Raw genomic sequence first — 72,089 nt, 5'->3', positions numbered from 1 at the left:
TCATGAAAGTAAACAGACAACCTACAGAATGGGAGAAAATTTTTGCATCCTATGCATCCGATAAGGGACTGATAACTAGAATATACTTAGAACTCACGAAAATCAGGAAGAAAAAATCAAATAACCCCATTAAAAAGTGGGCAAAGGACTTGAACATAAATTTTTCTAAAGAAGACAGAAGAATGGCCAACAAACATATGAAGAAATGCTCAACATCTCTAATCATCAGGGAAATGCAAATCAAAACCACAATGAGATATCACTTAACCCCAGTGAGAATGGCCTTTATCAAAAAATCTCCAAACAATAAATGCTGGCGTGGTTGCGGAGAGAGAGGAACACTCCTACACTGCTGGTGGGACTGCAAACTAGTTCAACCTCTGTGGAAAGCTATATGGAGATACCTTAATGCGATACAAGTGAATCTACCATTTGATCCAGCAATCCCATTGCTGGGCATCTACCCAAATGATCCAGTGACACTCTACAAAAAAGACACCTGCACTCGAATGTTTTTAGCAGCACAATTCATAATTGCAAGGCTGTGGAAACAGCCCAAGTGCCCATCCATCCAAGAATGGATTAATAAAATGTGGTATATGTATACCATGGAGTACTATTCAGCTCTAAGAAACAATGGTGATATAGCACATCTTATATTTTCCTGGTTAGAGCTGGAACCCATACTACTAAGTGAAGTATCCCAAGAATGGAAAAACAAGCACCAGATATATTCTCCAGCAAACTGGTATTAACTGAGTGGCACCTAAGTGGACACATAGGTAGTACAGTAATAGGGTATTGGGCAGGTGGGAGGGGGGAGGGGGGCGGGTATATACATACATAATGAGTGAGATGTGCACCATCTGGGGGATGTTCATGATGGAGACTCAGACTTTTGGGGGGAGGGGGGGAAATGTGCATCTATTGAAACCTTAAAATCTGTACCCCCATAATATGCCAAAATAAAAAAAAATTAAAAAAAAAAAAAAGAAACCACAAAAAGCCTCCAGGACCTACAAAAAGTGTTCACTAAAGAAATAGACACAATGAAGAAAAGTTTAACCAAACTCCTGGAAATGAAGAATCATTCAGGGAACTACAAAATACATGGAAAGTCTCAAGAAGAGGGTATATCAAACAGAAGAAAGAATCTCAGAGATTGACGATAACATCTTACAACTAAATAAAACCATCACAGAGATAGAACAGAGAAACAAGAGAAAAGACCAAAGTCTACAAGAGATGTGGGATTATGTGAAGAAACCTAATGTGAGGATCATAGGGTTACAAGAAGGGGAAGAAGACAACACCCAAGGGTTGGACAAGCTGTTTGATGATATAATAGAGGAAAATTTCCCAGGCCTTGCTCAAAACCTTGATATACAAGCACAGGAAGCCCAGATAACCTCTGGGAGCTTCAATGCAAACAGGAAGACGCCACGACAGACATTCATCAGACTGACCAAAATATCAACTAAAGAGGCCCTTCCAAGAGCTGAAAGATGAAAGAAGCAAGTGACATACAAGGGAAAGCCAATTCAAATAACACCAGACTTCTCTAATGAGACTTTACAAGCAAGGAGAGACTGGGGCCCCATTCTCACTCTTCTGAAACAAAACAATGCCCAGCCTAGAATCTTATTCCCTGTAAAACTAAGCTTCCTATGTGAAGGAGAAATAAATGCGTTCTCAGACAAGGAAAGTCTCAGAGAATTCACCAAGACAAGACCAGCCCTACAAGAAATACTCAAAACAGTGTTACACACAGAACACCATAATAAAAACTCACGAAAATAAAGACAACCAAAACCCAAAGATTAAAGGCCAGATAGCACAATGGCTCAAGAGACAAATCAAAGCAACAACATCCAACCCAACAGAATGATCAGTAATCTACCTTACCTATCAGTTCTCTCAATAAATGTGAATGGCTTAACTCTCCACTCAAGAGACATAGGCTGGCTGAATGGATAAGAAAATACAGGCCAAGTATATGCTGTCTTCAGGAAACACATCTAACCTGCAAGGATGCATATAGACTAAAAATAAAAGGGTGGAGATCAATATTCCAAGCAAATAGAAGCCAAAAGAAGGCTGGTGTGGCAGTTCTAATTTCAGACAATTTAGTTTTTAAACCAAGGAAAGCAGTAAAAGACAAAGAGGGTCATTATATAATGGTCAATGGGCACACTTCAACAAGAATATATAACAATTTTAAATATATATTCACCCAAATTAGGGGCACCCAGTTTCATAAAGCAAACCTTACTGGAGCTAAGCAAATGGATTAATAGCAACTCCATAATCACTGGAGATTTCAACACCCCACTGATGGCACAAGACAGATCCTCCAAACAGAAAATTAATAAAGAAATAATGGACTTAAACAAAACACTGGAACAATTGGGTCTGATTGACTTCTACAGGAAATTCTACCCCAAATCCACTGAATATACGTTCTTCTCGTCAGCTCACGGGACATTCTCTAAGATTGACCATATCCTAGGACACAAAGAAAATCTCAAGAAATTTAAAAAAATAGAAATCATACCATATACCTTCTCAGATCACAGTGGAATAAAAGTAGATATCAACCGTGACAGAAACTCACATTTCTACACAAAAATGTGGAAATTAAACAACCTCCTACTAAATGATTACTTCATAAATGAATAAATCAAGATGGAAATAGAAAATTCTATGAAGAAAACAACAATGGAGAGACAAGTTATCAACTCCTCTGGGACACAGCTAAAGCAGTTCTGAGAGAAAAGCTTATCTCCACAAATGCCTATAACCAAAAGACAAAAAGATCACAAATAGGCAATCTAACTAAACAACTCAAAGAGCTTGAAAAAGAAGGACAGACCAACCACAAACCCCGCAGAATAAGTGAAATCAACAAGATCAAATCAGAACTAAACGAAATTGACAACAGGGAAGCTATGCAGGAGATCAATAAAACAAAAAGTTGGTTCTTTGAAAAAATAAACAAAATTGACACACCATTGGCTATCTAACAAAAAGCAGAAAAGAGTAATCCCTAATAATCACCATGAGGAACAAAAAAGGAGATATCAAAACTGATCCCAAAGAGATACAAGATATAATTTATGAATACTACAAAAATCTTTATGTACACAAACTGGATAATGTGGAGGAAATGGACAAATTTCTAGAAACACACAGACCTCCTAGGGTCAACCAGGAAGAAATAGATTCCCTAAACAGACCAATCTCAACAGCTGATATAGAAACAGCAATTAAAAATCTCCCTAAAAAGAAGAGTCCCGGTCCAGATGGCTTCACACCCGAATTTTACCACATTTATAAAGAACTAGTACCTATCTTGCAGAAACTATGCCACAACATCGAGAAGAACGGAAACCTCCCTGACACCTTTTATGAAGCGAATATTACTCTGATACCAAAACCAGGAAAGGATGCAACAAAAAATGAAAACTACAGAACAATATCCCTAATGAATATAGATGCAAAAATTTTCAACAAAATCTTAGCTAACTGAATCCAGACGCTTATCAAAAAAATAATGCATCACGTCCAAGTGGGCTTCATCCCAGGAATGCAGGGATGGTTCAACATACGTAAATCTATAAATGCAATTCACCACATAAACAGAAGCAAAAACAAAGACCACATGATTCTCTCAATAGATGCAGAAAAAGCTTTTGACAAAATTCAACACCTTTCATGATCTGAACACTTAAGAAAATAGGCATAGAAGGGACATACCTAAAAATGATACAAGCTATATATGACAGACCCATAGCCTACATCATACTGAATGGGGAAAAATTGAAATCATTCCCACTTAGAACTGGAACCAGACAAGGCTGCCCACTATCTCCACTTCTGTTCAACATAGTGCTGGAAGTCTTGACTACAGCAATCAGACAGGAAAATGGAATTAAAGGTATCCAAATAGGGGAAAAAGAGATCAAACTTTCACTGTTTGCTGATGATATGATATTGTATCTAAAAAAACCCCAAAGATTCAACCAAGAAACTCCTGGAACTGATCAATGAGTTTAGTAAAGTCTCAGGATACAAAATAAATACACAGAAATCAGAGGCATAAATATATGCCAACAACAATCTAATTGAGAACCAAATCAAAGTCTTAATTTCCTTCACAATAGCAAGAAAGAAATTAAAGTACCTAGGAATATACTTAACCAAGGACGTAAAAGACCTCTACAGGGAGAACTATGAAACACTGAGGAAGGAAATAGCAGAGGATGTAAACAGATAGGAAATCCATACCATGCTCGTGGATCGGCAGACTCAACATCATCAAAATGTCTATACTACCCAAACTGATCTACAGATTCAATGCAATACCTATTAAAATCCCATCAGCATTCTTCACAGATATAGAAAAAATAATTTTACACTTCGTATGAAATCAAAGAAGACCCTGAATATCAAAAGCAATTCTAGGCAACAAAAACAAAATGGGAGGCATTAATATGCCAGATATCAAACTATACTACAAAGCTGAAGTAATTAAATCAATATTGTATTGGCACAAAAATAGGAATATGGTCCAGTGGAACAGGTGTGAGAATCCTAATATAAAACCATCCTCATATAGCCATCTAATCTTTGACAAAGCAGACAAAAACATACGCTGGGGAAAAGAATCCCTTTTCAATAAATGGTGCTGGGAAACTGGATAGCCACCTGTAGAAGGCTAAAACAGGACCCACACCTGTCACCTCTCAAAAAAATCAACTCACGCTGGATAACAGACTTAAACCTAAGGTATGAAACTATTAGAATTCTAGAGGAAAATGTTGGAAGCACTCTCCTAGACATCGGCCTAGGGAAAGAGTTTATGAAGAAGTCCCCAAAGGCAATCAAAACAGCAACAAAAATAAATAAATGCGACATGATGAAACTACAAAGCTTCTGCACAGCCAAAGAAATAGTCATGAAAGTAAACAGACAACCTATAGAACGGGAGAAAATTTTTGCTTCCTATGCATCCGATAAGGGATGGATAACTAGTATATACTTAGAACTTACAAAAATCAGGAAGAAAAAATCAAATAAGCCTATTAAAAAGTGGGCAAAGGACTTGAACAGAAACTTTTCTAAAGAAGACGGAAGAATGGCCAACAAACATATGAAGAAATGCTCAACATCTCTAATCATCAGGGAAATGCAAATCAAAACCACAATGAGATATCACTTAACCCCAGTGAGAATGGCCTTTATCAAAAAGTCTCCAAACAATAAATGCTGGCGTGGATGCGGAGAGAGGGGAACACTCCTACACTGCTGGTGGGACTGCAAACTAGTTCAACCTCTGTGGAAAGCCATATGGAGATATCTTAAAGCGATACAAGTGAATCTACCATTTGATCCAGCAATCCTGTTGCTGGGCATCTACCCAAGAGATCCAATGACACTCTATAAAAAAGACACCTGCACTCGAATGTTTATAGCAGCACAATTCATAATTGCAAGGCTGTGGAAAGAATAGATTAATAAAATGTGGTATATGTATACCATGGAGTCCTATTCAGCTCTAAGAAACAATAGTGACATAGCACATCTTATATTTTACTGGTTAGAGGTGGAACCCATACTATTAAGTGAAGTTTCCCAAGAATGGAAAAACAAGCACCACATATACTCACCAGCAAATTGGTATTAACTGAACAGCACCTAAGTGGTCACATAGGTACTACAGTAATAGGGTATTGGGCAGGTGGGAGGGTGAGGGGGTGGGCATATACATATATAATGAGTGAGATGTGCACCATCTGGGGGATAGTCATGCTGGAGACTCAGACTTGTGGGGGGGGAAATGGGCATTTATTGAAACCTTAAAATCTGTGCCCCCATAATATGCCGAAATAAAAAATAAATTAAAAAAACTAACAATAAAATTATTTAATCTAAATTAAAATTATCTAATATTTAGTACATATGGAAATATGATGCACTTTTATAATCAGGATCCAATAAAGCTTTACCTATTGACAAAAAAAAAAAAAAAAAAAAAAGAACTTTAGCCAAACTATAATATGTCAAGAAACTAAAACAAACTGGACGCAAAACCTTCTTTTTGCCTGAATAAGAATTTGTGTCTCTCCCGAGGAGACACAGAAGCTTAGCCCTTTTGCAATCTTATATGACCAACCTTTCCAAGTACATATCATTAAAGAATGCATGGAAGCTAGTTATCTTCCAAAACACATTGTAAATTTTGGAAAGGTACAACAAGCCATATTAGACTTTGGACAACAAATTATACCTGGTCATCAAGAAGGGAAAATTGCTCCCCCATCCAGCCTGGAGACTTGGTATTATTATAAGACTGGAAAGAAAGGGGTCCACTAACTCAATTGGAACCATTGTGGATAGTCTCCTATCATGTTCTCTTATCCACCCCCGCAAGAGTCAGACTGCAAGGGATCAAGATCTGGGTACACATCTCAAGAATCAAACTGGTGGATGCCTAAGACCCAAAGGCCAATGAAGACACTGAAACAACGGATGCATGTGAGTATGAGTCAATTGATGGGCTAAAGCTACTTTTCAAAAAGATAAAATAATCAGGACTTACAAGTAATATAACCACCAATATTGAAAACTTACCGTACTCAATATACTGTGCCAAGCAGGGAAAATTCTGTATTTGCTTATTTTTAAGTACTCATAACCCTATACCATGGTGCTATCCTTAGCCATACTTCTTCCCATACTAACAATAGTCCTATTTGCCACATTTCCATACTCAGTCCTAAGACACCACCCTTATTTGCCCATGGTCAAGGAGGCCCTCTCTTTGCTCCAACAGGGCAAAGAGTGCAAAGAAAAATAGTCCTACTATTGGACTCGCATCTCCCTTGAACAGGGCCTTGTCACCATCCCAATCCCACCCTCTGAGTGGAATCAGCTAGGATCATATATAATCCCCTTATATTCCAATCACCCTGGGCAGACTATAAACCTGAGAGTCTGACCCATGATAGATAAAATCCTTTCAAGTTCTTTGCATAACAGGGCTAACCTTAACCCCCAACGAGCCATCTTTACTTCAGTTACATTTCTATAGCAAGCTCCTCTATGTCTAATCAGCAATCCTCTCACTGGGGCCTTTGTGGGAGACTTTCTCAACCATTCACAAGCTTGCAACCACATCTTTCATCTATCTAGTCACCACAGGCAGGCCACAGTATGGGAATATATCAACACTGCCTCTTTTTAAGCCCTTTCCTCCCTAAGCCCAACGATGTCACCTTTGACTGAACTACAAGAAGCTATTCAGGGACCAGCATCTGTCCCCCACCTCCAGGTTCATGCCCCTTTAAGGGGCATAATTTTTGGTCCCAACCCCATAATATTAACAGAAATGGATGCAAGAAGCTAGATGAAGGTAGTCAAAGCCACAATATAGGATGGAATCCTACAATTCCTTCATTCAATTTGGCATTTAACAGACCCACAATCCTATCCAATACTTCTTGGCTACTTCTGTTGGCTAGAATGACTATAGCTTCCACATGTGAAGGTATGGAATGTTCTGACTGGTAGTGTAGTCACCTTGGAAAACCTTAGTTCAATATACCCATAGATATCTGTCTCAATCCCAAGAATCAGACTTACTTTCTGTGTGGCTCAAATGCTTATGTATGTCTCCCAGAAAACTGGACAGGAACATGCGCTTTAGTGAATATCATTTCCCATTTTTCCCTTACCACAAATCCAATCCCTCTTCCCTTATCCACCTCCAACTACAGAACCAAGTGTACAGTGCTGGTGGTCTTGGAAATCCTGGGGATAATCACAGTGATTAGGACTGGAATTGGAGTTCTTCTATATTCAATATTTTCAGCTCAAAGGCTCTCCCTGGAAATTAGTCAATTAGTCACAGACCTTGAAGAACAAATTAGCACCCTTTGGGAACAAATCACTTCCTTAGTGATTTGTGGGGTAGTGTCACAAAACAGAAGAGCTATAGATCTGCTTAAAGCCAACCAATGAGGAACATGTGCCCTCTTAAGTGAATATTGATTTTTCTTTGCCAATTAATCTGGAAAAAGTACTAACTAATTTACAATATATTCTAAAAAAGGCAAAAATCTTCAGGAACAAGGAAATTCTGGGGGATTCAACCGGTAAAATTTTAAATTAAATGCATAGTCCTCATTTTCCTGGTTGACACCTCTCCTAGGACCCTGGCAGCCTTATTTTTATTGCTCATTTTCAGACCTTGCCTATTTAACCTCTTGGTCAAGTTTGTCTCTTGTAGGTTACAACGTATCCATTTCAGTCTCATGATGATCCAACCTCTGCCTGCTAGGGACACCAAGACCCACCCAATAGATGCTTTGGACCACCATGCATCTACTTTCAGATCTCAGGAGCAAAACTTGTAGGGATAGGTCACAAGAGAGATAAGAAGAGGTTCATAGATAGGAACGACGCATCTTTTCAGCAGGAAGTAGTTACAGAAGACTGACCATCTGTGCCCTTTCCCTGAATGAATTTAGGCCCTCTTGCCTTTCAGGGGAAAATGTTAGGGACAGGTACAGGTTGTCAGAATTAAACACAGGAAGAGAGGAGGTGGGTGAATGTGAGGAGGCCAATGAGTATCTAGAACCAAACCCACAACAGCAGGAAATTGAGGTCAGGGACTTTTCCCAGCCAGAATGCACAGAAACTAGAAGCTCATTACCAAAGGTAACCTTTCCTTCATTAACATATATTAGCATGGTAAAAAGCACACCCCCCGCACCATGATAGTTTACAAATGTCATGGCAACCACTGAAAGTTACTCTATAAGGATAAAATGGGGCAGGCCTTTAGCCCCAAGAACTCTTCACCCTTTGCTCAGAAAATAATGAATATTCCACCCAACATTTAGCATATCATAAGTTATAGACATAAAAGTAGAAATGTGTGAAGATACCAGGGTCTTCTCGACTCGTAGAGACAGACCTGTTTCCCCTGCAGAAACACACTTTTACTCTGTAATTATTGAAGCTTGCAATAATCACTGCTTGTGTGGAAGTGCTAACTGTTATCACTCCCTTGCACTGGCCATTCTTGTGAACTTTCCAAGCAAGGAGTGAAAGAATAGTGACAATGCCTCTCATAAATCAACCCTTATACCTGATGTATTGTTAGTGGTGTTGACAATTTGGAAAACAATCTAACAGTACATAAAAAGGTTAATCCTGAATATGTCATATGACTCATCAATTCTACTCTTAGGTATATGCTCAAAATAATTTAAAACAGGTACTGAAACAAATACTTGTACATGAATGTTCATAGCAGCACTGTTCACCATAGCCAAAAGATAAAAGCAACTTAAATGTACATCAATGGAGGAAAGTATAAACAAAATGTGGTAGGGAATAGTCATACAATAAAGTAATCTTCTGCCAAAACCAAAAAGGGATTAATTATTGACACATGCTGTAACATGAATGAATCTTAAAAACATTATGATAAGTAAATGAAAATAGACACAAAATACACCAAAGACCAAAGGCCATGTGTTGTATGATTCCATTTATATGAAGCCAATATATACCTAGAATAGGCAAATCCTTAGAGATTTAAAGTATAATAGATTTGTGGCTAAAAGGGTTCTTGGTGGAGGACGGAATAAGTAGTGATTGCTAATGGGTGTATGGTTTCATTTTGGGCTAATGAAAATGTTCTGGAACTAGATAGTTGTGATGGTCACAAAGCTTTGTGAATATATTATTATAAAAACGACTGAGTTACACAATTCAAAAGGGTAAATTTTATACTATGTGATTTGCATTGCAATAAAATAGAGGATGTGATAGTGACAGAAGTAAAGACATGTTGATGGGTGGAAGAGAATAGAAAACTTAAAAACATACCCCCTCATCAGTGTGGCCATATTTTACAAAGAAACAAAAAAAATACATTATAGAAATGAAAATATTGTAAACAAAAAATAAGAGAGTAATTGAATATCTGGTACAAAACAATGTACCTTGATCTAACTCTCAAAACTTATCTGAAAATTGTCTCAAAATGGATCACAGACTTCAATATAAAACATAGATGCAAAATTTTAGAAAAACCATAGGAAAACATTTTCAGGATATACAACTAGACAAAGAGTTCACAGATAACAAAATCCATTAAAGAAGAAGTTGATTAACTAGACTTCATTAAGATTCTAATTATTATCTTTTTGGCTCTGTGAAATACCTTCGTAAGAGGGTAAACAAACAAATTATAGCTGGTCATAAATATTTGCAAACCAAATATCTGATAAAAAATAAAGGACTCATAAAAATATTTGAAGAGCTATCAAAATTCAAAAATAAAATAACCAAATCTGAGAAAAAATAAGCAAAATACATAAAGAGACATTTCACTGAATAATATATACAGGTGGCAAATAAGCATATGAAAAGATGTGCAAATAAGTACATGAGAGATTATCTGTGACAAAGATGAGGTTAAAACCACATGAGAGGCCGGGCGCTGTGGCTCACGCCTGTAATCCTAGCTCTTGGGAGGCCGAGGCGGGCGGATTGCTCAAGGTCAGGAGTTCAAAACCAGCCTGAGCAAGAGCGAGACCCCGTCTCTACTATAAATAGAAAGAAATCAATTGGCCAACTGATATATATATATAAAAAAATTAGCCGGGCATGGTGGCACATGCCTGTAGTCCCAGCTACCAGGGAGGCTGAGGCAGAAGGATTGCTGGAGCCCAGGAGTTTGAGGTTGCTGTGAGCTAGGCTGACGCCACGGCACTCACTCTAGCCTGGGCAACAAAGCGAGACTCTGTCTCAAAAAAAAAAAAAAAAAAAAAAAAAAAAAAAAAACCACATGAGATATCATTACACACCTGTCAGAATCACTAAACAGAACAAAAAAAAGTAACAACACAAAACACAGAGAAACTGAATCTCTCCCACATGCTGGTGAAAAATGTTACATGTATGCCACTCTGGAAAACAGTTTCTTAAAAACCTAAACATATAATTGTTATATCATCTAGGAATTGTACTCCTGGGAATTTATCCCATAAAGGTGAAAACTTACATTTACACATAAGCCTATCTGTGAATGTTTGTAGCTTATTGATTCATAATAAGCTCCAAACTGGAAATGATCCATATACCCTTCAACTGGTGCCTGGAAAAAACAATTGTGCTACACTAATTCCATGAAATACTCCTCAGAAATAGAAAGAAATGAACTATCAATGCAGAACAACTGCATGAATATTTAGAAAATTATTCTGAGTGAAAAACGCCAAATTCAAAGATTATATATTCTATGCTTCTCTTTATATCAAATCCTTGAAATGACAAAATTATAGAAATTGAGAACATATTGGTTGCTAGTGGTGAAAGATGCAGATGGGCAGTAGGAAAGGTGGCTAGCTGGAAAAGGGTAATAGGAGAGATCTTTGTGTTTATGGAACTGCTCTGTATCTTGAATATATGTCAGTATCCCATTTGTGACACTGTACTATACTTTTGTAATATTACAGTATTGGGGAAAACTGAGCAAAGGTACGCAGGATCCTCCTGTATTATTAACACTTCTTATGATTGCCTGTCAATATACAGTTATCTCAAAATTTGGAATTAAAATTATTTATATTTCTATACATTAGCAGTAAGAAATTAGAAAATATATGTTTTAATAGGCTGTATCACTTATAATAGCATCCCCAAATATCAAATGCTTAGGAATAAATGTAACAAAACATGAGTAAGTCCAGCACACTGACAAAGACAATATTCCAACTCTTTCTGGCCAAAATTACACAGCACATCTTTGGCACTCTGTCCAGATCCCCAGGAACATGCCCTATTCTGGGAATCAGAGGCTAGGAAAAAAGCTAATAATACTGAGAACAGGGTGATATTTCTGTAGAATCTATCTTCATGAAGCTTGTATCTTCCAGCTTATTCTTTCCCACCCCATGCATCTCTAGGTTCCTCTTCATCCAACACTGCATTTTTCTCTCACTAGCATCTTACTTTAAGGACCTTAGAGCACATTCAAATGCATGGATTTCTGCCCTTATTTGGAAATACTATTCCCCAATGACATTTACCTTCTGAAATCACCATGCCCCAGAGCATGACGTTCTATTCCTTAATTCAATATAAATTTTAAATGTCCTTCTTTGAGCCATAAACCACAGGGAAACAAAGATAAATAAAGCACCTTCACTGCCCTCTAGGAGTTTACACTATTAAGGATGCATTAATTCGTTTAAAGAGACCTCAAATCGCAAAAGACCTGTCTAAGCAAACTTATGTGGAACTGAAGGAAACCTAGTAACCCGTCACCCTAGCAACAGTTTCCACTCCACTCATCGCCTAAGGACTGATTTCCTTCCCTTCCCTCCCATTCTTCTATTTTCCTGATCAAATGAATGTCATGTCACACACATAATACAATCAAGAGAGAAAGTGCAGGAAAGAGAAAATAAAATCTAAAGGTGGTACTTATTGTCTGCTGGAAACTGTGCCTGGCTCTGGCTCTGTATATCCCATTTCTTCAAGAAGACTCTGAGTAACCAAGCTAGTTCAGTGCTATTATTTCAGTTGTCATGGGAAAATGCAGGAATCGGGTCTCTCTTAGTGTGTTCACTGTGTGGAGGGTGCAGCTTCAAAACAAAGGAAGCATATCTGATGGAGAACTCATGACCCTGACCCTCTTCTCCTTTACTTTTTTCCCCGCAATAATGGGATCAAAGATGTTAGGGAAGCTTTTACAAAGAAAATAACACAAGAATCTGAGGTTACTAAATGGCATGAAAGAGTATAAGGGAAAAAGAAAGCCCAACCTCTACCAACAATAAAAAACAGCAAAAACAAAGATGAATATTGCAAAAAATATTAGATACATTGTTACTTTCTCCACTTCTCAGGTGTTCCTATTGACTACAACAATATGTTAATAATGAATAATCAAAGAATATGAATAGTTGGGATCTAAATGACACACACATGAAATTATACATGCAGTGAAAAATGCAGGTAATTTGAATTTTGCTAACTACTAAACTAAAGCAAAGATTACAACTCATAACCACCAGATTAAGATGTTTTGTATTCCTTAAATTCAGAATTGAGGTAAATGAAAATTTGCAATTTTTGTCTTGTAGAAAAATGATGCAATGATATATAAGAGTCAGTGGAGATTGAGCCATTACTTTTGGAAACCAGATGGTATCATAATCAAATTCCATAAAAATATTTTCACTCTTTTTCCCACTGAAACTATCCCCATAGAATTTATACTATAATTAAATTTGAACAAAAATGAAGACTATACCAATGCATACCCAAACTTTCAAAGTAATGTCATTTAAAATGACCCTGAAAATTATTTAACAGAAGCAACCTGAAATTCTAATAATAGTGTATAATAATTAATTGAATAATGGTCTTCTCCCCCCGTAGATGTTGATGATGCCTTCAAAAATAATTGCTAGGGCTTTTCAGCAGTCTGAAAAGTGCTTGTGAAATTACTGCTAGGTGAAAATCAGAATATAAATTATATGTAGCTATCATTTCAACTATTCAAAAAACATTTATTCATATGCAAAAAAGATCTGGCCAGGAACACAAACAATATTATAACATGTATTATGTGTGCCGCATTGAAATTCATTTGATTAGGAAGATAGAGGAATGGGGAGGGGGTGGAAAGGGAAGGAATGAAATCAGTCCTTTGGCAATGAGTAGAGTAGAGTGGAAACTGTTGCCAGGGAGACAGGTTACTAGGCTTCTGAAGTAGCGTAAATGAGAGATGATGAAATTCTAAACCAAAGGAGAGGATGCAGGGATAAAGGGAACAGGAAAATTGAGGTTATTATATGTATTTTTTTACAGAAAGACCATATCTGAGAAAAGTAAAAAGGGTTTCTTTTATTCCGAGATAAACAACTAAAAAAAACCCAGAAAGTAAATGTTACACAGGCCTTCTGACTATTAGAATCATTTGAAATAATAATATTAGGTACAATTTGCAAATTACTTAATCAGTGCCAGGCAATTACCTCTTGCCATTTTTTTAATGCAGCATATGATGTTGTTTTTATTAGTATTCTCATGTTAAAGAGGAGATGACTGAGGTGGGTAGTTACACACCTTGTGCCACAATATGCAGCCAGGTGGTAGGAAATCTAGAATTCTTACTAGACCCTAATTAACCTAAACAACATGCCCCGTTCTTGAACAGGGATGCTATAATGTACAGACCAAGCCTGAAAATCACTCTTATCTTTCTCTTTCTTTCCCTCCCTCCCTCCCTCCCTTCCTTCTCTCTCTCTCTCTCTCTCTTTCTCTTTCTCTCTCTCTCTCTCTCTCTCTCTCTCTCTCTCTCTCTCTCTCTTTCTCTTTCTTTTCTTTTCTTTTTTTGTAAACACATTTCTAGAATCTTTGATCATCTTCATGATGATTATTTTGCTATTCTAGAGATTGGGGTTTGCAGTATTTTTTCTGTGGGGATTATGGTTTATAAGTTGCCTTTAAAATTAAAGAAGAAAAAGGAGTTCAAGTTCACTCTTCAAGTATCCTTTGGGGATGGGTGGCAGTTAACAAGTGAGGGGAGCAGGTGGTAAGTCTAAGAGAATATCCAAAGGTGGAGCCAGGTCCCTTCACCATGTAGGGGAAAGAAGCACAAGTCTGGGGGCTGCTTTGTTATTGATCCCCGGGGTAGAAACTGAAGGGAAGAAGAGCAACTCAGGAGAACTCAGACAGGGGCACAGGGAGCAGGAGCTGCACTGTGGTGAAGGACTTTTGATTAGTAGTTGGTAAAAAAAGAGAGAAAGGGGAATGCAGCACACAAAACAGACATGGCAAAAGTGACCACAGGAGAACTCTCCAAAATGCACAGTTGTTGGAGTAAAGCCATGGGGTTATAACTGTTTTGTTTCTTTTTCCATATTTTCCAAACCTCATAATAAAATATATTTTTTTGTTTACTTTTTAGAGACAGAGTCTTGTGCTGTCACCGAGGCTGGAGTGCAGTGGCATGATCATAGACCTCAGCCTACCAAAGTGCTGGGATTACAGGTATGAGTTACTATGCCTGTACTATGCTATCTTTATACAAATAAATTTAATCCAGTGGACTGAGTTGCTTTAGCTAGTGGGCTTTCCCTGAGATCCATCCAGTAGCGCTACCTTTATCCCCACATGCATTCAGGGTTTCAGGAGGTACTAACAAAAGTCCTTTCCTAAGACAATGACACCTAAGACTAGAATATTGTTAAAAGTGTGCATTAATGGTTTAACTCTTTATTTGAGCTGAAAGTGTAGCATAGATAGGGCAAACTGCATATAAAACAGAAGAAGCATACACCATAAGACTCTGACTTAATTTATAAATACCATTTTATTTAAGAAATAGCAGTTTAAAAACAGGTTAAAATAACAGGTTAAAAAAATAAGAAAGGGAGAGAGTACCCCATAAAATAATGATTATCTTGACTCTAACAACAGGTAAAATACAAGCAAAGAACAGGAACATCCCTAGAAAGACAAAGGAATTCAGAGAGATAGTATATATTATAAATTGACCAACCTCATAGTATATGATGTTAGTCTGAGTGGGGAGAAATGGGCATAAGTAAGCTGAGGGTTGGATCCAAAATTGTGGAAATGTGTGTGAAAGTAACTAGGAAATGTGTGATAAAGTATAATATAATCATATTCTTCAACACAGCAATTCAATTTCAAGAAATATGTACAATATTCAAAAATAAGGCTATATATTGTGGCAATTAATACTAGAAAAATGAAAAATATCATAAATGTCTATACATAATAAATGTTCTAAATCATCTACACCTAGTTAATAGAATACTGGACATTGCTTAAAGTATCTGAGACATTGACATGAAAAAATGCTCTCAATGTGAAAAGTAGTATAAAAACATATCCCATTATTTTTTCCAAAGAATACACATGTGCAACATTCTTGTAAAATTTATAGACTAAATTGTGGATATGTAAATAGAAATGGAATTCCTGGAGTAATTTCTCTTTGCAAACATCTGTACTGTCAATTATTTGTATTTTAAATTATATGTCTTAAATTTATGAGTGTAAAACAATATGTCTCTGTAAAAATGAAGAAGGTAAACATTCATATAAATGGATAAAGACAAACAATTTACCTAAGAAACATAAATAATAAATTTAAGAAAAAAGATATGAGCTGCTCAATAATTAAACAATTTCAGAATCGTAGAGTGACATACCATTTCCACATATCTCACTGTAAAGAAACTATTGAAGCAAGTGTACTGCAAAGTCCGTGAGGTAACATGGTTTTTGCAACACTGGGAATTAATTAGACAAGCCCTAGAAAGTACGTTAAAAATGTCAAACATTTATTTTTCCTGAGATATTCACATTCAGTAATTAGTATAAAGAAAACAATCAGAGTTTATACAATAATTTTAGTTATAAAGATGTTTATCATTTTGTTGTTTGGGGACTACCTAAAATAAAAAAGAAAGAAAACAATTAGCCATTAAATAGAGTATGTTATATAATAATTTAAAATGCTATTTCTATAGATTTTTTTTGTCAGCAGCATCTATCAATCTAGATGGCATCAGGAGTGGCATATTAAACATGGAACAAAGGTGGACAGGGATTGCTGGAGGCACATAGAACAGTTAAGATGGGAAAAAATCCAACTCCATTATTGTTATTTTAGAGTCCATAGGGGAGAATAAATTCTTTAGCAACACTAACAATTTATGTAAGAACCCCTTGTTATGTGATCTTTAATCCATATAACCCCTGGTCATTGGAGAAATAAATTCAATGGCATTTGGAAGCCATAATCCAGAAAAGGGAGTAGGTTCCATTTCTTTCCATTGATGGAAACTATTTCACAGCTAAGGAGTTTAAAATGGAAAAAAAAAATAAATAAAAAAAAACAACTACTATTTATGCATAAATATATTTATATGAAAAAGGCAAAATGCAAATTATCTATTCTCAAAATAAAATTACCTCTGAGTGTCATGCTTTATTTGGTGTCAGATGACATTAATCCATAGGTGGCTAGAGAGAATTAGTGAGAAAGCCATTGAACAGATCAGTGTCTAAAGTGAAAAAAGCAAAAACAAACAAACAAAAAAAGAATTAGTGAGAAAGCCAATTTCACTGAACAAGAAAATTTGGTGAGGGGAAGAGATCATCAAAGGATGAATTATATTATTCTTTGATTGGCTTTAAATTCCAAAGTGCACTGTGAGATCTAAAACTTCTATTAATAGATTGCATATTTCACCTGGAAAACAAAACCGAATATAATACCAAGAGAACTATTGCTCTTCTCAAAAGCCCCCAAGGATTTCTAAGAATCATAATAACAAATCATTATTTTATTAACTTTGTCCCTGCATTTTGATTTAAAAAAATGAGGTAATTTTAGAAAACACACCCTACATTTTTATTCAGGGCTTCAGTTTGAGAATGAGTTAGTGGTAAATTAATTGAGAAAGAAAACAGCCAAGATTTTAATGGCTCAAACACAACCTACCTATAAGAAAACTACTCAAGGTCAGATAACACCATCTGAAAGAATTAGAATTAAAGGAGTATGAGCCTAATGTAGATTAAGAATGATGTTTCTTTCCATTAGTCATATTGAAAAACCTAATCATTCATCAGGCACCGGATATAGTACACAAAAGGAAGTTCCTCAATTGTGGGAACAATTAGCCCTAGAATGAGTGTTGTTCTGGTCTAGCCTAACACATCTCAAAAATTTAACTAACTTAATTAAATACCAGAATATCTGAATCAGGAATAGAATTAAAAAATATAGTGGTCCTAAAAAAATGTAACATTCAAAATGTCTGGCATTCAATACTGGGCTCACAAAGAAGCAGGAAAATGCAGCATTTAATGAAAAGGATAATCAATAAATTAAAATTTATCAAGAACTGGCACACATCCTCATTAGCAACAATAATATTAGAAATTGTATTAAAATTGTATTCCATAAACTTTAAGTTTTCAGCAGAGACATTGAAGTAATAAAAAAGATCAAGATGAGACTTACAAATGTAACAACTAAAATGTATGAAATAAAAAATTACACTCAATGGAATCAAGGATTAGATGTTGTATAAAGAAATAATAATGAATTTAAAAACATAGCATTAGAAACTATTCAAAATTAAACATACAGAGAATAAAGGATTTTTTTTTTTAAAGAACATCAGGGAGCTTTGGGAGAACTTCAAGCAGCATATTTCTCATTTAATTTGTGTCCTGCAAATAACCAAAGATGTAATGGTAATTGTTTTTAAGATATGATATAAAGGGCAAACTCACAAATCAAAGAAGCTTAATGAACCCAAGAACAAAAAAACTTAAAATATACCAATGCACCTCATAATCAAAATACTTAAAATCAGTGACAAAGTAAAAACTGAACAGCAACCAGAGAAAAAAAGACACATTACATACACCAGAGCAAAGATAAGGATGATAGTGAAAACGCTGCAAATGAGAAGGCAATAGAGCAACATAGTTAAAATACTGGGCAAAAAACCTTGTAAACACAGAATTCCATACACAGTGAGAATATTTTTCAAAAAGAAAAGATGAAGTGCAGACATTTTTGGACATACAAAAGCTGAAGGAAGAGCATGACATCATAGAAATTGCAAAGTAGCTGGAGAATTGGCACTGCTAGTGAAGCAAAAATTAAGTATTATGGGATTTTTCTTACCCAACTACTATCTCCCATGCCCCCCAGCTCAGCTGCAGCCATGGAGGTATAGACTGGTGATGCCAGGAATAAAATAAGAAACTTGAGATATACATTTAACAAAAAAATTTTATTGTGTGTTTTGACCTGGCAGGCAATTCCTTGATGAAGCAGCACAGAAGCTAACATTTGTTTTGCCCATCTTGGGCTTCAGATAGCTAAAAAGTGAAAAAGATCATTTACAAAATGACAAAATAGATACATTTTCAAATCATATATCTGATAAGAATTAAGTATACAGAATATATAATGAGTGTCTTAATCTGTTTGGACTGTTACAGCAGAGTACCATACACTGTATAGCTAATAAACAACAGAAATTTACTTCTCACAATTCTGGAGACTGGAATGTCCACGAATGAGGTGGCATTAGCAGATTTGGTGTCTGGTGTAGGCATGCTTTCTGGTGCATAGATGATGCCTTACAGCTGTGTCCTCACAGAGTGGAAGGACACGGGTGGTTCTCTGAGGTCCTTTTTTTTTTTTTTCCCCCCTGCCTGGAGGTTCCCGTCCCTGAGGCAGTGAGCGCTGGACCAACACGTGGCAATGGCAGGATAGACTGCCAAGGTCAAGCTCCATTTTCCCCAGCCGCCAACAACCCACGTGTGCATGCACATGGCAACCCGCCCCCGGGGAGGAGTCCGGGTTACATGAGGGAGGCGAAGAAGAGGAGGTGGGATCTTGCTTATAAGAGCACTAATCCCAATCAAAAGGGTGCTGCCCTTGTGACTTAATCATCTACCAAAGGCTCCACCTGCCATCTGTCTCCTAATACCATGATCATGGGTATTAGAATTTCAACATATGTATTTAGGGGGGGCATAAGTATTCAGACCACAGCCATAAACCTCTCCAATGACCAAAAAAACCCACAAAACTCAATTGGTAAAATAGGCCAATACTTTCAATAGACAGTTCTCTAAATCATTTAAATGAATGGCAAATAAGCACATAAAACAATGCTCAACACCTTTAATCTTTAGAGAAATGTGAATCAAAATCACAATGAGAAGCCACTTCGTACTATTAGGATGGTGACAATTTTAAGAAAAGGAAAAATACAGCAAATGTTGGTAAGGATGTAAAGAGACTGTATCTATTGATATCCACAGTGGAAATGTAACAGTTTGGAAGTTTCTCAAAAAGTTAAGCATAGAATGACACGTGGAATATGACCCAGCAATTCTGCTCCTATTTATATACCCCCCCAAGTTGAAAGCAGGTACTCGATTACATATATGTGAATAAATTATATTATATATTCTACAACTTATATATCCAGAATAATTATCCTCTTAATTCAGGTGAAGGAGGAATAAAGACATTATCAGACAAAGAAAACCCCAGGAAATTCATTATCTGTAGATCTCTGCTGTAAAAAAAATGTTAAAGGAATTCTTTAGTGAGAATGAAAATTACTTAGAAACTCAGATCTATATATAAAAACAGGAAGAGTGTCACAGAAGGAATACATGAAGGTAAAATAAAATCTGTATTTCTTACTTATAATTGATCTAAAAGATAAGTATTTGTTTAAAGCAATAAAAGTAACAATGTATTAAGTGATTATATGATTTTTTCTTTGTTTATGTGTTGCATTAATTTATTGATTTTTCAAATATTGAACAACCCTTGCATACTTGGAATCAACACATGAGTAGATTAATAAAATGTGGTATATGTATACCATGGAGTTCTACTTAGCCCATTCTATTAAGTGAAGTATCACAAGAATGAAAAAACAAGCACCATATGTACTCACAATCATATTGGTAGTAACTGACCAACACTTAAGTGCACATACGGTAGTAACATTCAGTGGGTGTCAGGCAGGTAGGATGGGGGAGGAAAAAGTGTGTATATTCTTCACACCTAAACGGTGCAGTATACACTATCTGGGGGATGGACACACTTAAAACTCTGACTTGGGTGGGGCAAAGGCAATAAATACAACCTAAACATTTGTACCCCCATAATATATGGAAATAAAAAAAATAAAATTTCAAATAAATAAAATAAAAAATGTAGAACTAAATAGAAGTAGCAATTTAATAATACTTTAAATATATTAACTACAACTGAGTTGTTCTTTTTAAATGGTTAATTTTAGGTTATGTGAATTTCAATTCAATTTTTTTAGAAGCTGAAAGAAGTAATCACTACTAGACCCACAATTAAAAAAAATTTTAAAGACAATCTCAGGCAGACAAAAACTGATACCAAATGGAAATATTAATCTACACCAATGATTCTTAATTACAAGCATTTTGTGTCTCCCAGAGTATGTTTAACAATGTCTGACATAATTTCGGGTTGTCATGATTGGGGGCAGAAGGGTGAGTGACAACATGCATCTTGTGTGTAAGAGGCAAGGAATAGAGCTAAAAATTATGTAATGAACAATACAGAACCTCCTCCCTTCCATAAAGAATTATTCAGCACATCATATCAATAGCGTCAAGGTGCCAGGGCTGAGAAAACATAATATACACAAAGTAACAAAGAGCACTGGAAATGATTAAAAAAATATTTATTCTTTCCAAAATAATAAATATCTCTGGAAAACATAATTGACTAGCTAAATGGAAGTAATAACTATGTAAAATGAGACATAACATATGTAAAAATAAAAAAAACCAGAAAAACAATAATTCAACAGTAGAGGAGGAAAAAAGGAAGTATACCAATATTTGGAAATATACATAATATAAATGAAGTAGTATAATGGCATTTGAAGATAGATTGTATTAAGATAAATATGCATATTCTAAACCCTGAAATAATAAAATACAGAGTTATAGCTAATAGGTAAAGGAGAAAAAATGAAAGAATAAAAATACTCAATACATAGGAGGCAGAATAAAAGGGAAAATGGGAACAGATAGCAGATAGGATAAATAGAAAATAAACAGGTTAAGATAAAATATATGAAACCAATTATATCAGTATCACATAAAATACAATTAAGGTAAAAACTGGAGTTTTCAGTTTCTGCTTACAGATAAATGTGAGGCAGCATGACAGCATGAAGCCCTGAGGGTCACAGACATATGGGGGGCAGGGTTACATCTTCTTTTTTAAATTTATTTTTATTTTAGGATATCATGAGGTTACAAACATTTTGGTTACATTTTATGACTTTGCCTCACCAAGGGAGGATTAGAGGAATGCCCTTCACCTCTACAATGCTCACCGTGTCCATTAGTTGTGAATTTACCCCCTCAACTCCCTATTCCATGGAGAATATTACTACCATGTGAGCACCATAGTGTTGATCAGTTAGTGCCAATTTGATGAGGGTTACATCTTCTTGGTGGATTTTCCTTTGTTGAAGTTCCTCAAGGAACTCTATAAGACTCCTCTACTAGGTCTTATAGAGTAGATTCCAAAGATTATAGAAAAAACTTTACACTTGGTAGAGGAAAAGTAGCAACTAAAGAAACACAAACCACATGTACCCTCTAAGTAACAAATGCCTTTCTCTATAGGGAGAAGGGCAACAAAAACTATAGCCATAGAGCATTCAGGGAAAACCCACAGAGGCTGAGCCAGGTTAACATAACAAATAAAGTCCTACCCCTGGGGAAAGGTCAAGAATACATTCTCAAGGGATCAAGATGGCAGACGAGAAACACCGCCAGACAGAGTGTCTCTGTAGAAAAGACAGATTCTAGCAGAAATTAGAAAAAAGAAGCAAGAAGATGAGCATACAGTGGACGAGGGCCGGAAGGAGGGGTACCTGAGACCCTGGGAGACTCCACGGGAGGAGGCTGCAGAGGAAAACTGGAAGCTGAGACTGCCGGAGCAGCCTGGAGACCAGCGGGAAGGGTAGGTGGATAATTCACCTTTCCCCTCCCCTGCATCTGGGACTGCTGGTGGGCTTCCCAGCGGGTGGAGAGACCTGCGGACACTAGCCCAGAGATGGCCACCGCCAGCTAGCAGTGAGCCTGTAACGGACGTGGCACCAGGATCCCAACTCGCTCCCGGCATCTCCGTGTGCACAGACCCAAGCCGCGTGGCAGGTGCCATAATGCCTCCTTCTCCTCTGCACCAACCCTACCCACAGCTGCCCAGAGAGACAATACAGCCAGCAGCCGGAGGCACCTCCAGTGAACGGGACCTTCCCTTTTGAGACCCTACAGCTGACTAAGGGGAACTCAAACTGTGAGCTCCCTACCCGACAGCACTCCCAGGTGCTGCTGGCATGGTGTTCCCAGGAGAATGGTGCAGACTCAGAGGCTGAGAGACATAGACCCAGATGGGCTCCCTGTGGATGAATTGGGACTGGAGCTCCTCTCCCTGGTGGGGATACAGTTTGAACTTTGGGGCCCAGAGGTCAGACCTGCAGAGCAGATCCCATGCACCGAGGTCTAGCATTGCCCGGGCCGAGAAGGGATATATGTAAACAGCCTACTGAGGTGTGTGTGCCTTCAGGGGCAGATCAGCATCCTAGAGGGCAACCCTCCTCCCAAAAGGAGGCTGTACGCCCAGCCCAGGTGACTTTCCTGCCCAGGGAGGCTTGGCGGCGTGTGGTCTGGCCTGCTGGCAGAGGCCCAGGAGTAGCTGCGGAGTTGGGGAGGGTGAAAAGAAGCGAGGCCCGCTACAGACTGCGGGTCTCAGACAGCCCCATCCCCACAAGCAGACTTTCTGGCTGAGTAGGGCCATTCCAGACCCGCCTTGACAGCTTTTCCTGGAAGTAGAGAACAGAGCTTTGACCCCTGCTAATGACAGTGGTGGTGCCTGAGGGCAGGCTTATCCAACCCAGCTCTGCCCAGAACAAGAGCTGATAACAGGACACAAAACAACAAGATAGCCTGTTCCTCCAAGCAAGCACCACCTACTGACAGGGACGGCATCCTGCACAGCCTTTTCATGGCACCCACTGACTCATTATACAGGGAGTGGTCGAATCTCACCCACAGACACCACCTAACAGCTCAGAAACTAAACAAGGTGTGTGAATACCCAAACAAAAACCTAAAGGAAAGAAACAACAACTGATCGACATGGGAAGAAATCAGTGAAGGAACTCAGGAAATATGAAGAACCAAACGGAAAACACACCACCATAGAGGAGCACCAGCCCTCTAGAAAGGGACACCAACCAAAATCAGGCAACCAAAATGACAGAAGAGGAATTTCGTATGTGGATCATAAGAACACTCACCGAGCTGCAACAACAATTCAATAGCCAACACAAAGAAACCACAAAAAGCCTCCAGGACCTACAAGAAGTGTTCACTAAAGAAATACACACAATGAAGAAAAGTTTAACTGAACTCCTGGAAATGAAGAATCAATTTAGGGAACTACAAAACACAGTGGAAAGTCTCAAGAACAGGGTAGATCAAACAGAGTAAAGAATCTCAGAGATTAAAGATAACACCCTCCAACGAAATAAAACCATCACAGAGATAGAGCAGACAAACAAGAGAAAAGCGCAAAGCCTACAGGAGATTTGGGATTATGTGAAGAAACCTACTGTGAGGGTCATAGGGTTACAAGAAGGGGAAGAAGACAACACTCAAGGGTAGGACAAGCTATTTGAAGATATAATAGAGGAAAATTTCCCAAGCCTTGCTCAAAACCTTGATATACAAGCACAGGAAGCACAGAGAACCCCTGGGAGATTCAATGCAAACAGGAAGATGCCATGACATGCAGTCATCAGACTGACCAAAATATCAACTAAAGAGGCGCTTCTAAGAGCTGTGAGACGAAAGAAGCAAGTGACATACAAGGGAAAACCAATTCAAATAACAATAGACTTCTCTAATGAGACTTTACAAGCAAGGAGAGACTGGGGCCCCATTCTCACTCTTCTGAAACAAAACAATGCCCAGCCTAGAATCTTATTCCCTGTAAAACTAAGCTTCGTATATGAAGGAGAAATAAAAACATTCTCAGACAAGCAAAGTCTCAGAGAATTCACCAAGACAAGACCAGCCCTACAAGAAGTACTCAAAACAGTGTTATGCACGGAACAACATAATAAAAACTCATGAAAATAAAAACAACCAAAACCCAAAGATTAAAGGCCAGATAATACAATGGCTCAAGAGAGAAATCAAAGCAACAACATCCAACCCAACATAACGAACAGTAATCTACCTTACCTATCAGTTCTCTCAATAAATGTGAATGGCTTAAACTCTCCACTCAAGAGACATAGGCTGGCTGAATGGATAAGAAAATACAGGCCAAGTATATGCTGTCTTCAGGAAACACATCTAACCTGCAAGGATGCATATAGACTAAAAGTAAAAGGGTGGAGATCAGTATTTTAAGCAAGTGGAAGCCAAAAGAAGGCTGGTGTGGCGGTTCTAATTTCAGATGATTTCGTTTTTAAACCAACGAAAGCAGTAAAAGACAAAGAGGGTCATTACATAATGGGGAAGGGCACACTTCAACAAGAAGAGAAAACAATTTTAAATATATATGCACCCAACTTAGGGGCACCCAGTTTCATAAAGCAAACCTTACTGGATCTAAGCAAATGGATTAATAGCAACTCCATAATCACTGGAGATTTCAACACCCCACTGATGGCACAAGACAGATCCTCCAAACAAGAAATTAATAAAGAAATAATGAACTTAAACAAAACACTGGGACAATTGGTTCTGACTGATATCTACAGGACATTCTACCCAAAATCCACTGAATATACATTCTTCTCATCAGCTAACGGGACATTCTCTAAGATTGACCATATCCAAGGACACAAAGTAAATCTCAAGAAATTTAAAAAAATAGAAATCATACCATGTACCTTCTCAGATCACATGGAATAAAACTAGAAATCAACCCTAACAGAAACTCACATTTCTACACAGAAACGTGGAAATTAAACCACCATTAAATAATTACTTCATAAATGAAGAAATCAACATGGAAATAAAAAATTCTATGAAGAAAATGACAATGGAGAGACAAGTTATCAAATCCTCTGGGACACAGCTAAAGCAGTTCTGAGAGGAAAGTTTATCTCCTATAAACTATAGGAGATAACCAAAAGCCTATAACCAAAAGACAAAAAGATCATTAATAGACAATCTAACTAAACGACTCAACGAGCTGGAAGAAGAAGAACAGACCAACCCCAAACCCAGCAGAAGAAGTGAAATCAACAAGATCAAATCAGAACTAAACGAAATTGACAACAGGGAAGCTATTCAGGAGATTAATAAAACAAAAAGTTGGTTCTTTGAAAAAAATAAACAAAATTGACACACCATTGGCTATGCTAACGAAAAGCAGAAAAGAGAAATCTCTAATAAGCTCCATCAGGAACAAAAAAGGAGATATCAAAACTGATCCCAAAGAGATACAAGATATAATTTATGAATACTACAAAAATCTTTATGCACACAAACTGGGAAATGTGGAGGAAATGGACAAATTTCTAGAAAAACACAGCCTCCCTAGGCTCAATCAGGAAGAAATAGATTCCCTGAACAGACCAATCTCAGCAGCTGAAATAGAAACAGCAATTAAAAATCTCCCTAAAAAGAAAAGTCCCAGTCCAGATGGCTTCACACCCGAATTTTCCACACTTACAAAGGAGAACTAGTACCTATCTTGCAGAAACTATTCCACAACATCGAGAAGAACGGAACCCTCCCCGACACCTTTTATGAAGCGAATATTACTCTGATACCAAAACCAGAAAAGGATGCAACAAAAAAAGAAAACTACAGACCAATATCCCTAATGAATATAGTGCAAAAATTTTCAACAAAATCTTAGCTAACTGAATCCAGACACTTATCAAAAAAATAATCCATCACAACCAAGTGGGCTTCATCCCAGGGATGCAGGGATGGTTCAACATACGTAAATCTATAAATGCAATTCACCACATAAACAGAAGCAAAAACAAAGACCACATGATTCTCTCAATAGATGCAGAAAAAGCTTTTGACAAAATTCAACACCCTTTCATGATACGAACACTTAAGAAAATAGGCATAGAAGGGACATACCTAAAAATGATACAAGCCATATATGACAGACACATAGCCAACATCATACTGAATGGGGAAAAATTGAAATCATTCCCACTTAGCACTGGAACCAGACAAGGCTGCCCACTATCTCCACTTCTGTTCAACATAGTACTGGATGTCTTGGCTACAGCAATCAGACAGGAAAATGGAATTAAAGGTATCCAAATAGGGGCAGATGAGATCAAACTTTCACTGTTTGCTGATGATATGATATCTAGAAAACCCCAAAGATTCAACCAAGAAACTCCTGGAACTGATCAATGAATTTAGTAAAGTCTCAGGATATAAAATCAATACACAGAAATCAGAGGCATTCATATACGCCAACAACAATCTAATTGAGAACCAAATCAAAGACTAAATTCCCTTCACAATAACAACAAAGAAATTAAAGTACCTAGGAATATACTTAACCAAGGACGTAAAAAACCTCTACAGGGAGAACTATGAAACATTGAGGAAAGAAATAGCAGAGGATGTAAACAGATGGAAATCCATACCATGCTCGTGGATCGGCAGACTCAACATCATCAAAATGTCTATACTACCCAAACTGATCTACAGATTCAATGCAATACCTATTAAGATCCCATCAGCATTCTTCACAGATATAGAAAAAATAATTTTACGCTTCGTATGGAATCAAAGAAGACCCCAAATATCAAAAGCAATTCTAGGCAACAAAAACAAAATGGGAGGCATTAATATGCCAGATATCAAACTATACTACAAAGCTGTAGTAATTAAAACAATATGGTATTGGCACAAAAATAGGAATATTGACCAGTGGAACAGATGTGAGAATCCTGATATAAAACCATCCTCATATAGCCATCTAATCTTTGACAAAGTAGACAAAAACATACGCTGGGGAAAAGAATCCCTTTTCAATAAATGGTGCTGGGAAACTGGATAGCCACCTGTAGAAGGCTAAAACAGGACCCACACCTTTCACCTCTCACAAAAATCAACTCACGCTGGATAACAGACTTAAATCTAAGGTATGAAACTATTAGAATTCTAGAGGAAATTGTTGGAAACACTCTCCTAGACATCGGCCTAGGCAAAGAGTTTATGAAGAAGTCCCCAAAGGCAATCACAGCAGCAACAAACATAAATAAATGCGACATGATCAAACTGCAAAGCTTCTGCACAGAAAAAGAAATAGTCATGAAAGTAAACAGACAACCTACAGAATGGGAGAAAATTTTTGCATCCTATGCATCCGATAAGGGACTTATAACTAGAATATACTTAGAACTTACAAAAATCAGGAAGAAAAAATCAAATAACCCCATTAAAAAGTGAGCAAAGGACTTGAACAGAAACTTTTCTAAAGAAGACAGAAGAATGGCCAACAAACATATGAAAAAATGCTCAACATCTCTAATCATCAGGGAAATGCAAATCAAAACCACAATGAGATATCACTTAACCCCAGTGAGAATGGCCTTTATCAAAAAATCTCCAAACAATAAATGCTGGCGTGAATGCAGAGAGAGAGGAACACTCCTATACTGCTGGTGGGACTGCAAACTAGTTCAACCTCTGTGGAAAGCAATATGGAGATACCTTAAAGCGATACAAATGAATCTACCATTTGATTCAGCAATCCCATTGCTGGGCATCTACCCAAAGATCCAATGACACTCTACAAAAAAGACACCTGCACTCGAATGTTTATAGCAGCACAATTTATAATTCCAAGGCTGTGGAAACAGCCCAAGTGCCCATCAATCCAAGAATGGATTAGTAAAATGTGGTATATGTATACCATGGAGTACTATTCAGCTCTAAGAAACAATGGTGATATAGCACATCTTATATTTTCCTTGTTAGAGCTGGAACCCATACTATTAAGTGAAGTTTCCCAAGAATGGAAAATCAAGCACCACATATACTCACCAACAAATTGATATTAACTGAATAGCACCTAAGTGGTCACATAGGTACTACAGTAATAGGGTATTGGTCAGGTGGGAGAGGGGAGGAGGGCGGGTATATACATATATAATGAGTGAGATGTGCACCAACTGGGGGATGACTGCTACTCAACAATAAAATGAATAACTCTCAGTATAAGCTATAACATAAAAGAATCCCAAAATAACTATTCTCAAGTTATATGTTGAAGCCATATTAAAAAGATTAAGCACTATATGATTTCATTTATGTATAATTCTAGAAAATGCAGACTACTCAATTGTGACAGAAAACACATCACTTGTTTCTGGAGAAAGTAAAAGTAGGTGGTAGGGGGAATAATTACAAAAGGACATGAGGAGACTTGTGGAGGTGATAGATAGATATATTCATTATCTTGACTGGAATAATGGGTTCATATATATATATATATGTCAAAATTTGTCAAGTTATACACTTTAAACACTTGCAGTATATTATATATCAGTTATATACCTCAATAAAAGTGTTAAAAATAAGCTATGGAGTTTCACCTGTGGGAAGAGAGAGTGTTGAAAAAAAATCAAGATAGAGGAAAGCCAAAGTTTTCAAAGGCTCATATTAAACAGTGTGTATGCCTATTTACATCCCTGTACCATGATGAGTGAGCAAGCTTCCCAGGCCCTAAATTAAGAGCTATGGTTGTAGACCCCTGTCTTCTATGAATGGTAAAGCCTCTTTACAACTTTCCTTATAGGGTAGAGATTTCATTCCAAAGAAGGTTGTAGCAGACATCAAATACATAAAGTTAGAGTGTGAAGAAGGGGGTAGAATGAATTCAAGTTGCTTTATCAAAGGCTGTGGTGTAATTAAGAATTTGCCTGGTGTTTGTCCCAGTTTCCTGAATGTAACTTCAAAATTTCTTAGAATTTCTTGAGTGATAGGAGTATCTTTGTTGTACTGACGAAGTGACTCATGATGCACCATTAGATAAGAATGGGGGCTAATCACCAGGAAGACCAATTACATGATTAGAGAGTTGGGACATTCAGCTGCTTCACCTCCAGGGAGGGAAAAGGGCCTGGAGGTTGAGTGCAATCACATAGCCAGTGATTTAAGTAATCATCCTACACATGAAATCCCAATAAAGACACTGAACAATGTGGCTCAGTGGTGCTTCATGGTTCATGAACAAATGAATGTCCCTGGAGAGTGACATGCCCCAGTCTCACAGGGAGAGATCATAAAAACTCTGTTCTCCCTCCCAGACCTAATCCTGTGTATTTCCTTTAAAAGAAAAATGTAATCACAAGTACAGCTCTTTTAATGAGTTCTGTTAGTCATTCTAGCAAATTATTGAACATAACAGCGTCATGGGAAACACCACATGTATAGCTATTCAGTCAGAGGTGTGGGTTTCCTAAGAACCTCTGAAGTGCAGCTGTCATCAGAAATAAGAACAATCTTGTTGGGGACCATACCCTTCAACTTATAGGATTTTTGCCAATGCTGGGTAATTACTGCCAGAATTAAAGTACCCATTGTACTGCAATTCAACAGAGTAGAAGCAATACAAGAAGCCTAAATCAGAATGGGACTCATTTATCTCCCTGTTTTACATAATAATAAGAAGGGGGCCCATATAATGCCATGATTATCAAAATATTTTATGTAATCTTATGTAATTATAAAAATTAATCTTTGACAATGTGAGCAGGTAGAAGCAGCTAAGGATTCTGATCAACACGAGGATGATGGGGTCCCATATTCATAAACTGAATTATTATACTTATAAAAGCTGGTACCTGAATGTATGATCATAATTTATCAGTGGATAAGCCGGATTTGTGGCTACTTTCCATGAGACTCAATAAGATAACCAGCTCTACCTAATGATATTGAGATAGTGAATCTCCCTGCCTCTTGAGAGCAGCTATTGTGGGTCAATGTGATTGTACCATACCAGACACTTAGGAGTTACGAGAAATGCCGGACTTGTACTTTATCTAGAGCCTTTTCCAGATTCATTGTCTCTTAATGTGAAAGTATCCATGGTTACTGATAAATTTCAGGATACCTTATGCCATTTTTAAATACTTTTTTATTAATCTCTCCCTCCATGAGTTTCTGGAGGGAAAGAATTTTGCTATTTTTCTCAAATACTTTTTTTCAAGCACCTAGGTTATTCTCTTCTTCTCAAATTAATAAAATATCTGGATTCTAAATTTGTTTTACACATTATTGGGTCCTGTCATAGGGTAAAAACAGCACCCCCCTAAAAAATGATACCCATGCCCTAATCTCTAGAACATGCGAATGTTACTTCATGCAGAAAAAAAAAAAATATATATATATATAGTATTGTTGCAGATATAATTAAGGATCTCAAAAATGAGATCATCCTGGATTTAGGGAAACCATAAATCTAATCACTGGTGTCTTTGTAGGAGAAAGAGGGAAATCAGAGAAACAGAGACACTTGGGGGACACAGCCACATGAAGACCCATGTGAAGATGTTGAAGATTAGAGTTGTTTTGCCTCAAGCCAAGGAAGGCTGGAAGCCACTGGAAGATAGTAGAGGCAAGGAGGGATTCTTCTTCAAAGACTTTGGTGGGAGCATGACCATAGCAACAACTTGATTTCACACTTCAGGTTGCCATATCTATGAAAGAATAAACTTCTGTCATTTTATGCATAATGTTATGACGTCTTTACACATGGGATATCCAGTTATAGATCATAAAACATACATTTTAATCTAGAAAAATAAATGTAGGACTCTCTGGTGTATAGACAATTCAAGGTCTGGGAGATGGCATTGATCAGAACATAGAATGATAAGAGCAAAAGACATGAGACAAGACCTCAAGAAAACTCAATTATTTTTTTGTTTTTATTTCAGGATATTGTGAGGGTACAAACATTTTGGTTACATTTTATATCTTTGCCTCGCCCAAGCATGAAAGAAACCTCAACTTTTAGAGATGGTTGGACAAAGAGACTTTCAAAACACTTGAGAAGGGACAGACAGAGAGTTTTCATCTGTCTCAGGAGTATCTGGAGGACTGGAGGACTCAGGGCTCTCTGGAAAAGTAACTATGGCATGGGTACTATATGTGTGTGTGTGTGTGTGTGTGTGTGTGTGTGTGTGTGTGTGTGTGAGAGAGAGAGAGAGAGAGAGAGAGAGAGAGAGAGAGAGAGAGAGAGAGAGTTTGTTTTCTCAATATAGATGACCAAACCAAGACTGAGCTTAGCAGATAAATTGATAATTGAAGAAAAAGTGTAATATAAATTATGACAAACACCACTACACACATAAATTTGACAAATGAATTGGACCAACCCCTAAAAACCATAAAGTACCCAAAACCACCCATCATGAAAAGGTAATCTGAATAGGCTTACAACATTTTTAAAAATTGAATTCATAGTTACAATCCATCTGAAAAAGAAATCTCCAGGAACTAATGATTTCACTGACAAATTCTATCAAATATTTAAAGAAGAAATAAAACAAATTCTACACAATTTCTTCCATAAACTGAAGAGAAGGAAAGAATAGTAGTTTTATGAGCTTATAATATATTGATATCAAAACCAGATGCAGATATTACAAAAAGAGAAAACTACAAACAAATATCCCTGATGAGCATATACATAAGAACTTTCAACAAAATATTGGCAAATTAAATCTGGTAATATGTAACAGGAATAATACACCACAATCTTGAACTCAAAGTCTGCTTGAATAGAATTTATCTTAGAGAAGATTGTTTAAGATGAGGCAATCTATTTTAATATGGCCCAGAAATAGATCCAATAAGGAAGATCATATGATAGTCTTTAAAGAAGCTTAAAATATGTGGGCCTGTTGCTGTGCCTGTCTTTTCTCTTGTTTTTTTTTTTTTTTTTTCAGTGGTTCTCAACTGGAGACCATGCTACCCATAAAAGGATTTTTGGTGTCATGTGGAAAAGGTGTCATTTTTTTTTTGTTTTCCTTTTCCCACTCTCTCTTTGGTTTTCCCAGGTCTGGAGGGTGTTTGTGAATGTGTATGCATATGGGTATGTTTGTGTTTAAGGGAAACAGCTTCTGTGCTGTGTGCTACACTCTCACAATGAAAAGTTAGCCCACTCTCGTGCCAGAATGAGTCTCTTTCAATAACTCTGATCTAGATACTCTCACAGTGATGTGATTTACCTTTTTTACCTCCCAAACTTCTCGTTCCAGCCCAGACCTCTTTGCTGAGACCTGTCCACCCAGATGTCTGCTGGGCATGTCTACTCCCTCTTCCCAGGAGCTTTTAGTCCCTCTCTCCACATAGTTTCAGGAAATGCCACCTGAACTCCTAGCTACACCACACTGCTCAATCCAGCCACCCAAGACAGAATCCTGATTGTCCCTAGTAGTCAGCCTCCCCTTGCTTTTCATTATTATTTACATTTTTTCATTTTTATTTACCTGGCATTCCTATTGAATGTCAGCTCCCTTGTTCCCATTCTCTGTGACAATGTCATGGTTCCTTCACAATATGCATCACGACATTCGATTATCTGATTACTCATTTGTTTTCTTCTTTAAGGCTCTTTTTCTCTGCCACTTCCCCATACCATAGATTACAGAGACCCTGTCTCTTATTATATCCCCAGGCTCAATGCCTGAAACATAGTGTTAATAAATAATTGGCACACGAATATGAAATGTAAGTCATCACCCTTTCTCACACGGGTTCCTGTGAAGGGATCCCTCCTGGGCTTCCTGCCTCTGCTTCTTCACCTGCCCCCAACTCCAGCCTTAACTCTGTATCTAGGTGATCTTTTTTTTTTTTTTTTTTTTTTTTGAGACAGAGTCTCGCTTTGTTGCCCAGGCTAGAGTGAGTGCCGTGGCGTCAGCCTAGCTCACAGCAACCTCAAACTCCTGGGCTCAAGCAATCCTTCTGCCTCAGCCTCCTGAGTAGCTGGGACTACAGGCATGCACCACCATGCCCGGCTAATTTTATATATATATTAGTTGGCCAATTAATTTCTTTCTATTTATAGTAGAGACGGGGACTCGCTCTTGCTCAGGCTGGTTTCGAACTCCTGACCTCGAGCAATCCGCCCGCCTCAGCCTCCCAGAGTGCTAGGATTACAGGCGTGAGCCACCGCGCCCGGCTTAGGTGATCTTTTGAAAGATATCCTGGGCCCTCTCATCCTGAATGGTGTCAATGCTTTGTAGGACTGGGCAGGACTAGAAGTCCTCTAGTTTAGTAACTGTGGTAGGTCTCGGAAGGATAAGCCTGAGCAGTGTCTCCCTAGGGAGGCTGAACAGGATGAGGAGCTAGGGGAGAGTTCCCTCCCGGACACCCTCCCAACTGAGGGCAGCAGGGGCAGCAGCACTGCCTTTCCTCACTTCTTATTCTTTTCTAACAAAAAGGTGTCTGGCTGCCAAATAGTTCCAATGCCATGATTTTCTCCCTTAGACTGAGCTACTTTTATAAAATGCAAATCTTTCAGGCACATGGAAGACGTTGCTCAATAATATTTGCTGAACACATTAAACTGAATTCAGTTTCAGTTCCTTGGCCTGAAAGGCATTTGGGGCCTGTTTGGGGGCTCCAAGGTGGAGGTTGCTGCCTATGTGGACAGGAAAGAGCCAGAAGGATTCACATTTCATCCAGGGCCTCTGGGGCCCTGCACTGTGAGCATGCGTACTGTCCACTGGAGGCTCTGGGGCGACCCCCCTTCTTCTGTTCGCTATGGAAACCAATGCCTGGACTGGCCTCTCCTCCTCTTCCTGATTCTGCCAAGAACAGCCTATTCCACAGCTGTGTAATCTGTTCCACATTACAGAGTTTTAAGTAACCCACCAGCAAAACTTCTCCAGAATATTTTAAGTTATAACTTCTCCATTTGCTTTCTACATCCACAGGACTTCTATTTACAGAATCTTGATTTAATGAGTAACCAGGAATTATTTTGGTAAGCTCCACACTTTCACTCCTAAGCTGCCGGTCCTGAGAGAATTTATTACCCATATCAACTATGGCCCACTCTGGAGATACCCAGCAAGCCTAATTTACCTCCAGTACTCTGAGGACATTATTGGAACTCCAGCCCCAAATTTTGTCCCTTGAGTTAAAGCAGTTGTGGATGCTTCATAAATTCTGGCTTCCTCTTCTTTCCCATAGTGTCATGAGAACTTTTCCTTATCATTCTGAATGTCTGCATCTCTGGTTTATGGGTAGGCACCTCATAGGTAGCAGTCAGCTACTGACCCCTCCTACGGCAAATGTGCAGGTGTTTTTCTTACTTAAAGGCTATCCCAAGCTTTATTTTGTCCCACCACCCCACACAAGTCCACCTACCATTAATTTTCTTCCTAGTAGGAATTGAGCTGCTCAAGCAGAACATTCCATAGGAAGAAGATGACATCACTTTAGCAGTTTATAGTTGGGCTGCAAGGGTGAGCTGCACCAAGGTCTACACTGTGATTAGTTTCAAACTTGAGCATCAATGCCCAGGCTTTAAGCCCTCCAAGTGTAATCTATCAGTGTGGTCCTAATCTACAGGAATGGGTACGGTATTAAACAACTCTTCTGTCAGAAGTGTAGTATGATCTACACTTCAGTAGAGGTGGTGTGCACAGTCTACATGGTGCTGGAAACTCCACCAGAGTAAGACCCATGTAGGAACTTAATTATCCAGTGTATCCTGGACAGTAACTGAAGTACAATAAGCTCTCTGGAAAGAGCTCTGGTACTCCACATCATCAGAAGCCAATTTTTATTATTGTTGTGTCTCAAGCTTGTGCTTTCGTTTCATGAATCCATTAAATCTAAATGTGTTAAATGTGAGTATGTAATGCCAGTGACATCGCTATGTCAAAAATCATAGCCCATAACTGAGCTGAGACTTAAATGACAGGTTCAAACATTTTCATTAATAAAAAGTCATTAAACAAACTAAATATTTCTTTTAAATAATTAGAAAATAATAAATATCCAAGCAATGAAAGAAGAAAATTGATAGAGATAAAAATGCAAGAAGTGAGAGTTATATTTAAAAAGCATGGGGACTGGATGTGAAGGCTGATGGCTATAATCCTAGCACTTTGGGAGGCCAAGGCTGGAGGATTGCTTGAGGCCAGGAGTTCAAGACCAGCTTGAGCCAGAGTGAGACCCTATCTGTACAAAAAATAGAAAAAATTAGCCAGGCATGGCCTTGCATAACTGTAGTCCCAGCTACTCTGGAGGCTGAGGCAGGAGGATCACTTGAGCCCAGGAGTTAGTGTTCTCACTGAGCTATGTTGATGCCACTTTACTCTAGCCCAGGTAAGACAGTGAAACTCTGTTTCAAAAAATTAAAATAAAAAGATAAAAAAAAGGATGGGGACAATAAATCCGTTCATGGGAAATTGTCAAAAATAATGAATAAAATTGTCACAGTTCCATAAATCAAAGAAGGATAGAATGAGAAGTAAAGGAAGAACGAGGAGAAGGAGCAGATGTTCAGAGAGGAGGAAGAGGAGGAGAGGGAGGGAGAAGGAGGAAAAGGAGGGGAAAAGAGAAGGGGGGAGGGAGGAGGAGGAAAGAAAATAATTCCAGCTAAGACAGATCTGAATGATATCTAGGATTTATCCTGGTGACGTTGGCAGCTAAGGAGTCCTGTTGGAGGTATTGGTGTGGAAATGATCCTGCTAAAGGTGACATGTATGTGCAAACCAAAAGAGAAAGAAAAGCACAGAACACTCTTCAAAAGTAACCTACTTGAGGAAAAATAAAGTGAGAAATGAGAAATGATGTGTAAACAAATAAAGTAGAGACTCTAGAAATGTCAAGACAATATTTCAAATATGCTTTGGGTTTCAAGTGACAATGATCAGATTCAAGACCGCATATTTACCAGGAACAGCTGAAGGGCCACATCAACTTGGAGCAGGGATGCTGCTCAGACTCAGGATCCATGGTTCCAGAGGCTCCAACAAAGACCCCTTTTAAACTTTTTATTATTTTATTATTTTTAATTATTATGGGTACATAGTAGTTGTATATCTTTATAGGGTACATATGATGTTTTGATACATGCATACAATGTGAATTAATTAATTGGGGTATCCACAACCTCATGCGTTTAACATTTCTTTGTGTAAGGAACGATCCAATTCCACTCTTTTAGTTATTTAAAGTATAATCCAATGCATTGTTTATTATAGTCACTTTGTTGTGCTATCAAATGTTGTTCATTCTATCTATTTAACTATATTTTTGCACCCATTAATTATATCCATTTTATCCCCCTCTCCCTGCTACTCTTCCCAGACTCTGTTAACTGTCATTCTACTCTCTGGCTCCATGAGATCAATTGTTTTAATATTTAGCTCCCATATGTAAGCAAGACCAACAAGATCTGTCTTTGTGTACTTGGCTTATTTCACGTAACATAATGCACTCCACTTCCACCCATGTTGTTGCAAATGGTAGGATTTCATTCTTTTTTGTGGCCATATAATATTTCATTGTATATGTATCAACATTTCTTTATCCATTCATCCACTGATGGATATTTGGGTTGATTCCATATCTTGGCTATTATGAACAGTGCTGCAATAAACATGGGAGTGCAGATTTTTTTTTATATACTAAAATCTGCTCCCCCCACTTTGGATATATACCCAGCAATGGGATTCCTGGAACAGATATATGGAAAAATGTTCAACATTATTAGTCATCAGAGAAATGTAAATCAAAACTACAATGAGATATCATATCATCCCAGTTAAAATGTTTTTTTTTTAATCAAACAAATAGAAAATAATGAATGCTGGTGAGGATGTGGAGAAAGGAGAACCCTTATACACTGTTGGCAGGAATGTAAATTAGTGCAACCATTATGGAGAAGAGCACAGAGATGCCTCAAAAAACAAAAAATAGAATGACCCCTTATTTTCATGGATGGCCTCTAAGAGTGCCAGCTTTGCCTTTGCTCATAGTGGATCAGTTTTCTATACTTGGAAAACAAGGGCACCAGTATGTTGTATTTCATACCTTTTGGTCACCTGAGATAGGCTGCCAGATATGATCTATGTGACCTATGTTAAAAAAAAATCAGGAATGATTTAGGTGTGAATCCCAACAGGAGGAGCCAGTTGCTGCCTGAGGGGATCCTATGAGAAGATAAGTTTCCACATGAACACAGAGTGGAGGTAGCAGCAGTAATCAGGGGAATGAGGGAACAGGGCAAATAGGGGAAAAGACTATCATATAAGTGTATGCCGATAAATATGGCAATCTTTGTATTGTGGAATATTAATGGAAGAATTGAAATGGAATCAAAGTGACTCAAGGGAAGTAGAAAACTGAAACCTGGGGGCATTAAAACACTAATGATGTTATAAATGTTACCTCCAAAAAAGTTCAGATTTCTCATGGATTGATAGGGAATAACATAAACTATATTCCACATTTCTCCTTATATCCCCTCTCATTTGGTAGGGAGGGATTCAAGTCGGTTTTTATTGGTATTTCTCAGGGTTCCAATCTCAGACATTCTCTTTACAGTACGCATATTTTCCTGGACAATCCGACCGTCCCTCTCATTCATAGGTATAAAACTCAAGTTGACACACTCACCTAGTCCTTCCTCTGGGACTCTTCTATTTAATTCTGGATATACCCAAGTTAACATTTCCTAAGAAACTTGAATTCAGCATCTCAGAAACTAAGTTACCACCCTTCCCCTCAAACTTGCTCCTTCTCCAGTGGCCATCCATCTCCCTCCTCTCCCGCCCATGACTTCCTTAGCCCAAACAGGAAACCTGAGGGGCATTCTTGCTGTCCCAAGGGAGGCCTGTCTACAGACCCGCCCCGACGGGCGCCCCGCAGGGCCCCGCCCGCCCCGGCTGCCAGGACTAGGGCTGCGGACGCGCAGGCGCAGTGTCCCGTCTACTCTGCTGCCCCGCCCCGCCCGCTGCTGCGGAAGGCGCCGCGCTCAGCAACGCGCACTTCCTCTCCAGGAGTCCGTGGAGGGAGTGCAGGCTCGAAGAGCTCCGGGACCGAGAGGCCCTACGGGTGTCAGACAGCGCAGACATGTCGGAGCAAAGTAAGGATCTGAGTGGCCTCAACTTTGCAGGTGAGGCCACCAACTCCGAGATGCATGACAGCCCAGGGGTTCCAGTGGAGGTCCCTCCGCCCGCCTCTCCGGCCGAGAACCTCGCAGAGCCACAGAGCCCTGCTCTAGGCCCGACGGCCGCCCCTCAGGCCGTGCCGCCGCCCCAGGCCCCAAGCGAGGAGGGTGACCCGAAGGCCCTGCAGCAGGCTGAGGAGCAGGGCCGCGCCCACCAGTCCCCGAGCGCGGCCCAGCTCTGCCCAGTGCCGCCCGCCCCGGCCCAGCTGGTGCAGAAGGCGCACGAGCTCATGTGGTACGTGCTGGTCAAAGACCAGAAGAAGATGATCATCTGGTTTCCAGACATGGTGAAGGATGTCATCGGCAACTACAAGAAATGGTGCCGAAGCATCCTCAGGCGCACCAGCCTCATTCTCGCCCGAGTGTTTGGGCTGCACCTGAGGCTGACCAGCCTGCACACGTTGGAGTTTGCGCTGGTCAAAGCGCTGGATCCCGAGGAGCTGGACAGGGTGGCGCTGAGCAACCGCATGCCCATGACAGGCCTCCTGCTCATGATCCTGAGCCTCATCTACGTGAAGGGCCGCGGTGCCAGAGAGAGCGCCGTTTGGAACGTGCTGCGCATCCTGGGGCTGCGGCCCTGGAAGAAGCACTCCACCTTCGGAGATGTGAGAAAGCTCATCACCGAGGAGTTCGTCCAGCAGAATTACCTGAAGTACCAGCGCGTCCCCTACGTTGAGCCTCCTGAGTACGAGTTCTTCTGGGGCTCCAGAGCCAGCCGTGAAATCACCAAGATGCAAATCATGGAGTTCCTGGCCAGGGTCTTTAAGAAAGACCCCCAGGCCTGGCCTTCCCGTTACAGAGAAGCTCTGGAGGAGGCCAGAGCTCTGCGGGAGGCTAATCCTGGTGCCTACTGCCCCCGTAGCAGTGTCTCTGAGGACTAGCAAGGTCTGGAGGCAGATTAATGGTTTCTGACCCTCACCAGGGCTGTGGAAGGGTGGGGGTGGGTCGTTAGAGTATTCAGGATTTACAGTGCAGTATTCACGTGTAACTTTTAAGTTTTCAGTACAGTGCTTTTATACCTTTTAATGCAATGCTGTATTCATTTGAGTACTATTGAGTAGTGTTTAGGATTTATGCATGTTTGTTTATAAGTAAGCTCTGTTGGTGCTTTTGCTTTTGTGCTACCTTTCTTGGCTTTTTGTACCAGAGACGTGCTAAACTGATGAAATACATTGAGAAAATGTCCATCTTATTCTTTTATATGGGACGGTTGATGTGTATGGGGATTGACTGCTCCTGGAGAGTTTGGAAGAACTCACCAGCAAAGCTGGCCTAAACCAAGATAAAAGTCAAGGCCCCTGTTTTTCTGACCTTGCTGGGCACAGGAAACATCTGTGTGGAGTGAACTGATTTGAACTGAACTGGTCTCAATGTGGGCATTTGGCACACTTTGCTAAACATACATACACCCCACCATGAGTAAAGTTTATTGTAAACATTAAAGATTCTTGTGATACAATCATTTTTGGTTAAGTGTACTTTATCATTTTAACAAAGTGGTTTGGTTGGGAACAAGACTAAAGATTCTTCATTTTACAAAAGGTACAAATATAATTATTTCACCTAATAGGGTGGGAAATCACTACTCATGATTACTCGTATATGTGTGAAGTTTATAATTTTATTTTTTTAAATGTAACTCATATTCATTTCCAAAGCTAACAAACTTAGAAAAGTATAAAAACAAAAAATAAGATTGCTCATAATCATATCACATGGAAATAACAATAATATTTAGAGTAATTTCCTTCCCTTCATTTTTGACATTTTATCAGAATTAATAGGTATCTTGAATACTATCACTGAAAGAGTGATATATTGACTAAGCACTTTTCATCCATTCTTCCCTTTTATTTCATCCTCAACAATCTTGTCAGGCAGGCACTTACTACTTCTGCATCATGGAGAAAACAAGGGAATAAAGTAAATAGTGAACTTTCGATAGATCATAAACTTAATAAGAGAAAGAGCTAGGGTTTGAACTCAGAAGAAATCCAGAGCCCACGTTTGTCTCCACTGCCTACAACTACCCCCCCTACCCCCAGCTTCCTGGGTTTTAGTTTATTTTTTTAGAAATTTCTTGTTAGAGTCTGTTCTTTTAGCTCCCCATCCCCAAGTGCCACACACACACAGAGGCTAGGGATTTTATTTTTCTAATTCTAACAATCTTTTGGAGAAAGCAGTACTTTTGTGGTTGTACAAATTAAGAAACTTAATTTTAGAGAGATTAATTAACAAAGTCATAGTCCCTCTTAGTGGTGAAGCCAAGATTTGAAACGTAATCTTTCCTGAAGGTTGGAGATGTCTTCTCTGGCAAAAGGTGCAGGGGTAACACACATGACACCTAGCAGGGGAAGGAGGGGTTGGGGTAGGGATGTTGCCCAAGGGGCACCTATGGCCCAGCAATCCTCAAGTTACAGTGGGCTACTAGGTAATCTCTCAGAGGGTGGAGTGGGGTGAGGGTAGGGTGAGGGGCAAAAACTGGAGAAAAATCTTACTATGAAGCTTTTAGTCCTGCGAGGGGGAGGGGGGGGAGTGGAAGGGGACTTCAATAAGACCAGAAATCCTTTAAACTCCAGAAGATTAGAAAACAGCATTTGGCCAAAGCCAGAACATTTTCTGGGAAAGATAGATAATGAGGGTTATACAGGAGTCACATCGCTCCCAAAAGAAGTAAACTAGAACTTATATTTGGGAGAAGAAAGTATAATTTGGATTGAGACCTGGACTTTCCAAGACTTTAGTGGCATTACTAACAGGTGGGTGCAGGTGCTGAAAATGCTCACGAAGCCCAAGTGGCATGCTGAGATGAAGTCCATCCCCAGTTGAGTACAATTCCTGTGAAGTCTTTCAAGGGGGATGGGGAAGGGAGAATAGGGACATTTCTGCAATAACCCAGACAGGGGTGACCTGGTTTTGATGTCACTTCTTACCCAGAGCCAATGTGAGTGTTCCACCTGTTAAGAAATGTTAGAATTGTTCAGAAATCTTACTTTCCACCAATCCATCCAAACAATTTCTCCAGAATCAAAACAAATCAACCATATTTCCTTTTAAATTTATGGGGCGATCCAGAATGTCCCTTCAGAATTTCTGAAGCAGGACCCTGACTGTTGTTCTACATTGTGCAGATAATTTTCTATAATGCTCTAATATTTAACTTTCCGCATTGCTGGATTAACTCCTTGCAGTAACCCTAACCCCTATACACATCTTACACTCAAGAAATTGCCAAGCAGACAGTTCTCTCACGCCCCCACTTAACTCCTTTTGTTTGTCCTGTCTGTCGCGAGGGGCAAGGAGAACTACCCTTTCCAAAGCAGGCACCTCAGCATGCCATAGGGGACCAAATCTTTGCAGGAGAATGGGAGTTTAAGAAAGGAGGAACCAACCCCAGCAAGACACAGGAGCAGGGCTGCTCAGCTCCTATGCAGCCAGACCTAGAAGAAGAGGCGTCCCAGATGTGGAATGAGTTTAATTCATGATATCTGGTCCTGAAGAGGCAGCAGCTTGGGGAATGGGGATGGAGCACTCCACAGTTTTCTTAGATTTTCATGCTCGTTCCAAATTGAAAGGCTGGAATTTTTCAAATATTTTCCAAAATGTTCACCTGTAAGGTACTGGGATAGGTTATTCAGGAAGGGGTTAGTAGATCCTCAGTGCTTCAATCCAGAATTACAGTGTGGTAAATAAAGGCCAGATGGCTGTGGCTGGAGAGGTTTTCCTAATTCCTCATAATATGTGACCTTTTACCTGCCAACGGGAACCTCATTTCTTTACAAACACCTGCACACATATTTTAGTTTAATTAAATTCATTTTATTAAAGTAAAGTAGGGCAAAAATGACCTTTATAAGTTTTATGTAAAATATAATGACACCTAGTGTATGCTGTCCTCAGAGTAAATAGATAACTTTAAGCAGTATCATCATTAAATAGAAATGAAATGTTTATTTTATTTTATTTATTTATTTATTGAGACAGAGTCTCGCTTTGTTGCCCAGGCTAGAGCGAGTGCTGTGGCATCAGCCTAGCTCACAGCAACCTCAAACTCCTGGGCTCAAGCAATCCTTCTGCCTCAGCCTCCCGAGTAGCTGGGACTACAGGCATGCACGACCATGCCCAGCTAATTTTTTCTATATATATTAGTTGGCCAATTAATTTCTTTCTATTTATAGTAGAGACGGGGTCTTGCTCTTGCTCAGCCTGGTTTCGAACTCCTGACCTTGAGCAATTCACCCACCTCAGCCTCCCAAAGTTCTAGGATTACAGGCGTGAGCCACCACTCCTGGCCTAGAAATGAAATGTTTTAAATGAACGTCTTACACAGTTTAGTATCCCATATGCTTGAAAAGGTATCTATGTTCTCCTCTACCTGAGTCTTAACTAATCAACTCATGAACACCATTTCCCAGGATAATAAGCCTCTCTTGGCTCTCAGAGCATAGCCATATTTTAAACTCACCTAAAATATATGGACTGTTTATAAATAAGTGCATTTTGTCTTTCTCTTCTTGATTTGGTAGATACTGACGGGTAAGAACTATCTCTAACGTGCTCATTTGGTGCTCTACTTAGGGACAGGCATATGGATGTGCCTGATCAGCATTTGTTTTATGAGTTAAAAAACCAAAAATAGGCCGGGCGCTGTGGCTCACGCCTGTAATCCTAGCTCTTGGGAGGCCGAGGCGGGTGGATTGCTCAAGGTCAGGAGTTCAAAACCAGCCTGAGCAAGAGCGAGACCCCGTCTCTACTATAAATAGAAAGAAATTAATTGGCCAACTGATATATATATAAAAAAATTAGCCGGGCATGGTGGTGCATGCCTGTAGTCCCAGCTACTCGGGAGGCTGAGGCAGGAGGATCGCTTGAGCCCAGGAGTTTGAGGTTGCTGTGAGCTAGGCTGACGCCACGGCACTCACTCTAGCCTGGAAAACAAAGCGAGACTCTGTCTCAAAAAAAAAAAAAAAAAAAAAAAAAAAAAAAAAAAAAAAAAAAAAAAACCAAAAATATTACAAAAGACCTACCCCTTGATAAATAAAAACAAAACCAAACACAGCCAACAATAATCAACTAATATAAAGGAGAGGAAATATAGATAAGATGAAACTAGTGAAAGAAAAACAGAATGCATAAAATAGTGGAAGTAAAATAAATTTTTCAAGAGTCATTTCTTCAAACACTGCAGCAAAATGAGCCAATATCTAGCAGTTTTTTTTAAAAGAATAAATAGTAAAAATAAACAACTTCTTACTCCGTAAATACTCCAAAGACACAGACAGGCAAGTGCTCCAAAGTAAACACAAATATCAAGTGAGAAAATGAAAAAAAAAAATCCACCTCGCTTATTAAATCAAGATATTTTGTATATATTTTATATATACTTTGTATATATATCAAAGCCATAATAAAAGTAAATATCTTGTACTAGCAAGAGTAAATTGAAATTGCCATTATTTTACCCCACTATGGTGTATATATTATTACATGCTATATTAAGCAGTCATTCAGAATGCATAGTGAGTGCCTAATATGTTGCAGATGTAGGGCTAGGAATTAGGGATGCAAGAGTGGACAGAATAGACATTGTCCTGTGCTCAGAGAGCATTCACCACATTGAAAGAAGCAGGTGAATAAAAAGAATTGCACTTCAGCGCGGTGAGTGCCATCCTAGGAGAGGTATGGGGCCTAAAGAGGCACAAACAGGTGCACACAGCTCAGACTTTCCTATAGAAGTGATGCATAAATTGGCATCCATGGGATGAGAAATAATTAATGCTGTCAAAGTGGTGTGGGTAAGGGTAAAAAGTTAGGAGGAGGTTTTCTTTGTGTCATGGAAAATGCTATGTGACCACACATAGAAGCATGGGAGACTATAAAACAAGTTTCTCAAAATAGAATAAAAAGGAGACAGGAAATGAAAAAAGATCAGAATTGGCTAGAGGGTACAATATCAGATAGAGCGGGAAAAATCATGCTGAACATAGAATCAATTTCCTCAAAGATATGACAAGAGGGCTAATTTTAATCATATGAAGGACCAACAGATTTAGAAGGTTACTTGCTAAAGGATAGTCTTCTTTTGAATAATCAGCTGTGTTATTTTTTTGTTTTGTTTTTATCTACTTTCTAGTTGGGGTCTAAAGCCTCCTTCTGTACCTTTCGATTTGTCTCATTATTCTTTGTTTCATCTACTGAAACAAAGACATTTGCAGACATTAACTATTCTACATATTTTGCCATACCTGAAGAGTTTCATCTGCCTCCTTATTAGCTCACTAATTTGATATTTTTAAAAGTCTTACAGATCTCTGTTGCCTTTATGAATTCATTTGTTTACATATTTATTTCATAGAGATTTTTTGAACTTCAATTATATGACTAACTTGCCCAGGAAATAATTTTGTGAAAAGGTAAAATTTAAGCTGATATTTGAAGGATTATTAAGACAGCCAGCAAAGATCAGAAGGAAAATGTTTCTAGGCAGGAAAAAAAATAAGCAGCACATGTGAAGATCCAGAGTTAATTAACTGGATTTTACGGTTGCCAAAAACAGCATTGTAAATGGGCTGACTAGCATGCAACACCTAGTACTCTTTTCTTATCTGTCTCCATAGTTAAAGCTGCACGAGTTAAATATGTAATTTCTTGGTCTTTCGGCTATGTTTCAGGTGAGAGATGTAAGGAGAAGTGTATTGGTTCTTTTGCTTGCTGCATCCTTTTTCTCTTTTTGGTAATGTATAAGGAATATCAGAAGCTACTGCACCTCTTATATGACAAGTGCAAAAAGAGTCAAAAGAATCACATGAAGGCTGAGCCTGACATCTGCAAACCACTGAAAAAATACCAATAGTCACCTATTTATTTCTGCATTTCATGGCATGTAGAATAAAGCCCTATTTCTTTAAGCTATTGTCTTGTGGGGTTTTTTTGTTTGTTTGTTTGTTCTGTGCAGCTCAAATCATCCCTAAAGGGTATACATCTCCAAAAATGTATTTCTTATCTCCCATTGTGTGAGTACCATGGGTGGACCCTGATTAGGTTATGACAGACAGTGTGATTCCATCTCCTTACTGCAGGGCTTAGGTAAAGCATGGGAACTTAAGGCAGTTCTGGGCAATCAGATCGTGGAGATCAGAACTGCATTCATACCTCATACTGTGGCAATCACTGAGAATAGACGTACCACTTTGGTGTTTTCAGTTATCTCAGAAAAAAAATATATACATACACTCACACACACACACACACACACAACACTATTTTTAAAATTCGGCTTGTTATTTTTAAGTCAGTTTTGTTATTTGCTAAATAAATCATGCTAATACTGGTGAGCTTTTCAGAACAGGGGAAGGGAGAAGGGCCCAGAACTAGGACAGAAAGGGGGACGTCAGGGCAATGGTAGGCAGACAAATGACATTTAAAGAGTAAATGTGCGGTGGCTCATGCCTGTAATCCCAGTGACCATAGAGGCCAAGGTGGGAAGATTGCTTAAGTTCATGACCAGACTGGACAACATAGTGAGACCCCGTCTCTACACTTTTTTCTTTTTAAATAGCTGGGCGTTGTTTTACATGCCTGAAATCCTAACTACTCTGGAGGCTGAGGAAGGAGGATCTCTTAAGCCCAGGATTTCCAGGCTGCAGAGAGATATGATCATGCCACTGCATTCTAACCTGGGAAACAGCACAGTGACAATCTGTCTCTAAAATGAAAAAGTAAATGACAATCACTGAGGAGTTTGGGACTCATTTTATTGACATTGTGTTTTTAATTTATACTACACTACTTAGTATATTCAGAATGAGTTAAGAAAGGTGAGAGTCAAGGTGGCAAATGTGCAAGTCCACAAAGAGATGAAGGTGATGTAGAGAAGATGGAGGGGGTTATATTTTGGACTTAGTTGAGGAATGGAGTGTGGTTAGGTAACGGATTGAGCATAGGGAGAATGGTGAGTGATTTAATGAAATGGGGAAGAGAGATGAACGTACAGGTTTTGGGTGAAAACTGGAAACAGTTTATGTATGAGTACCTTATGAAATATCCTAAAAGAGATATGAGGTAGACAATTAATAAAGATATCTAGCTCAAGAGAGAGAATCATAGCCCTGTACTGAAGCAATGCATTTATCAAGAGAGAAAGTGTAAAGATGGACTACTACTTAACCATGAAAAAACAATGATGAACTAAAACGTCTTGTGTTATCCTGGATAAAGCTAGAGCCCATTTTTTAAAGTGCAGTATCACAAGAATGGAAAAACAAGTACCACATGTATTCACCATCAAATTTGCACTAAATTATCAACACTTATGTGCACATATGGAAGTAATATTCATCAGGTGTCGGGCAGGTGAGAGGTTGGGGGAGGGGATGGGTAAATTCATAACTAATGGGTGTGGAATGCACTGTCTGTGAGATATGCATGCTTGTAGCTCTGGCTTGGGTGATGCAAAGACAATATATGTAACTAAAATGTTCATACCCCCATAATATTCTGAAATAAAAAAAAATGAAACAAGCAAACAAACAAATAAATAAATAATGGGGAAAAAAGAAAGTGCAAAGAGTACAGAGAAGTATACTTTGGGAAATCAAAACATTCCCATGGCTAGTATTGAAGGAAGAGCTGGCAAAGTAACTAAAATGATTAGGTGGTTTAGAGAAAGAAAAGTGAGCCAGCAGAGTGTTGGATCATGGAAATCAAAGTATTAACATTTTGAGCCAGAGATAGTGGCCAATGGTGTCAAATCCTGTTGAGGTATCATAAGTATTTGGGGCGGAGGACATTTGCATTTAGTAGGATCATTGTTGATTAGAGAGGGGATTAAAGGAGATTAGGTTCAGAGGCATATTGTATGTTTAGTATTAACTCAGGTGAGAGATAATGGTGGCCTTAACCAGGGAATGAGTAATGAAGCTGGAGATTAATAGAAAAAAAATTAGAAATATTTGGATATTAAGTTGACAAAAAATAAAAAAGGATGATGGGTGAAAGTCTAGAAGTAAGAACAGGGAGTAGTCAAGGATTATGGCTAGGTTTCCAGCATGCACAACTTCTTGAGTAATGTCTGACACTTATTGAGTTTGAAAGCAAAGAAAGAACAGATTTATGTGGTAGTGCCATACATTTATTTTTAGATATGTAAATTTGACATGAATGTGGGACATTCAAACAGAGATGCCCATTTAATTGGGGAAAAATTCACAGGAGAGGAAATGAAGTTGTACATTAGACTTTCATGAACTCATGAACAGGAGGGAATGATATTATTTAGGGAGAGAACATGGTTTTGAGAAGGTAATCTGTGGTTTGCCTGAGCACTTTAGGCATGACATGCACAGCTCTGGTCACCTTCAGACACTAAACACCAGCTATCCTCAGGTATTTATGTTACTTTTTGTCCTAAAGGCATATGAGTTTAGAAACCTTGCTGAATGAGAGGGAAGAGGTACAGGATAGATCATAGAGGAAAACAATACAGAACAGAGCATAGAGGAGAACAAATATAGAGACAAGCACAGACAGACCTGTCAAATAATATCAAGAGACTATAGACAGAGATTAGGAATAAAATGAGTTCTAGAAAATGTGGTTTTAGAGCTGCCAAGAGATGGAGAGATTGGTCAATTGTTAAATTTAGTTGAGGTGTGAAGTAATGAAATAAGTGGCAAATGTCCAGTGAAATTAATAATAAAGGAGTCACTTTCCTTTTATGAAAAGCAACTTCAATGAGATAGATGTCAACAGAAGGCAAACTTCAGTCAATTGAGAATTGAGCAGGATATCAGTGTAAATGACTTGAATTGCTGACGGAAAGATGCCAGCACTGAGAATGAGGTGAGATCCATAGCATAAGCAGAGTTATTGACCATAAATAGAGTTGGGAATTCATCCACCATAGGGATGAGACAGGATAAAGTGACTGATTGATGTATGCATATTTGCATTTGTGACAAGAAGTTGACAGGGCTCTATTTCATCAGAGGGATGGCCAAAAAGTCAAAATTTAAGACAGAGAAAGAAAACAATGAGAGGGAAAGACAGGCCCAGATGTATCCCAGAGAATGGGGAAGGTGGATATCTCCCCAGGAGATTGTATCTTCACAGACCCCAGCATATATTCAAAAATTTAATTTACCAATATGTAAAAGGTATTAATATACCACTACCAAGTTTTTTATTTATTTTAGAAATGCAAGCCTGTTTCTATATTCAGAAATCAATCATCACAATTCACATAGCCACAATTTTAAGAAGAAAATATACACGATTATAGTCACCAACTTAGTGAAGCACATCTAAAAAAAAAACGCAAACAAATCACAGTTCACATTGCTTAATGTTTAACGTTGAATGGCGAAAGACTGAATGCTTCCATCTAAGATTGGGTACAAGGGTAGACTAGGGTGTTCACTCTTATCATTCCTTTTCAGTTTGGTAGTGAAAGTCCTAGCAAGTTTAATAACACATGAAAAGGAAGTAAAATGCTTACAGATTGAAAATGAAGAAATAAAGCTGCCCTAATTTGCAGATGACATGATTGTCTATGTAGAAAATTTCAAATAATCTATTTTTAAAAATTCCAGAATTCATAAATGTGTTTATCAAGGTCACAGGATACAATATAAACACCACAAATCAATTATATATACATTTAATATTAGCATAAAAATTGGAAAAAATTGGAAGCTAACATGTAGAACTCATTACCATTTACAATAGCTCAACAGTACTTATAAACAGCCAACAAAACATACATAAGATCTGTATGCTGAAAATTATATACCACATTGATAAAAAAGTTAAAGATGACCTAAATAAATGGAGAAAAATATCATACTTCTAGTCCAGAAGACTCAGCATAATAAATGGATCAAACTGATCTGTAGGATTAATGTAATTTTGATCAAAATCCCATTAGTTTGCCTTGGATTGTCTTGATTTTAGCACTGAAAGTCCCACTTTCTAGGAAGCCCCTCTGTGAAGTGTGAAAAGTCTACATTTTAGCTATGAGTGAAGGAGATTGGGAAAAAAAAACAACAAAACCCATATGGCAGCCCCAAAGCAGGGACTAGATGTATTTTAGTGCCAAATGGAGGCACCATGTATTATCTGTTTCTCATAGTTACTGTCATTTTTTCCCCCAACCACTGATATGGGTGACCATTATTTGCAGTTTACAGTAATGGATTATCTATTGCATCACATCAACTCATGTGACCTTAATATGCTATTGAAGCATTTTGTAATCATAAGCATTTGTCTATCTTTGACATTACTTGTGGATTAACTGTTCTGCTTTGAATAAATTTAGTGTTATTTCAGTTTTTAACCCCTTATTAATGTTATGACCATGTTTTCTATGAATTCATATAGTGAAAATATGAACAATTACAATACCTAGGCCAGCATGGCAAAGAAGACTAAATTATTATGTTATTTTAATGGCATATGAAGGCATTTAATGGCATAATACAACTAGATTTGAAAGGTTAATAAACAAAACAGAGACTTTTTCACCATACACAGAAAAGTAATTTGTTATTGGGCATAGTGGAGAAAGTGATATAATCTATGTTACTTTGCTAGGGCTGCCATAACAAAGTAGCACAGACTGGGAGCTTTAAGCAACAGAAATCTATTTCCTCACAGTTATGGAGGCTGGAGTTCCTAGATCCAAGCGTTAGCAGGATTGGTTCCATCTGAGGGCAATGAGAATAGGATCTCTTCCTTTCGTACATGGCAGTCTTCTCTTTATTTGTACACATCATCTTCTCTCTGTACAGTGACTAAATCTCACAATTTGGGAATGATGTAAGTATGGACATCTAAATGGATGAAAACTTCTCTCTCCTCTCTCTCTCTCTCTCTCTCTCTCTCTCTCTCTCTCTCTCTCTCTCTCTCTCAGTCTTCTAAAAATACACCAATGTTCAATTTAACATAGAAGCCACTGAATTAGCTTGGGTATACACAAAAACAAACATGTGCCATCATATTATTTTCTTGATTATTCTCTGAATTTGAGTAAAGTTACATTCCCTCACTTATAAGTTGCAATTAAAATGTCCTTTGGGCAAAGAAAATGGGAGTTTTGATAATAGATGCATTGTTCCTTTACAGTGCACAGATGATTCTGTCAGGTTTTGCCATCAGTCATATTTTCTAGAGTATATCAAGCAATGCATCAAATGATAATAAAAAATGCACCCCACCTCACAGGCATTTTGATTTGAAAAATGGAGCTTTAATTTATGTTCTTGGTTAGACATGAGAGGGAAATTAAGGGGTTTCTATGAAACTTTTAATTAAACCACAGAAAATATAAAACAAAAGATTATTGATATCTCATCCAAATCCTAACAAGATCTTGCTCATTTCTATGCATGTCTGGAAGATAGTCCAAATGTAAATTTGTAAATTCCATTCAGTCTTTGAACTTCTTATCAAAGAAAATGAGAAGATATTACCCTCTAAATGTCTTGCATACTTTTTAAACAGCACTGCTAAAACAGGGCATGGTATACTTATTTGTGATTTTGATGCTTTCATAATTAAAGTTTTTGGTCACTTTTTGAGTTTTCTGAAAACATGCAGAAACACAGATGATATTCAGGCTTTATATACATGGAAGGAGATATCATCCTTAAACATGTGCTTACAAGAGGGCTCAGTTTTCCCAGCTGTAGAAACTATATCAAAATGTTGGTTTGCCATAAAATTATGTTTTCAAAGTATGAGAGAGGAATGTTCTTCTCTAATTTGAAAGCACATTCAGAATGGGAATAAAGATGGTGAGAGAATAAGAATAAAACAGAAATATGTATGCTTTTGCCCCAAAATCTTAATGATCTTTGAAGAGGTCATATGGAGCCTAGAAAAGAATGAACTGACTGTATTGAGTTACTTGATGCGATGTTTTGGTTGCAAACAAACACTAATACTACAAAAACAAAACAACAAACAAAAAACCCTCAAATTTTAGGAAAATAAAACTGCTTCAGAATTCAAAGAAAAACAAAAAAAGTCATCAGAAAAGGCCAGCTGAGTCAAACAGGATTTTCTCAGCTTCTTTTTAAAAAAATTGTCACTTATTTCAAAGCCAAATTTGATTTTGAAAGTTCAAATTACCTCTATGTCTTGAAACCATTTTATGTGAGACAAACGGTTAACTTATAAGGACAGCCAATTCATTTAGGAGTGTTTGTAAATCATGGACAATTTAGATATCAACAACCTATATGATGAATTTATAGATGCAAATGACCTCACTGAGAAACAGCTAGTCTACTAAAACAAGTCTCTAGGTACAAAGTGGATGGATATTTTTTGAAATCTGGAAATTAATTTTTTTACAACTCTAAAAATCTGCTGTTGTTGGTAAGTAAATCCTAAGTATTCCATGTTCAGATGCTGTTGTTCAGAACATAGTTAGCTTGACGTTTTTACAACGGACTTACAGTTAGAATCAATGTGGGCTTGATAAGAACAGAGCTGCAAGTCAAAGTGGATTATATGTTTTACTGTACTCAGTTTTATCACTACATAAAAGAAAAGAAAGATATCATGAAAGCTCCAGATATTACAGAGAAATGTTATTGAAAAAGGAAAGATAATAAGAAATCATAACACACTATATCATCAGACAAATAATTGTCATTATTTTTAATTAAATATTAGAATAGTCTATAGTCCTTTTGGATTTACATTATCCTTCTACAATTCACATCATTATGTGTTTTAAGAATAACCAAAACTTATAACACTGAAATATGAGATAAAGAGTTAAAATAAATCACTGTACCAAAAAAAATTATAAAATATTAATATTACTATATTGTCTCATATATATCACTTATGAGTCCTACTAATTATTACTAATTACCACTGTTAACTAGCCCCGTTTTTGTTTTGTTTTGAAAAATATTTATGTAACATAAAAACAAATGATACACAATAATATATAATTTCAAGTAAGCCTTTTTTTTTTTTTTTGGAGAGAGGGTCTCACTCTGTCATACTGATTAGAGAGTAGTAGCATCACCATAGCTCACTGCAACCTCAAACTCCTGGGCTTAAGTGATCTGCTTGCATTAGCTTCCTAAGTAGGTATAGGTACATGCTACCATTTCTGGCTAATTTTTCTATTATTTTTGTAGATATGAGGTCTCACTCTTGCTCAGGCTGGTCTTAAACTCCTGACCTCAAGCAATCCTCCCACCTTGGCCTTCTAAAGCGCTAGGATTACAAGTGTGAGCCACTGTGCCTGTCTGTAAGCCTCTATTTTATGTTATATTAAAGTAATAACACATATGTTTATAATTATTTATATATTACTTTATTATGATTTATTTTGTCTCAGTTGACTCTGTAAAAAGTTAACTACCTTAGATATGAACAAATTGATTCTAAAATTTATATTAAAAAGCAAAGGAACTAGAAATAGCTAATAACAGAAGGATAGACACATAGCTCACTGGAGTAGAATAGAGAACTCAAAAATAGACCCACACAAGTATATCCAATTGATTTCTGACAAAGGTACAAAAGCAATTCAATGGAAGTCTTTTCAACAAATGATATTGGAGCAATTAGACATCGGAATACAAAAACAAACAAACTAACCAACCAACCAACCAACCCCCAAAAGCTCAATATAAAGCTCACATCTTATATAAAAATTATCTTCAAATGGATTATAGATCTAAATGTAAGATGTGAAACTCTAAAACTTTTAAAGAAAACATGTGGGGAAATATTCATGAGCTAGTATTAGCTGAAGAGTTCTTAGGACACCAAAACCATGATCCACAAAAGAAAGAACTTATAAATTGGACCTCATCAAGATTAAAATGTATTATTCTCTGAAAGACTCTGTTAAGAGAATAAAAAGACAAGCCACACACTGGAAGAATATATTTTCAGACCAACAGTCCAAAAAAGAAGCTGTGTTTAGAATATATAAATAACTATCTAAACTCAACATTAAGAAAACAAACAATCCAATTAGAAATGGTCAAAGATTAAGCAGACACTTAACCAAACAGTATAGCTGGATTAAAAGGAACTAAATTTTGTTACATGTAGCAATGTGGATCAATCTGAAGGTCATTAAATTGAGTGCAAAAAATATCTGAAAAGTTTATGTACAATATAATAGCAACTCTATAAAATTTTAGAAATGACAAAATTATAGCAATGAATAATAGATAAGTGGTTGCAGGGTTAGTAGATAGGTGTGACTGAAAAGGGGTAATATGAAAGAATTTCTTTGTGGGAATGGAATAGTTTTGTACCCTGATTATATTGATGGTTACACAATATTTTTTGTTTACTATAATTTCATAGAACAACACATTCTCTCAACAAAATAAATGCATGTCATAGCTGGTGAAATCTGAATAATATTTGCATTTTATTTAGTAATATTGCACCAATATTAATTATCTAATTTGGGTTATTATCCTATGGTTATATACATTGGTATTGCTGAGAGAAGCTGAATGAATGGAAGACAGGAACTCTCCACACAACTTTCGTGATTGCTATGTGAGCCTCAAATTATTTCAAAATAAAAAGTTGAAATAAATGAATGTTAATAGCAGTGCCAGAACTAGAACTATTTTTTATAATTATTTTTTAAGGAAAAATGTGAAAACAATTGTTTTGAATACAGAATTTGCCTTGTAATATGAGGAAACTAAAATCCAACATTTTACAAAAAGCCTGTTGGAAGACTAAAAGGAGGAGGGATGACAATTCTACAAATGTGTAAAATCATAAATGTCCACATGATGCAATAGTAATGATAATGTGAACAGTGATGACTAATGTTTTAAGTAACTTAATGTGTAATTTTTTCAATAAGCCAATAGTATGTATTATTAACACCACTTTATAGATGAGGAAACTAAAGGACATAAATATTAACTTATATAACCTTGACCGCAGAGCTTGTTAATGATCTCACTGGGATTTTTCATCCAAGGTGGTCTAGCCCTGGAATCTGCAAAGAATTTAGAAGGATGTGTAAAATAAAATTCTGAAAGATAAAGAAAACACATTGCCAACAGAAGGAAATAGACACTCTCTACATTTTGGTGTATTTTATTTTTGATATGTGTGCTTTAATGTATTCACTGATTTTTAGTAAATAAACTATTGACTGGACATATATGATGTTCCAATTCTTCTTCTAGGAATATGGACTACAGCACTGAATGAAGGATGCAAAGTTCCTGCCTGCATGGATCTCGTAGTCTAGTGGGGGAAGACAAGTAATACAAATAATAAAAAATAAAGAATAAGAAAATTTCAGGTGGCAAGTCCTAACATAAAGTAGAATAAAGGATTGAGATTACCAGGGAGTTGTCAGGGAAGGCTTCTCTGAGGAGACAAATGACACTTGGGCAGAGCCGTGAAAGATGTGAGGGAGTGAGCCCTGGGAATGTCCTAGCCAAGGACTAAGGCATTTGGGACAAAGGACCTTTCTTCTGCAATTGCCCAAGTGTTGGGACTAAATCCAAGGTCTTCAAGAAGGCCCATGTGGATGAAATTGGGAGAAGAAGATGGAATGTGTTAAAGAGTTGGCCAGAGTCCTACTGTCCAACTTATGCAGAAACTGTCTTTATACAACCACCACCTTCCATTCCATTCTTCTATTTTTCATTTGTTTGTTTGTTTATTTGTTTGTTTTATTCAAGGAATTCAGTTTCCTTTCTCTAGGAAGAGCCCAGTGTGTAGACGATATTGCTCTGTTCATTCCCCTTCACCTCTCATGAGAGAAATTCCCTTTGGTGTCTTTGGAAAAGGCATTCTTATGGGCACCCTCGCTGGGATGAAGTCCAGCCCAGCCTTGAGGGAGCTCAGGAGAGCTGGCATCTATCCTGATTCCTGACTCTCAGTCTTCCCAGCAAAACAAGTGGCACCTCAACCCCAAAATCCTCCCTATTTGTTCAAGAAGAAACAGAGGCCTCTAAGGCAGCTGGTGAAGGGTGTGGCTGAACTCTTCTGCCACCTTGTGACTGATTCCATTTCTCCCTTCCCATCAGATGCATGCTTCTCTAGAAACGCCTGGAATAGGAATTTAATTTTCAAAAGCTCATGACAGAATCAAAGAATATGGGGATGAGAAGCCACAAAGAACTTTTCAACATACATGTAAGTTCAAAGATGTGCTGAGCTAATGCAAGGGGGGGTACATAGTGAGAAACAGGTCTGGAGGATCAAGTGTATTTCATAAGTGCCTGAGAAGCAGGGAGTGCAAAGAACTAAGGTTAGGTGTGGGAAGGATGAACAAAGGGAGTAAATGGCAACATCCCCTATGCACTATCCCGCCTTGTAGTTCCGTGTGATTGTCTGTGTCTTCTGGGTGACAAACACTCAAGCTCCAGTGATCCCAATATCTCCTTCCTCTTTAAGTTCACTGAAGATCAAAACTTCTGAACATGTGTGGTCTCCTAACTTGTTGGGAAATATATCTGACTGACTATAGTCAACTCCCTTTCCAATAATGACATATTACAACTGACCCTCACTGTCTCCAAACTTATCCTGACCTAGTTTATGAGGAAATCTAGGCAATTTTATTAATAGAAGCTCTTTTAGTGCTTATTCCTTATACTGTTCAAGGTTGATGCCTAGATCCACCCTCTCTGCGTGTTAACATTTTATTAAGTACAAATATAACTCTCTCACCACGACATCCCATCACCAGAAAGACAGTAACTTTTCTTCAGGTTATCTTGGTGTATTTTTAATCACTCTCTCTCTCTCCTTCAGCAACCCGTGCCCTGAATACACACAGCACTTCCCTGTATTGGCAGTAACAACCGTGCTTTTTGTCTCGTATTTCCCATTATGTGTTGCACTGTTTCATAAGTCAGAGGACAGATATACAATTCCAGAGCCGATAGGAGAGTATGGTAAAGTTATTCAAAGTGACATTTTAAAGTAAAACAAATATGGAGCCTGAATACTTCTTGATGATGGCACTGGCACCATTATTCTTTGATCCTGTCATATTTTGAAGTAGAATGTCCACCTTAAGAAAATTTTTATTATAAATTATGAGATTTCAAAGAAATTTCAGGATCAAGCAGGGCTATTATAGTGGTATCTCCAGTTTTGTTACACAATGATGAATCGTCTATGCCTTTGGGAGATTTTTTGGCTAAAAGGTTTGGAAAAGATGTGTGAGTTGGAAGCAAAATAGTTCCATCTTGATCATAACAGCAATATGGATAAACTAAAAAACTTCAGACAGCTGAAGACACAAAGAAACCCAAATGAATTAAATTTCAGAAATGACAAGCTATTCCTAGGAGCATAGAGTCCCATTGCTACTTTAATCCCTGGTAATCCAGTAGTAGGAACAATCTCCCCATGGATGGCTTTAATGAGAAGCCAAACTATTAACTAATATTTATTGACTACCTATTGTTTAGCATGACAGATTAGAATTCTGAGGAGTATGAAAGAAGGCAAAATCAATCCGCACATCAATCTTTCAGGGCGTTCGCCGTCTGGGAGTAACACACCAATGCTTGACAGTAGGGCAAAGAAGATGAAGAGTCATGGACTCTTCCCTGCATGCAAGGATGTGGCTAAGAGAAGGCTCGTGTAGGGTAGGAGAGATGATAAAGATCCCCTTAGGTGAAGAGATCTTTCTAGAGTGCAAGGCAGCAGCCTGCAGGGGCTGTGCACACAGAAAGAACTGGTAGCGACCCTCACCAGGTGCACAAACGCTTCATTGAGTGTGCTGCTGTGGCCTGACAAAGAGAAGCAGAGAAATCTCCCAAGGCTCAAAGATCCAGGAACAGTGCTGGAGAATAAAGAAAACTCCCTGTTGAACTCCAACAACAACAAAAACCAAAAACTGGCAAGTAGGTTTAAAGGAAAGAGATAAAATACAAGAGGGAGAGAGGAGAGGACAGAGAGAGAGAGAGAGAGAGACAGATAGAGAAATAGATTTCCCATATTCATAAAACAAGCAGCTGGACCTATTGCATAGTGAGATATTTGAAGTCTCACTGGTCTTAAATTTGAAGCTCTGCTTAAAGGAATGTCTTTCTCTCACCCTTAAAATATGTGGAGCCATTCATGCAGAGCTGATTCTAAGTATAGTTGCAAACAATTTCAGATCTAACTCAATTGCATATTAGATTGCCTCAGTCTCACACATTATTGGTCTAATAGAAGAAGGAATGTACCTTTTTCTGGGAGTAAATATTGTTTACTTCAGTCTCTAATTTTAAGCACACATTGTCTCTCACACAATAAAAAATGTTAAGAAACATGAGAAAAAGTATAAAAATGGGGCCCATGGACAAGCAAGAAAACAATCACAAAAAGAAGACTTACAGATATGCTGGATGTTTGACTTGGCAAACAAAGGCTTTAAAATAACTCTGATAAAAATGTTTAAGTGCATAGTGAAAAGGATAGACAACATACATGAACAAATGAGGTGTTTCAGAAAAAATATAGACAACTATAAAAATGGCAAATGGAAATGATATCACAGGAATATACTATATCAAAATGAATCATTCATTCAATGATCTTAATAGAAGACTGAATACAGCATCAGAAGAATAGCCAGTGAGCACAAAGATACTTCAGTGAAAAGTATCTAAACCAAAAAAAGGGCTAAAAGTGAGGAAGAGTGAAAGAGCACTTGAGTTATGAGGCAATATAATAGAGAAATGATAGTTAGATAGGTAGATAACATATTTGTAATTGCAGACATGGGACAACAAGAGAGAGAATAAGACAGAAGAATTATTTGAAGTGATAATGGCCAAGAATTTTGTAAAAATGGTAGAATGTATTACCCTGCCTACTCAATAAGCTCAGTGAATCCCAGTCAGGATAAATACAAAGAAACTCATGCCCATACTTATTATTGTCAAACTACTGAAAACCAAAGATAAAAATCTTGATTGTAGTTGAGTTGGAGAGAATATTACATGCATGAAATGACAATAAGAATGATGTCTTATTATCAGAAGACAATGAAATAATGTCTTTATTTTTAATTTTTTTTAACTTTTTAAAATTGGCAGATCACGTTGTATTGCATTTTATTTCCATTTGTCATTTTTATAGTTGTCTATATTTTTTCTGAAATCCCTCATTTGTTCATGTATGTTGTCCACCCTTTTCACTATGCACTTAAACATTTTTATCAGAGTTATTTTAAATATCACGTTGTATGTATTTATCATGTATAGTATGCTGTTTTGATATATACACATACACCTTGTAAAATGGTTAAATGTAGCTAAGAAACAAATGCATTATCTCACATAGTTATCATTTTTGTGGTGAGAACTCTTCACATCCACTCTCTCATCATTTTTTCAATAGTACAATATATCGCCATGAACTGTAGTCACCATTATGTACAATAGATCGCTTGAACTTATTCCTCCTGTAATTAAATATCCTTTAACCAATATTTCCTCAATGCACCCTTCCCCCAAACCACTCCAGCCTTTGGTAATCACCATACTACTCTCTATTTCTATGGGATTAACTTTTGTAAATTCAACAAGTGAGTGAAATATGCAATATTTGTCTTTCTGTGCCTGCCTTATTTCATTCAACATAATGTTTTCCATCTTCATCCATGTTGTTGCAAATGACAGAATTTCCTTCTTTTTATGGCTCAATGGTATTCCATTGTGTGTATATATGACATTCTCTCTATCCATTCTTCTATCATTGGGCATTTAGGTTGATTCCATATCTTGGCTGTTGTGAATAGTTCTGCCATAAATATGGGAGTGCAAATTTCTCTTGGATAACCTGATATCAATTTTTTAATATATAGCTAGTGGAGGGATTACTGGAAATTTTAGTAGTTCAATTTTATTTTTTTTTGAAAAATCTTCACACTTTTTTCCACAATGGGTATAACAATTTACATTCCTACCAACAATGTATAGTGGTTCCCTTTTCTCTACATCTTTGCCGACACTGACTCTTGCCCTTTGGCTTTTTGATAATAGCTGTTCTAACTGGAATAACAGGATATGTCATCATTGTTTTTATTTTCATTTTCCTGAAGATTAGTGAAGTTGAGCTTTTTTTTTCATATACTAGTTGTCCATTTGCATATCTTCTTTTGAGAGTCTTTTGCTCATTTTTCAGTCTGGTTATTAGTTTGTTTTGATATTGAGTTGTCTGAGTTTCTTATAAATTCTGGATAATAACCTCTCATCAGATACATAATTTTCAAATATTTTCTCCTATTCTGTATGTTGTCTCTTTACCGTATTGATTGTTTCTTTTACTGTGAAAAAGCTGTTTGATTTGATATAATCATATTTGTCTATTTTTGCTTTGGTACCTATGCTTTTGATCCAAACAATCATTGTCCATACCAATGTCATAGAGCTTTCCTCCTATGTTTTTCTTCTAGTAGTTTCATATTTTGAGTGTAAGTTCTTCATCCATATAATTGTATTCTCATATTTGGTGAGACATAAGGGGTTAATTTCTTTCTACCAGTTTTTCTAACACCATTTATTGAAAAGATTGTCCTTTCCCCATTGTGCCTTCTTGGCATTTTTGTCAAAAATTAGTTGAGTGTAAATGAGTAGATTTATTTCTAGGTTCTCTGTTCCATTAATGTATGTGTCTGGTTTAAGAAAAAATAATATTGTATGTCTATAATTTTATATCTAGCAAAATACCTTTCAAAGAGGAAGGAGAAATAAAGTCATTATCATACAGACAAAACCTTAGGGAATTTTTTTTATTATTGTAAATCTACACTATAAGAAATGCTAATGAAAGTTTTTCAGTCTGAAGGAAACTCCTTCAAGACTTTGTTAAAATACCACTTTCTCTGGATTGACTTCCTGTTTAGTTTTTTCCATAGCTTTTATTACCTTATAACATTTATTACAATGTACTTATTATGTTTATTATCTCTTTCCCCACACTAGAATACGAGCTCCGGGAGGGCAGAGATTTTTGCCTATATGTTTCAGTGATGTCTTTCCAGAACCTACAGGACTACTTGGTATATAGTAAATGCTCAATAAAAAAATCATTGAATTAAGGAAAAATGTATACACTATACATGTATATGTTTATAATAGTTTAATATATATTATTTAATATTTTATATGTAATAATATATTATATACAAATATTTATATACTTAAAATTATACACACACATAGAATAAGGGAGTCCTCACTTTGTATAGTACTGTGTTGACTAAAACTTATGCATATTAGAACAGTGTTTTGCTTTGCATATGATCTCAGCTACCACAGAAATGAGCAAAGTCAGGGCACTTCTCCTATGTGCATGAATCTCAGTTAATATGATTTTGTTCAAAGCAAGGACTTTGTATGTATGTGTGTGTGATTTTTTAAAAGGCAACTGACTAAAACAAAAGCAGTAGCCGTGTATTGTAGGGGTTTTAGCATATATAGATATAAAATAAACGTAAATGAGAACACAGAGGCATGATGAATTTAAATGGAATTATACTGTTGAAAAGATCTTATTTATGAGGTAAGTGGTATTTTTGAGGTAGATAGTACTAAATTAAAAATTCATATTATAACATGTTGGGCAACCATTAAAAAATGAAGAAGATGCAACTCAAAAGCCTATATAGGACATAAAATGGAATATAAAAATGCTTGATTTAATTCTAAATGGGAAACAGAGTAAATGGCATAAAGAGAAAAGAAATACCAGAATGAATTAAAGGGCCAATTCATTAAAAAGGCATAATCATACATATAATGTGTTTGACTAATAAAAGGGTTAATAATATATTATGCTAAATTACCGAGCCAAGGAGGAGAAATAGACAAATCAACAATTGAGATTTTAACAAATTTCTTTGAGTAATTACAGAATAAATAGATTTTTAAAAAATCAGTAAATATATAAATGTAAACAATATGCTCAACCACTAGACTTAAGTGACATTTATAGAACTATATGCCACAACAGCAGACTATATTTTATTTTCAAATGCATATAGAATATTTTTAAAAATAGACTCAATAGTGGGAATTAAACAAAGTCCTAATATAACTAAAATGACTCAAATCATATTGGACATATTCTCTGATCACAATGGCATTAAGTTAGTGATTAAAATTATTAAAATTTATGTAAAGTATCCAAATGCTTGAAAATTAAACAAAAACTTGAAAATAGCTCAAGAATCAACAAATAAATCATAAAGAAAACTATAAAATATTTTGAAATAAATGATAAAAAATAACATACCAAAATATGCAAGATGCAGTTATAATAAAAGAGGAATTTACAGCTTTAAGTAACTATATTACAGAAGAGGAAATATTTAAAAATCAATGACCTAAGCTTGCACATTAGGAATGCAAAAAAAGAGAATAAAACACAAAGTAAGTAAAATAATGAACAGAATAGAAATAAGAGCCAGAATAATGGAAGCAGAAAACAGAACTGTTAGACAAAATTACACACGTCAACAGTTGACTTTTTGAAAAGAGTAAAAGACTTGATAATTTCTAGTAATACTAGTAAAAAAAGATAAAGAAAACAAAAGAGAGCTAGATAGAGAAAAAATTACTATTATCAGGAATAAAAGAACCACAATACTATATATTATTAACAGGATAATAAAGAGATTGTGTTATTTTCCCTTTAATACCAGGAAATTAACTTTAAATTGTTTAACAATTAAATTTTTAACTGTTAATACAGGGAGATTGACAACTTTTAGATAATAAGCTTAACAATGGAGATAGAATGTGAAAAAAAGATCTTTAAAAGTACAACTTATCCAAATGGCAAATGAGGAAGTAAAGAATCTGAATAATAAGATTTGTGTTAAGATAATCCAATTAGAAAATTGGCACCTAAATGAAATAGTCAAAGAAGGTACACGAATAGCCTCTAAATACATGAAAAAGTGCTCATCATTAGCTATTATCAAGATACATATGAAAACCACAATGATAAAAACATATCTGATAAAACAGTAATATCCAAAATACACAAAACTTAAAAATCAATAATAAAATTATCAAAGAATCCAATTATAAAATGAGCTAAAACTATGAACAGACACCTTACCAAGGAAGATATATATATGGAAAAATAGATACAGATATATGTTCATTATCAGATGTCATGAGACAATCACAAGTTAAAGCAAAAAGATACAACTGTGCACCTAATTAAAATGGCTAATGTTCACTTATTAGAATGACTAGCACCCGAAACACTGACAACACCAAATGCTGGCAAGAATGTAGAGAATATGTGAGAATATGTAATACTACACTCACTTTGGAAGACAATTTAATCAGTTTCTTTCAAACTAAATATATTCTTAAGATACAATCTAGCAATTCAGCACCTTGGTATTAACACAAATGAGCTGAGAACTTCTGCCACACAAAAATCTTTAAATAAATGTTTACATAAGCTTTATTTCTCATTGACACAACTTGGAAGCAATCAAAATGTCCTCCAAGAGGTAAATGGATAGACAAACTTCAGCACACACATATAGTAGAATAATACACAGGGACAAAAACAAATTAGTAACCTGCACAAGAGTGGTTTATAGTAGCTTTTATTCATAATTGCAAAATCTGGGCAGCAACCAAGGTGTCTTTCACTAAGTGAATGGTAAAAAACCCTGGTACATCTAAACAACAGAATATTATTCAATATTTAAAAGAAATGAGCTATCAAACTACAAAAAGACATAGATGAATCTTAAATGCATATTACTAAGTGAAGGAAACCAATCTGAAAAGGATATATACTGTAGGAGACATTCTGGAAAAGGCAAAAGTTTGAAGACAATAAAAAGATGAATGGTTTCCAGGGGTTGGATGTGGGGAGGATGAACAAGCAGAGCACAGAAGATTTTTAGGGCAGTAAAACTATTCTCTATACTTCTATAACAGTGGACACATGACATTATACACTTGTCGAATTGTAATGTAAGGTACTGAAACGTGCCCAACTTCTCTAATCATTAGGGAAATGCAAATCAACACTACAATTAGATATCACCTAACTCTAGTGAGAATAGTCCTTATCAAAAAGTCCCAAAACAACAAATGCTGCCGTGGATGTGGAGAGATTGGAACACTCTTACACAGATGGTGGGACTGCAAATTAGTACAACCCCTATGGACAGTAATTTAGAGATATCTCAAAGAGCTAACAATAGAAATACCATTTGATCCAGCAACCCCACTAGTAGGCATCTACTCAAAGGAAAAAAAGACATTCTATAGTAAAGACATCTGCACTTGAATGTTTATGGTAGCACAATTCACAATTGCAAAGATGTGGAAACAACCCAAGTGCTCATCAATATATGAGTGGATTAATAAAATGTGGTACATGTATACCATGGAATAGTACTCAACTACAAAAAACAATGGTGAACTAGCACCTCTTATATTATCCTGGATTGAAATTGAGCCCATCCTTCGAAGTGCGGTATCACAAGAATGGAAAAACAAGCAGCACATCTATTCGCCATTGAATTGGTACTAATGGATCAACACTAAGGTGCTCACATGGTGGTATGATTCACTGGGTTCCAGTCAGGTTGGGGTGAGGTCAGATTGGGCAAACTCACAATTAATGGATGCAGAGTTCTCTGTATGGAAGAAGGGCATGCTTGTAGCTTTGACTTGGGGAGGCAAAGGCATTATATGTAACCAAAATGTTTGTACACCCATAATATTCTGAAAAAACAGCAATAATGGAAGCAGAAAACAATAAATAAAAAAGCAATAAATAAACAATAAATTTAAAAAGCAAATAAAATAATAAATAATAAAATAAAATATTTTAAAAAGTAAAAAATAAAATAAATAGAATAAAATAACAAAAAAAGAGAAACTCTAATGTAAACTATAGTCTTTGGGCAATAATAATGTGTCAATTTAGGTTCATTAATTGTAACAAACACTGCTCTGATGAAGGATGCTGATTGTCAGAGAGGTTGTGTGCGTGTTGTGGAGTGTGGGGAGTATATGGAAACTTGTACTGTTGTTTAACTCTGCTGTGAACCTAAAACTGCTTTAAAATAAGGTATGTTAAAAATATGTGTAAAGCAAAAACCGGTAAAGCCACAAAATGAGAAATCTTAAATGCATATCACTAAGTGAAAGAAGCCAATCTCGAAGGCTATACTCTGTGTGACTGACTGTATGAGATATTCTGGAAAAGGGTTAAATGTGGAGACAGTAAAATGATCATTTGCTAGGGGTTCAGCAGGAGAGAGTACAAGGTAATTTTAGGGCAGTGAAACTTCTGTGTCATAATGTAATGGCGGACACATGTTATTACACAACTGTCAAAATCCATTAAATATACAAAATACAGAGTGAATAAACTAAGAACTTTATTTAATAAATAATAATGCATTCACTTTATACATTATTATATAATGGCTCATCAATTGTTACAAATGCACAACACTCATTCAAGTTGTTAATAATAGATGAAACTATAAGGAGGCATGGAGTAGGGGGAGAGCATAGATGGAAAGTCTCTGTACTCTCCCCTCATTTCTTCTGTAAACTTATAACTTCTTTAAAAAATAGCCTTTTACAAATGTCCAGCCAAAAAGTGAAGAAATGTTCGACATCATTAGTCATTAGGGTAATGCAAATTATACCCAAATGCAGTAATACCTTATGTCTGTAAGAATGGCCATTATTAAAAAGTCAAAAACACTTATTGTTTTGAGACTTTCTGATAAAGGCTATTCTCTCTGTAGATAGGTGATATCTCATTGTGGTTTTGATTTTCACTTCCCTGATGATTAAGATGTTGAGCATTTTTTCATGTGTTTCTTGGCCATTATTCTGTCTTCTTTTGAAAAGTTTCTGTTCCTGTCCTTTGTCCACTTTGTGATAAGGTTGTTTGATTTTTTTCTTGTTGATTTTCCTGAGTTCTCAATAGAGTCTAGTTATCAGCCCTTTATTTGATGTGTATCATGTGAAAATGTTCTCCTATTCTGTAGGTTGTCTGTTTGCTCTCATGCTGATGGGACTGCAAACTAGTGCAACCTCTGTGGAAAGCAGTATAGAGATACCTGAAAGAGATACAAGTAGATCTACCATTTGATCCAGCAATCCCATTACTGGGCATCTACCCAACAGAACAAAAGTCATTCTATAAAAAATACATCTGCACTTTAATGTTTATAGCAGCATAATACACAATTGCAAAAATGTGGAAACAACCTAAGTGCCCATCAATACATGAGTGGATTAATAAAATGTGGTATGTATATACTATGGAGTACTACTCAACTATAAGAAACAATGGTGATATAGCACCTCTTGTATTTTCCTGGATAGTGCTGGAACCCATTCTACTAAGTGAAGTATCCCAAGAATGGAAAAATAAGCACCACATATACTCACCAGCAAATTGGTTTCAGTGATCAACACCTAAATGCACATATAGGAATAACATTTATTTGGGTGTTGGGCAGATGGGAGAGGAGAGGAGGGGATGGATATATACATACACAATGAATGTGATGTGCACCATCTGGGGGATGGACAGACTTGAAACTCTAACCGAGGGGGAAGGGAGATAAGGGAAACATACATAAACTAAACATTTGTACCCCCATAATATACAGGGAAAAAAAGGGAAAAAAATCAGTAGATGCTGGCATGGAAAAAGGAGATACTTATACAATGTTTGTGGGATTGTGGATTAGTACAACCTCTATGGAAAACAGTATGGAGATTCCTCAAACAAATAAGTATAGACTTACCATTTGATCCAGCAATCCCACTACTGGGTATCTATCCAGAGAAAAGAAGTAATTTTATCAAAAAGACACCAGTGTTTATTGCAGCACAATTCACAATCACAAAGATATGAAATCAATCTCAGTTCCATCAATTCATGAGACGACTAACAAAATGTGATCACACCCCCCCACACCCACACACCCACACACACACCATGGAGTACTACTCAGTCATGAAATAATATCTTTTGCAGCAACGTGGATGGAACTGGAGACCATTATCTTAAGAGAAATATCTCAGGAATGGAAAAACAAACATCGTATATACTCACTAATAATTGGGAACTAATTGATGAGCACGCATTAGCACAGAGAGATGTAAAGATCACTGGAAATCAAGAAGGGGGATGGGGGAAGAGGGAAAGGGTAAAAACCTACCTAATATATATAATGAACACTATTCAGGTGATGGGCACACTAGTAGCCCCGAGTTAAGCAATATTAAAGGTATCCTTGTAACAAAAACATTTTCACTCCCTTAATATTTTGAGTTAAAAAATAAAAAAATAATATATTAATTGAAAAGAAAAAAAACACCAACAAACATAAAACCACAATGATACACCATTTCTCATCCACCAGGATATCTAAAATAAAAATGACTGACTGTCAAATATTAATTTGACAATGACACTTGCTAATTGGAGTGTAAAATTATACAAATAACCATTTCACATCCACTAGAATAACGAAAGCTAACAATATTTACACTATAAAATTTTACAAGTTTGTCAAGTAGCTGGAATTCTCATACATTCTGGTAGAGTGTAAAATGGTCTAATTCAAAGATAGAGATCTGTTGTATTTTCTTATAAACACACACCTACCCTATGACACAGCCATTCAATTCCCAGGCATTAACGAAGATAAATGAAAACATATGTTCACAAAAGACTTGTAAAAGAATTTGCAAAGCAGCCCTTTTTCATAATAGCACCAAATTGTAAAATCCCCAAATGTCAACAAGTAATTGATAAACAAATTGTCAAGCTAGAAATAGAATTGGATACTTTTCAGCATTAAAAAATAGCAAACTTCCAATACAGGCAATGTGTTTCTATCTCAATAATAATAATAAAAAAATGTTGAACAAAGTAATACTGATCAAAATCCCCTTAAAACGTATGGTTATTGCATTTTATGGAATTGAAGAACGGGCAAAATAATCTATGGTAAGAGAAATCAGAAAGTGTTTGCTTGCTTTGGGATATAGAAAAACTCACTGCAAAAGGGCACACAGGAAATTTATTTGATAATGAAAAATATTATTTATGTTGTTTTGAGTGTTGGTTATTCAGTGGAAAAGCTTGTTAAATGGAACACCTCAGATCAATACCTTTCATTGTATGTTCATTATATCTAAAAATGTTTTAAAAGGTTTTGGTAGCAGTGAGGTAATGGTTAAGAATTCTAGCTTTGACAACAAATAGACCAGGCTTTCAATACGAATTCTGCTATGTATTGTCAGATCTTAGACAAGTTAATTAACCTCTGCACCTCACATTTTTGACATGTAAAATGAATCCAAACACTTATGAATTTTGTGAAGAATCAATGAATAGTGTACATAATGGTCTGATGATGGTATTTTATCAAATAATATGTATTCAATCAATAGCAATTGTACTATTTTAATGAAGTCCTTGCAATTCTTTATTCAAACACATTGTATGTCTGATAGCTCCTATATTTTGTTTTAATTTTCCTGCTCAGGCTATCTATTTGGAGAACACTCATGAATCTTTCACAGCTTTGGATTTGCTTTTGTTCTTTTCATTGCTACAATCAGCATCACAGCCCTTAACACTGCACGTTTAAGCAGAAGGGAGTAATCAGTTATTTGAATCATCTATGATCAATAGGAGTTTTAAACAATGCAACAATAACACCTTATTGCATTCGAAATGCCACATTAATATCCCTACGTGACTAACAATAGATTATATCAATGTCCCTTTGTGACTAACAATAGATTAGATTAATGTCCCTATGTGACTAACAATAGATGCAGATATGACTTGCATCAGATTATTCTCTGTAGTCTTATATATAGCAAAATGCTGGATATATAGTTAATGCTTAATAAAGGGTGTTTCATAAATAAGTGATTTTAGAGTTTTTGAAAATAATCATTGATTTAATTTCTCTTTTATGAATATTTATACCAAATCTAACAGCTATAGAGAAGTGAAAGATAAGCAGTTTTGTTGCTTATCTTATACTTTAATTCAATAGATCCTTTCTGACCACTCAAAGTCAGCTGAGGATCCAAGAATGAGCAAGACAGGGCTCAAATCTGCTCCTGGTTCAGCAATTTTCCTACTCCTATTACTCTATCCTTAGTTCTTCTTTCCCTAATTTTTTTTCAATTTTTTTTACACTTCTGTCATATATTTATGTAAGTTGCTAAAAATCCTTTCTGTTTACAGAAGTTTTTGTATCTTTTTCCTCACGTGGTGTTTTTGGTTTGTTTTGTTTGTTTTGTTTTATTTTTTAACAGATGGGAATCTTGCTATGTTGCCCAGGCTGCTCTCAAACTCCTGGGTTCAAGGGATCCTCCTACTTCAGCCTCCTCAAAAGTTGATCCTTTCTAATTAGAGGACAGATAGAGGCCAACATTTCACGTATGTTTTGTATTTGTGTCTTTTTTGTTTCCTACTCAGCTTTAAAATTTAAGGAAAGGGAATTTTGATAATACTTGGCTCAAAAATGCTGAAGAAGAACATATACATGTAAGAATAATGGAAGCTTTAGAAAGCTACAAGATTTCACAGCAGAGAGATTTGGGGAGACCTATTTAAGACTTGTGTTCTAAATGTCCCACTAGACTCAGGGTAGTATTGAGTTCAGCTGCTATTAAGGCAGTCAGCTTTCCTAAAAGGCCTATATGTCCCTTGGTCCCTCAGGTGCATTTGATGTTGGGGATAAGTAAATTTTAAGTAGCTAGGGTGAGCTCCCGAAGCAACGTGAGTTTGAGAGCACTGATTGTCTAAAATAGGCAGATGTATTTTCCAGGGAGGATAAACTTCATTTACCCACCTTTACCAGCTTCTCCAGAGTCACTGGAAACAATCCCCAATTTTTTTCTTGCTACTTCCAGAATGTTACCAAAAAGAGGCAAAGATGCTGATGTATAACTTGTTTATATTCCATTTCTAATTACACCTACATATTTTTTCTCCTGCATAATTCCTAATCCTTTCTTTCCGGCTTCTGTGTTGCCTGTTGGCATATACTAGGGCTCTTTTCATAGAATGGATTTGGTGGGAGTTGACATCGTGTGTCAGTACTATTCATTGAGTTCCAAAATCATTAAAAACAACCAGGTCCTACTGGTAGCTATTTATTGCGTGGGATTACCCACAGCATGCTGGAGTAAAGGTCAAACTTGTCATATTTCTGAAAAACAAAAAGAAATGATTAGTGGGAGAACTTAATCTCTGATGAGTTTATACATTTGAATTAGAGTAGAAAAATTATATGCTTTAGTGGAGGTAGAAGAGTCTTAGAATGAAACATCAAAAACTTTCCCAAAGCCATACATGGCCAGTAACAGCAATATGGCAGAGTTCATAACAGGGGATCATGAGGGTTATGCCTTTAGAATTGGTTCTTTCCAGTGTTTCTAACCCCCCATGACACCAAAAAATCTCATGTGAATCTGGGGCTGGGCTATTAACCCAAGGGAAAGACTTAAAAACATAAAACATGGTAATATCCATTTCTGCAAAACAGCTTTCTGTGTGTCAGGCTGTGTACCCAGCAGTAAATAGCCTTCTCTGTATATACACAAGGTAACATACAGTAGTATCCCTTAACCCGAGGGCATATATTCCAAGACCCCCATGAATGCCTGAGACCAAATACAGTACTGTACCCTACATGTACTATGTTTTTTTGATCTGATAACTGAGACAGCTACTCAGTGACTAACAAGTGGATTGCATATGTATAGTATGGATGCGCTGGACAAACAAATGAATCATATCCCAGGTGAGATTAAAGGAACAGATTTAATTATGCTACTCAGAATTGCATACACTTTAAACTTTATAAATTGTTTATTTCTCAAATTGTCCATTTAATATTTTCAGGCTGAAGTTGAACGTGAGTAACTGAAGCCACAGAATATGAAACTACAGATAAGAGAGGACTACTGTATATTCCACTTGCTCATTAGTCACTTAGTAGCTATCTTGATTATCAAATTGATTGTCCCTATCATGGTGCTTGTGTTCAAATAACCCTTATTTTACTTAATAATGGCCCCAAAGAGCAAGAATAGTAATGCTGGCAATTCAGATATGCTAAACAGAATCTGTGAAGCTTTTCCTTTATGGAAAAAAAAAAAGGCAAAAGATCTAGAAATACAGAAAGAGAAAAAAACAAACAAACAAAGAAAAAACAACGTATGTTGAGGTTGCCAAGATCTGTGGTAAGAACAAATCTTCTATCCCTAAAATTTTGAAGAAGAAGAAAAAAAAAACATACATAGTATATATAAGATATGGTACTATCCTCAGTTTTAAGCATCTACTGGAGGTCTTGGAACGTATCTCCTGTGGATAAGGAGGAAATTCTTAGGCACTCTGAAAAAGCCAAAAGTCAATTGCCTGTGAAAGTAAGTGTTTCCTGGGAAATAACAACAACCTTTTGATGGCCTGAAAATCGCTGAACCTAAACTCCCCAATTCTTCTTTCATTATTTAAGGCATAATATCATTGGGAATGTGTACATGCCTTTCTTTGGAGCCATAAATTACCAAATTTGAGGCACCCTGGCTAGGGGTATCAGAGGAGGAGTGGGGTATATCCTTCATCGTCCTCGTCCGCCCCCTGGTGGCATTTTTGCCACTATGAACTCCTGCCCTGGGCTGCAGAGCTGCTTCTAATTAAACATCCTTGATACACAGTACTTTGTATATTTCTAGAAAACCATACAACTACACAGAGATACTCATTTTCAGCATAAAGTCGTATAGTGTTACCCAATAATGTTGATGCTTTATATGTTAATACATCACTTATCTCAATTTTAAACTGATTTTTCCATGAGTGTGTTTTTTTGTTTGTTTGTTTGTTTTTTAGAAATTTTCTGTTATTTTTCATCTATTTTTTCCTACATATCAATTTTGGATTTATTTATTCACACATTTTATCATTTTCTAGCGCATCTTTGGGGTTTCATTTTTTAAATTTCTTTTCTGCTCTGCAACCGAAAAACAACTCTAAGAAACCCACTCTGTTCCCGTCTGAGCCATTCCACAGGCAGTTTTCCCCATATTAAAAATGCTGTCTTCCCTCAATTTCGGGCATACCTTGATTTCCGTGATATGTTTTCTTGTATCCATACTTTGCCATTCCTTTTCTCTGCCTC

General features: G+C 37.0%; 1 protein-coding gene across 1 annotated transcript; it reads left to right on the top strand.

The window, feature by feature from the left end:
• The first annotated feature begins 38,673 nt into the window (after positions 1-38,673).
• Positions 38,674-40,343, top strand: NDN (necdin, MAGE family member). The gene has a single exon (XM_012764629.2). The coding sequence runs from the start codon at positions 38,785-38,787 to the stop codon at positions 39,760-39,762; it is 978 nt and encodes a 325-aa protein (XP_012620083.1). The 5' UTR covers positions 38,674-38,784; the 3' UTR covers positions 39,763-40,343.
• The last annotated feature ends 31,746 nt before the right edge of the window (positions 40,344-72,089 follow it).

This window comes from Microcebus murinus, chromosome 7, assembly GCF_040939455.1.
Source record: "Microcebus murinus isolate Inina chromosome 7, M.murinus_Inina_mat1.0, whole genome shotgun sequence".
In the NCBI taxonomy this organism is placed as follows: domain Eukaryota; kingdom Metazoa; phylum Chordata; class Mammalia; order Primates; family Cheirogaleidae; genus Microcebus; species Microcebus murinus.
The sequence above is the reverse complement of the archived record's forward strand: the minus strand, read 5'-3'. Positions and strand labels throughout refer to the sequence as shown.

What these genes read in the sequence shown, in the direction of transcription:
- NDN (XM_012764629.2), top strand. Translation starts at nt 38,785, where the DNA reads ATGTCGGAGCAAAGTAAGGATCTGAGTGGCCTCAACTTTGCAGGTGAG.